The sequence below is a fragment of the Gopherus flavomarginatus genome, chromosome 11 (assembly GCF_025201925.1).
Source record: "Gopherus flavomarginatus isolate rGopFla2 chromosome 11, rGopFla2.mat.asm, whole genome shotgun sequence".
NCBI classification, from domain to species: domain Eukaryota; kingdom Metazoa; phylum Chordata; order Testudines; family Testudinidae; genus Gopherus; species Gopherus flavomarginatus.
The window spans coordinates 26487236-26559032 of record NC_066627.1 but is presented as its reverse complement, the minus strand read 5'-3'; the positions used below and the strand labels follow the sequence as shown (position 1 = coordinate 26559032).

The 71797-nt window shown below is 46.5% G+C and overlaps 1 protein-coding gene across 1 annotated transcript; it reads left to right on the top strand.

The window, feature by feature from the left end:
- Positions 1 to 17150: 17150 nt before the first annotated feature.
- PIGU (phosphatidylinositol glycan anchor biosynthesis class U) lies at positions 17151 to 65343 on the top strand. The gene is made up of 12 exons (XM_050917404.1): positions 17151 to 17325; positions 21979 to 22043; positions 23612 to 23671; positions 25056 to 25118; positions 27041 to 27150; positions 33977 to 34077; positions 37127 to 37224; positions 39512 to 39666; positions 40873 to 41016; positions 45167 to 45291; positions 48349 to 48491; positions 63209 to 65343. The coding sequence occupies exons 1-12, from the start codon at positions 17196 to 17198 to the stop codon at positions 63320 to 63322; spliced, it is 1308 nt and encodes a 435-aa protein (XP_050773361.1). The 5' UTR covers positions 17151 to 17195; the 3' UTR covers positions 63323 to 65343.
- The last annotated feature ends 6454 nt before the right edge of the window (positions 65344 to 71797 follow it).

The window sequence follows — 71797 nt, the reverse complement described above, 5'->3', positions numbered from 1 at the left end:
GTCTCCTCGCTATGGCTGTGGGGTGAGTACCATTGCTGCTGAAAGCTCATGGCAGCTAGGTTTGGAACCAGCTGAAGGAGCTTCGTGCTCCTTCTCTATTGATCACATTGATCAGCCTCACTCATGGATGGCTGCTACATTGACCATTCTACATCAGCCCTGGCTTGGACCAAGTGGCTGCTATCCCCAGTGACATTAGCTGGTGGTCTCCCGTATTGTCCGTCCTCCAGTTTTGTCAGGATTGGGTCTCTTGGCTTAAGCTTGGCTATGCTTTGGGCTGCATTCTGGTGGTTTTAAGATGAGACTAAGACCTGTAAGATTTGGCATCTCTCTGCATTGTATCCTTTGAGGCAGGACAATCAGAGGAAGATTTCTCTCTCAAGGTGGCACCGTGGTTCTGATAAGCAGAGGAGCTGTGCTTTCTCTGGTTGCTGAGGTGAGGTGCTGTGGGGGGCACACAGCTCAGCAGAGCTAGGACTGAGTCTTTTTGTTGTAGAAGTCTCTTCGTGTGCTCTCCGCAACAGCCCGTTCCCTTAGGGGGAGTGGAAGGAATTGCATTTCTGACAGAGTGTTTTTCACTGCCATGCATCTGTCCTTCAGCCAGGATGGCATGAAAGCTTGGAGACCACATCTGGCACCACTAAAAAGGGCCAATTACATTTTTTGCCTTTTCTCCTTGGCAGAAGACATGGCTCCATTCAAGATTTCCCTTGTTTTTGGACATCCTCCCCAAGCTCATAGCTCTGGTCTGTCACTCCGCTCCCCCTGCACCCCTTCAGTTTTGGGCTATAGTTTGTATGAAAGACACTATACAAAATAAGGGCCTGATCCTGTGAAGCAAGTGGTTAAAAGCAACACAGGTAAGGCTTGCAGGATCAGCCCTGAAGACCTATTGTACTGCATCATTTCAAAGAAAACCATTGGCTTCCGGAGTTTCTCTCTCTATTAATGTAATTGCCAATTGTGCATCTACCTGTGGTCCACCTGGCCTCCACAGCGCTCACAATGGCAATAATCTAGAGAGAGATTCGGGCAAGTCAATGGCCTTATTGATCAGGGACTTGATATGGCTCTACACAAAGAGATGATGTGCCAGTAGCTCTAACGTCTTTCCTGGGAGCTGTTTTGTCCACTCCGACCCAGAAGGGCTTGAAGCATTCATCAGTGCTGTGGTCCTGCCGACGTGGTGGGTCATCACTGAAAGGTCCAGTTCAGATAAAAGCCCCTTGTGATGGGAAGGCAGCACTCCAAAGCCATGACAAGGCATTCAAAGGGGCTGTCCTTGGCTATTACTGCTGCCAGGAAGCCACTTTTCAAAAATTTGATTCCCTTTCATAGCAGGTAACAGCTTCCTCCAGGCTAGATGAGGAGCAGCATGTACTGAGGCTGGATGGAGACCACAATAACGCCCAAGCATGCTGCATGTAGGATCGAGTTTCAGCTTTCAACAGGTGGACGCCTTGCCTATGCTAATGATCACTGGACCCAAAATTCAGCATTGCAGCCCACCTGTGGGAGCAGTAGGGGAAACTGTAGCCCAGGCAGGGCTCAGGCATGCTTACCACTAGGCTATGAATAAGAATTTACTGCCACCAAGGGTTCATTAAAGACTACAGTGCCCAGGGCCGGCTTTATTAACTGAGGGGCCCAATTCGAATACCTGGGGGCGGTCCAGGGCTTCGGTGGCACTTTATTGGCAGGGGGTCTGCTCCGGGTCTTCTGCAGCACCAAAGGACCCCCCACCGCTGAAATGCCACCGAAGACCATCGGAGCAGACCTCTCCTGCCACCAAAATGCCACCCAAGATCCCAGAGTGGACTGCTGCTGGGTGAGTTAAAAAAAAAAATTAAAAAGGTGCCTAAGGCGCGGGGCCCAATTCCAGGGAATCAGGCAAATCGGCTTAAAGCCAGCCCTGACAGTGCTATGGTGGGAGCACTGAGGATGCACTGCAGATGGAGGATTAGCAGGGTGCTAATTAAGTGACTAGGTGAGAATTTGAAAGAAACAGCAGCAGATGGCAGACAGGCTGGTATTGTGATGTGAGCGTTTGTCAGAGCAGAACACCGAGAACAGAGACAAGATGTGTGGGTGGTCTGAGGATGAGCCTGTGTTGCATTGAGGCAGCTTGAAGTTTTATTAGCCTCCAAACTGAGTCCATGGTTCCTGGGGCATTCTGATTTCCCTCCGCATTTCTTTTCCTTCCCATGGGAGATACAACTCTGTCTCAGGCATGTGTTCCCATCCTGGCTCGTGAACACTAAGGAAAAGGAACTTTTAGTTTTAACAGATGCAATGCCTGCTTCTCTTCCATCAATCATCTTCTCTTGGCATAAAATAAGAGCCCCAGTGTGGCCAGCGCTGAATTCCTTCTGTAGAAGAAAAAGATCCTATTTACCCTCTTCATTTATGGTGGAGTGGCACACACATCCCAGACATACGTCTTAACCATCCCTTCCGTTTCTGCTCTCTACATCCAGTGCCATTCAGTAGATGACCCTCCACCTGAATAAAGGTTTCTACAACCCGGAGGCTGTATATCAGCGGCGAGCATAGTAGTTACCATGCATGGTAATCTACACTCAGGTAACAAACAGTTCTGGGAATCTTCTGGATGAAATACTCTATGGGAAGATAAAATATTGTTACAACACTGGGATGACAGTCCTATAAATAATGAAAAGTCCTTGTGGCACCTTAGAAACTAACAAATTTATTTGGGCATAAGCTTTCATGGGCTAAAACTCACTTCATCAGATGCATCAAGTGAAAAATACAGTAAGCAGTATATATATACAGCACATGAAAAGACGGGAGTTGCCTTACCAAGTGTGGGGGGGTCAGTCCTAATGAGGCCAATTCAATTAAGGTGGAAGTGGCCTATTCTCAACAGTTGACAAGAAGGGGTGAATATCAAGAGAGGGGAAATTACTTTTGTAGTGCTAATGAGGCCAACGCAATCAAGGCGGACGTAGGCCATTTCCAACAGTTGACGAGAAGGTGTGAGCATCAGCAGAGGGAAAATTACTTTTTGTAGTGGCCCATCCACTCCCAGTCTTTATTCAGGCCTAATTCGATGGGTGTCCAGTTTGCAAATTAATTCCAGTTCTGCAGTTTCGCATTGAAGTCTGTTTTTGAAGTTTTTTTGTTGAAGAATTGCCACTTTTAAGTCTGTTATTGAGTGTCCAGGGAGACTGAAGTGCTCTCCTACTGGTTTTTGAATGTTACAATTCTTGATGTCTGACTTGTGTTCATTTGTTCTTTTGTATACAGACTGTCTGGTTTGGCCAATGTACATGGCAGAGGGGCATTGCTGGCACACGATGGCATATATCACATTGGTAGATGTGCAGGTGAACAAGCCCTTGATGGTGTGGCTGTTGTGGTTAGGTCCTATGATGGTGTCCCTTGAATAGATATGCGGACAGAGATGGCAACGGGGTTTGTTGCAGGGATTGGTTCCTGCATTAGTGTTTTTGTTGTGTGGTGTGTAGTTGCTGGTGAGGTGCCCCAGAAGTCACCTACTACAGAACAGGCCCAACAAAGAAAGTAACAGAACACCACTAGCTGTCACCAGGGCCAGCTCCAGGCACCAGCGGAGGAAGCCTGTGCCTGGGGCGGCACATGTTAAGGGGCGGCATTCCATCCCTTCTTGGAGTGGCACAGTCCGGGGGGCTTTTTTTTTTTTTTTTTTTTTTTTTTTTGCTTCGGCAGTTCGGGCGGCAGTCCAAGTGGCTTTTTTTGTTTGCTTGGGGTGGCAAAAATGGTAGAGTCGGCCCTGGCTGTCACCTACAGACCCCAAATAAAACCTCTCCAGTGCATCATCAAGGATCTACAACCTATGCTGAAGGACAATCCCTCACACTCACAGACCTTGGGAGACAGGCCAGTCCTCGCTTACAGACAGCCCCCCAACCTGAAGGAAATAATCACCAGCAACTACACAACGCACAACAAAAACACTAACCCAGTTTTTTTAATGCTGTTGTTAAAAAAAAAAAAAGTTACACTCTGAATAAACTGCCTATAATGTAAATGCATTTCACAATACTGACCTGAAAGAAAATTATTCATGCACTGGATGGTGTGGTTAAGAAGACAGAGAGAGATGAATAGCATCTTGAAAAGGTATATTTGTGTTTGCAGGCTATCTAGATTACTCATACTTCTGTACACAGCTCAATACCTTTCTTTTTCCATCTATCCCTCCCACTTAACGTAACACCTGAAAAACTAGCTACATTTTGCTAATAGTTGAAGAAGGCCTTGATGCTCTGCTCATTGATTTTAATGGTGTAAGATCAAGACCTAAATAATGGGCTGATTAATTTGTCCTTGACAGCAGAATAATATAACCGCTGCACACACGCACAATGAAGGGAATGCACTACTTCAGGAGTAGGCAACCTATGGCACGGGTGCAGAATGCGGCATGCAAGCTGATTTTCAGTGGCACTCACACTGTCTGGGTCCTGGCCACCTGTCCGGGGGGCTCTGCATTTTAATTTAATTTTAAATGAAGCTTCTTAAACATTTTAAAAACCTTATTTACTTTAAATAAAACAATAGTTTAGTTATATATTATAGATTTATTGAAAGAGACCTTTAAAAAATGTTAAAATGCATTACTGGCACATGAAACCTTAAATCAGAGTGAAAAAATGAAGACTTGGCACACCAGTTCTGAAAGGTGCTGACCCCTGCACTACTTTGATAGCAGAACACTATAACTGCCCATACTGCACACAAGGACTGCACAGTAACAATGTATTTTCACTTGGAACAGAAGAATAACGAAACTTAACCATGAACTTTTTGGGAAGATTCAGATCTGACGTTTCACACACTGAGTTGTGCCCTGGGATCACAACACCATGACCATCTTGCAAAATGTTTTTCAAAAACCTGGAGCAAGAATGCAATAGAAATGAAAAGTCATCCTGTTCCCGTCTGACTCCCAGTGGGATTTGGGAACATGAGTGTGCACTGTAACTTGCATACTTACCCTGAGCTGATTGCATCTACCTCGGACAAGTGCCTTACAGCTCTTGCTCTCATTTACCCTTTGCTTGTGGAACTGGGTCAGTGCAGTCAGTATTACTGCCTCAACTGGCACGTGTGTGTGTGTGACTGTGTTACGAGGAAAGGTGCCAGGGCTGTCCTCAGGTGAGTCTTTGATCCAGAGACAAAGACTGACAGACTTACTCAGTGAATGTGCTCCGGGCTCTGACAGACCCTAAGGGAACATCCACACTTTGAGATGTGGGGTGTAATTTCCAGCTCGAGGAGACAGGCCTGCGCTAGCTCTGGAGCTAGCATGCTGAAAACAGTGCATTGTAAGCGGCGAGAAGCACTGGCCTCCCAAACACTTACCTGGTGTCTCAGATGGGGATGTACTCCGGGCAGCTACCTCCTCCCACCATCCACGCTGCGCTCTATTTTTAGTGCATTGGCGCTAACCCTGGTGTGACATTTGAGATTCACCTGGGCTATTAAGGGGTTCAGTAAACAGTGGCCTTGCAACTCTGGGTGCCTAGAGTGCTACTCTGCTGTGGCTCACTGCCTTGACACCTACTTCTATCTGACACGCATGGAGGTCTCAGTGAGGTTTCCACTGCCCAGTTGCTCTTTGCGGGGGGACCTCAACAACCCTTCCACCCCTGAGTTGTTCCCGCAACATGTCCTCCTGCGGTGCACGGCCTCTCTCACTGCAGCACTCACAAAACCTGATCCAGTTCACGGCTCCTTTCAAGAGACAGTACACAGCAGCCTTTTGGCTTATCTGGAGGTTAATACACCCGCCCCTTCAATCAGAGCACTGTGTTGGCTTACAGGAAAAGTCAAAGACCTTTATTAACAAAAGGACATAGGTTTAACTGGTACCAAGTAGAAGGAATAAGGATAGAAATGGTTACAGACAAACAAAAGTGAAAATATGCTACTAAGGTTGAAACTCAACCTAACAAACTAGTGTCTTTTGTTCACAGATGTTTCCTCACCATAGTCAATCTTCCAGCATGGCTGACTAGTCCATAGCCAGGATCCAAAGACGGAGTTCACAGGTCTTGGTTTCTTTGTCTCCTCAGGCGATGGATAACTTAGGGGTTCTCTCACCCTCTCTATATAGTCCAGTAAACCTTAGACATGTGTCATTCGGGATACACTTCAGACAAAGGTTCCTTTTCCCTGCTGGGTGTAGATACCAGGCTGGCTTCTCCTCCACTAGTGATTGGGGAGATTGGTCATCAATGCAGATGACCTTCCTGCAATCTCCAATACAAATGAATAGCCCACTGTCCTTGGCCACATCTCACTTGGGGCATCGGCCCTTTTCCTTTGCCTAGTTTATACACATTTTAGTCACATATTTCCAGCACATCTGTATAATTCTTTGTAGGTTAACTGTACACACACCATGCAAGAATATGAATGATCAGTGAGTTATTGGTTTTCCAATGATATATTACACGCCACATTTTGGATAAATATCATGACCACAGTGTGTGAGGTGCACTGAGGTCAGGCCAGCTGAGACTCACTGCCACATACTAGGGAGCTCCTTGTCTTCTGGCATTGGGGTGCCCACAGCTGGTATGTCTCCTTGAGCTGGAAATCACCCTCCAGCCCAAAGCGTACACATACCACACAGAAGGAGCAATCAAGCCCCTTGTTGATGAGACAGCTACAAACAATGGAGGGACTGCCCAAGGCAGATGGCAGGTTACAGCTAAATAGCGTGGGCAGCTTGAAAACGCAGGGGCTGGGATATTGGTTTTGCAGCCTGTGTATGCTGGAGACAAGCCTGGAGAAGCAGTTCTGAGGGAGACCAACCAACCAGGAAAGTTGACAGCCATTTCAGATTTTGCTGCATTGTGGTTCTGCTTGTTTCTGACTTTCAGTCAATATATTCAAGCATCTGAGGACACTGAATTAGGAAAACCCTACTGGGAGCAACAGCCTCTTATATGTCATGATCAGCTGCATTTCTTAGCATATGAAATACCTAGGGATTTATTGCCTGTTGTCATGTGGTTGCCCAGGTTGATAAAGGCAGTTTGCTCTATGGAAGTAGAGAAGACAGTGAGAGGATGGATCAGTCGCTAACTGGGTCTTTTAATAAATAATATATTCAGGGTTTCTGGTTTTAGATTTTAACCTATGAACACTGATTAAAAAACCCACTTCTGATACAAAAGAAAAAGAAATGGTTGTATACCCAATAATCACTGGAAAAAACCCTGGAATTTTTTATTGGCTTCACCCCTTTCCCAATGCAGTTTGTACAGGCAATATCCCCGTTCCCTGGCTTGTACCTAAGGACTTGTCGACATGGAGCAATAATGCAGACTACAGAAGTGATTTCTGAAGCATATCGACCTGTTACACATTAATTGATCCAGTAGATTCTGCTGGTGGACACTAAAGGTGCTTTAGTGTACCTCAATTTAGTGCTGTTTGAAACAGTCTATGTGTATATACAAAGAGAGAGCCTTGTAAAATCCCAGGTTTTAGACACCTACAAAGAACTCAAAATTTGCTAAAAAATAACCCCCCCAAAATGAAGTTTATAATCCCTGAAAAACAGAAACCCTCTGCATATTTTTAAAACCTCACATTCATACAAAGTGATGTAACTTGTCTGTAAAAAAAAGTCTTGGAAAGAATTAAGGCTGAAATTTTCGAAGCTCCGTTTGGCAGCTTACAGCAACTTTTGTATTGTCCTTCCCCTAGCCCCATGTCCAGCATATAGCAAGGTATAGTGTGGATAAGGGGGGACACACTTATCTAAAGGTCTCCAGAAGAACAGCCGCAACGTTTTTATGTGAACCTGCTTTCACACGCAACGATCCATATTTGCACACACAAACCAGGTTCGTGCTTGTCAAACTACCCAGCATGTGTGTGGACAAGTGCCCACTTGTGCTTGCAAAAGTGCATATTGTTTGCACATATGGCTGTGCTCACACAACGTTTATATTCAAGTTTAAGAGCCAACCCATATTGGTCTTCAGGCACGTTGCTATAAAAAAAAGAATTGTGTAGTAAATTCTACTATAGTCTATATAAGTTCTTACTTACACCACACTCATCACTGTAGTATCTGAGCCCTGTCCTCACTAGTGCAAGAGTGACCTTTGGCAAGTCACTTAGCCTCTCCGTGCCTCAGTTTTCCCATCTGTAAAATGGGGATGATGATACCCCACCCTTTGTAAAACACTTTGAAATGTACTGATGCAATACATTAGATAATAGCTGAGTATTATATTATTATTATTAATTAAGCAATGTAAACACATTGGTCACGTTATTCATTTTATCATCCTCTCCCCAGCAGAGAAGCATGTGCAAGTGAGTGTCTTGTTTTGGTGTGGACTTTTGTATGTTTCTTTTTGTTTTTAAAATATACCTGTTGCTCTGTGTATATGTTAGAGAGGTCAAGGTCAAAGAGCAGAAGTGCGGGAGGTTGGTAACGGGCCATAGTTCCGGAAGGAATTCATTCACAATCTCGGCCCAGCCCACGGAGGACGTTCTGTCTCCCAAACAGACAAGCTTTACCATGATTGCTGAGTGTTCCATCATGCCAGAGGAGTGGAGTTGTCAACCACGGCCTCTATCTCGGAGCTTCAGATTCTTTTTTTGGTACCCTGGGCCCAAGCCATGACATGCTTTGAAAATAACGACCAAGACCTTGAACTTGTTTTGACATTCTGTGAGAAGCCAGCGTAGGCAGCGGAAGACAGGCATGATGTGCTCATGGTAACCCATGTTGCTGAGGAAATGTGCTGCCACGTTCTGTACTCGTTGGAGTTGCCTAAGCACTGAAGGCTTCGTGGTGAGGTACAGGACAGTGCAGAGGTGACCATGGTCTGAATTTTAAATGAGGCCAGATCTTGGTCCATCGGGATGGCATGGAGTCTTCTAAGCCAACTGAAGATGGTAGAAAGTGTTACTCGTGGACACTAAGTGACAGTTCAGCATCAGCAAGGAATCTAAGAGCATTCTTAAACTATGGATGGAATTGACCGATTGTGGGTGTGTCTCTTCAACCAAAGGAGGCTGCACCGTGGCTGCCAGCTCTTCAAAACACTTCCCGCTGCTCACCAGCATCACCACTGCCTTGCTTAAGTTCAGTATCAACTAGCTGTTCTTCATCCAGGAGCTGACTTCATTCGAGCACTGGGCCATCTTGATGGCTGTGGTATGCTCCTGCGTGGTGAAGGATAGGCAGAACTGTGTGTCATTTGCATATTGCTGGCAGCTTAGTCCATGCCACCTGGCCAATTCACTTGGCTGCATGTAGATGTCAAAAAAGGACTGGAAAGAGAATTGATCCTTGTGGGACACCATTAGGCAAGGGGTCTCGGGGGAGGGCAGGGGCGGTACAGTTTCCCATCACTACTCATTGCATGGGTTCCTCCAGCAGTGACTCAAACCATGTGATAGCCTTACCAGGGACCCCTGCCACCTCTCTCAGGAGAGACAGCCATATCTCATGGCCAACCATGTCAAATGCGGCAATGAGGCCCAGGAGGATGACAGGAGATCACCCATCCAAGTCACTAAAGCAGTTTCGGTTCCATGTCCTGATCAGAATCCAGATTGTGCCAGGTCTGGAATACAGTAACAATTTACATTAGAGGTAGTTAGGGAAGCATCAGAATCAGGAAAGCCATAACTGGCTCCATGAGGCCACACCCCCTCTGATCCTGCACTGAGCAGATCTTGGTTTATCTGAGCCAAAATATGTTAGTATAGCAAGGATGATGGAAGGCCAGCAAGAAAAGGATGGAAAGGTTAACAGGAGACCAAACTGGGCCATCCAGGAGTGGAAAACAATCCCATCTCAGTTAGCCTAGCACAGGGGTGGCGAAAGTGCAGCCAGTTAAGTTCTATCACGTGATCTGCATCCTTCCATCCTTCTGTATATGGAGATGTGGCCTGCCAGGATCAAGGCAAAGTATTCATTGCACAGCTGGGACCTGTAGTCTCCACCTTTGCATTACAAAGGAGGACAGCTGTGAAACCTGCCCCACTTTATGCGAAGTGCAGCCTTTGGTGTCTGGGCAATATCTCTAAATGTGTTCCTTGACTAATCCCACCAGTGCTTGAGATCTGCATGTTCTAATGCCTGATCCAAGGCCAATATCATAATGCCACTTAGCTTACAAATACCAGGGAGGCAGGGTCAACAGAATGTCCATAAGATGTCATATATATATTTTACCTGTTGTTTTGAGACAGATACACACGTGCTGTGACTAACATCTCATGCTACAAAGCATGTGGCTCTCTGAATAGCCCTGGACCGTCTCCCCCTGAAATTCAAACTTGAGCATTTTTATTTAATAGACACTTTTTCTTTCATGTGCAGCAGTAAGATAATTAAGCCTCATTGTAAGCAGCCATTCTACAGCAATTACCCAGTCCTCTATGTGGCTACATTAGTGCCTCTTTGTGGCCTGAAACCTTGTATCTGTGTTTGAAATGTGAGTCTAACACTCAAAATATCATTCAAGGGGCTGGAGCATGCATATGTCTGAGTGGTGGGGAGGGGAGATGATTTCCTGATAGGAAATTTGTCTCTTGGTAGGATTCTTCCACTATTATACTGGAGTGACAGCACTGCTATAATGACATGTTTCAGAGTAGCAGCTGTGTTAGTCTGTATCCGCAAAAAGAACAGGAGTACTTGTGGCACCTTAGAGACTAACACATTTATTTGAACATATATTATTTGCTCAAATAAATTTGTTAGTCTCTAAGGTGCCACAAGTACTCCTGTTCTTTTAGCACTGCTATAGTTCAAGTTGAGCATCATTTTCTGCTTAAAGTCGACTATTCCAGATGTTCTAAAATGTACATACCAACTTGGATTGTCTTGAAAGTTGCTGTGTCTCGTAAAGGTATGCGGTAGGGTTAGTTATCCAGATTTGGGGTAATTTTAGGAAGGGGTTCCTCACACAGAGCTCCCCACCCCCAAAAATCAGCTGTTTACAAAATCACCTCGTTCTTCTAACTTTTTTTTTGCACATATGTGGGAATCCAGCCATGGCCATATTCCATTCCCAATTCATTTCAGTTACTCAGGACTTATCTCGGCTAGTGCAGGGCACCCATTGCCCCTTTGAGGAAACAATATTGGAAAAGTTATTAAGGGTAAGCTTGTAAATGTTGTTGCCTCCCAGAAGCGGGAAATGTGCATGTGCAGCAAGACTAGGGCTCTTGTAAAGCTAGATTTGCAGGCAGTCCCTCAACAGAGAAACTGGCTGACTCATGATTACCTGCTATGGTTATTGAACCTGAATTGTACCCATGCAGTGAGAGATCAAGCCCCACCTTGGGCAGCTTTCAGAGAACGTGTGCTGTGCACATTCATCGCTTTCTGCCTGCATTCTGTAGGGGCTTCTTTTGGAAGTTTTCCTCTGAAACCAAAATTTCAGATTGAAGAGCACTGTGTTACAGTGCTCTGAGATCCACAGGTGGGCTCTGGTTTTACTGTAGTTAATTAAAAAGACAGAAGATGCTGACACACACACAAGTAAGTACTTTGCCCCTCACTGATGCTCCTGAACACTTTGGGAACAGAGCACATGAGCCGTGCAGGACAAAATCTAACTTCTCCTCTTTGCGATGGCTGAACTTGGGTTTAAATGAGCAGTAGCAAACAGGAGCAATTTGCACATGGCCCACACCCAAACACTGAGTTCACTTCGCACAAACTGTCCCAGGCTTGCAAAATGTTACTACCCCTTTGGCCTTGCCCTGAGGCTTCCTTGTGTGATACTGCTTTCACTTCCCCCTCACTGTCATGCCTGCCAGCAGAAAGCTGCCAAGCCCCATGGCAAGAAGATGTCCATATACATCTTCATTGACACAACCTACAGAACTCGGCCCTGAAATGAAGCACACTTGATCCCTGAATGTGAACATGCACCTCTCTTCGTATCACAATCACAGCCCTGCCAAGCTGCTCAACCATCTTCCATTGGTGGTAAACACAATTGTAGACCAGCCACTGGCATTTTGTCTGGGCCTGCAAGCACTTTCAGCATTCCAGCCACTGATGGTAGTGCAGTGATTTTAACAAAAAGCTCAGTGCGTAACTAGCCAGTTTGTAAAACTGCTCAAATGTTTTGGGATCTTGGGTTGAAAGGCACCCAATAAATGTCCATTTTTAATAATATTGTAACATTCGTAGGTAGCAAATATTCTGCATCAGCAAGCTACGCAACAGGTTCTTCAGGAGATGAAGCACAAAATAACTTCCCCAATTGAGGAAGTTTCAAGGAGGAAGAAGATGATCTTTCCTGTACAGCTGTGGCAGGAAACGGGCAATTCTCAAAGTCTTGCGAAAAGAACCATGGGTCTTTAATAACTGCAAGGGACCAAGGTGTTGGTTAGCCCTAGGATCTCCTACTGGAAGAGTATTTGAGCAAACCCATACTCCAGAAATAATGGCTGCATTTGTCATGAATTACTCTTTTTACCTTTATCTCTAGTTGGCTTTTGTGCTCCTATTAAGTAAAAACTGCTAGGGGCATGATTTTCCATCTGACTCATGGGCTCATCTCTGGGTTATTTCTAAGCCAGTCTGTGCTTCTGCTGCAGCGCACATGGTATCTCTGAGGCTGTCCAAATCAACATCAATGTGGTGGGTTTAATCACGACACTGTATTCTGGCTATTCAGCAAGGTAGGGTTCTTAGGCAATTGCTATCCATGAAGCTGGTTCAGAATGGTGTTATTCAGTTAGCAATCACTTCTAGAAAGGACATGTGAGTGTGATGAGAAATCTCAGGGAACATTGTTGACAAATGTGAGCAAGGTGCTGTGCTGCAAACAAAACAGTCAGCATTTTCTACTCGCTCTTTACAAATGCCTGCATGAGTAAATCAACTAGAATAAATCAAATCTGACTCAAAGAATATGTCAGTCCTGATAAATCCTTGAGGCCATCTAGTCCAGGATGCTGCTTCCAGCAGTGCCCATGCAATCCCCAGTGCTAATAGGAGGCAAACTCTACAAATTGCTTCCACTGCCATCATGATGCACCAAGCCATCTGGTCCTTGGGAGGAACGTTTCCTGCCTGCCTAAGTGAACTGTGTTCCCCCTGAAGCATGAGGATGATAATCCTTATTATTTTCTGGCCAGCTTGTATCTGCCATTGTACAGGCGCAAAAGGGGGGATGTAGCCAGGATGCAGGCAGTGATTTGTACACCCATGCGGGAAGCAGATGGACTATGGGGCAGATAGGCTAGCTTCCTTAGAAGTGCTCCAGGCCCCAAATGGGGAGTGGCTGGATGTTTGCAGGGCCCTGCCTACCATATTATTATTACTATTTGTATTGTAGTAGCACCTAGGGGCTCTGATCATGAATGAAGGCCCCTCTGTACTAGGCACTGAACAAACACAGAACAAAGAGATGGCCCCTGCCCCAAAAAGCTAACAATCTACTTTCTACATCCATTAGCCCTTGTAAGCTGGTGGTGGGGAGCACGCATGCAGCACCCTTTTAAAGGATCTTGCCTCTGCTGACTTTGTCCCAGAAGCATTCTGCCTTTCTTAGCAACTGCAGGGGTGCAGAAATGGTGCATTTCTCCCTCTCCATTCGCACAAGTGGCTGAAAATCTACAATCTAGATCTGAAATTGCATAGCTACAGTACAAATATTGTGGTCAGGAATAAATGTATAAATGCAGCTACATTATATGACCAAGAATGACACAAGCTGACTGGATACTATGAAAATAAGTATTTTCTTTGACTGATTCAGTATTTGCCACCATGTGAAGTATTTCTCTGTTTTCTAATATCTGAGTAAAATGGATGGGCTGAGGTTTTTACCCTGTCTGTCGTGTTTTTTAATAGATTACTTAAGTCCCTTCTTATTCTCATTTCCAGACTAAATGATTGATCTCATAGTTGCGGCGAAAGTACCAGAAAATTTAATCCAAAGAGCTTTCTTAACAAATATCCAGGAACATATAATATCAGAGTTTTCCATTTGCCAGTTATAAGCCTCTAAATTAAGAAAATATCTCTTACTTATTAATAAAGGGCAAACTGCCCGCCTTTACCTTCACTCTGTCTTTCATCACTTCTGGTTTCCAGGTTTCTATCATGTCCATTATTATGAAAATTAATCCTTGTGTGCTCCTCACCACGGTCCAGTACACTGCCTTCTGGAAAGAAAATAATTTTATGTGCTGCTTCACAAAACACTGAGATCCAATCCTCAATCACCAGTGGGCTGAGGAAGGATGTAACAGTACTTGGGTTTTGAGGAGATCTGAATAAAGATTGTGCTCTTTAGAATCATTTCCTTCAAACATGAAAAGGCTTGAGTACCTTGATTCAGCAAAGCTATATAGGACATATTTCCAAACCCTATACTGTCTCTGCAACATAGAGATGACAGGAATGAAATGGATTACAGTGGCTGTCTTAGAGATCTCATCTATGGAAGATCTGCCGAATAAGGACATGATGCCACCTGTCATCAAAGCAGCAGCAATACACAAAGCTCTTCCAGGCCGGGCCAGCTCCAGGCACCAGCCGACCAAGCACGTGCTTGGGGCGGCACCTTGGGGCAGGGCGGCGCTCAGGTTTTTTTGTTTTTGGTTTGGCGGGGCAGCACTGGAGAGTTTTTTGTTTTTGTTTTTGTTTCGGTGGCATGGCGCTGGGGGCAGGCAGGGGCCTGGGCAGCGCGGTGCTCAGGGGGGGAGGGCTTCAGGCAGCATGGCGCTTGAAGGGGCAGGGGCTTGCGCGGCGCTCGGGGGGCGGGGCATCAGGCGGCGCTCATGGGGGCAGGGGGCTGGGCGGCGTGGCATGAGGGGGTTCGGCAGCGCAGCGCTCGCAAGGTGGGGGAGTGTTACAGCAGGGTGGTGCTCTTTTTGTTTGCTTGGGCTAGTCAAAAAGATAGAGCCGGCCCTGCTTCCAGCCCAGGTTTATCCTACAGGCAGATTGTTTATCAACACCTGAAGGATAAACTAGAAACGGTGGATTTGGGATTTTACCTTGTAAATTCATTTTCTGCATGAACCTCACCCCACCCCCCACTACCACCAATTTTGGAATGAACTGGGTTTTTTCCCACTTCCTTGTTGAGATTGGCAAGAACTTGTACCACTTTTACCAATCTAACCCAACACTACCAGGACTGAGACTCAGGTGGGTTTACAGATTTGGGGGTATCCTACTCAGAAACTGGATTTACAAGTAAGACCAAAATACAGCTGTATGTGAGAGAGAAACACAATGGGCTATGCCTAGCAGTACCCACACCAGCACCAGGAGAGCAGACCATGGAACCTCTTGGACAATGGTTCCCAAGACTCTAAGCCCAAAGGACACAGTTCCAGATGCACACTCATGCTGGTGAATGAAGGGCTGGATGGAGATCCAGCTTGCTGCCTGGCAGAGCTCAACCACGAGATGGCCTTGTCCTGAGCTGAGGGAAGCTATGTTCTTACTGGAATGAGCTTTCATACCCAGGGCAGAAAGGGAAACTCAGCCAAACAGGTTTCGTTTGGCCGTGTGACCAGCAACTCATCTCTCGCTGACCTCAATACTTTTCCTCCTTTCTGGGACCTCTGAAGAGCACCTAGTCTGTGATGGTCTCTCAATCTATGCAGAGAGCACTTCAGTGCTCTCACCCCACCTGAGGTATATGCCCCAGAGTCTTGTTGGGTGCAGTGGGGCCAGGGGGCAGACAGATGGCAGATAGATGCTGATTGCTCTGAGAACCTTGTTGAACAATAAGAACAGGGCAAGGGCCATCCTAACTTAGGGTTGCTAAGTGTCCGGTTTTCAACTAGAACACCCGGTCAAAAAGAGAACCTGGTGGCCGCTGACCGGGACATTCAGAGTCTGGTCAGCAGCACAGTGGGGCTAAGGCAAGGTCCTGACTCTGTGCAGTACCCAGAAGCGGTGACATGTCCCTGTGGCCCTTAAGTGTAGAAGCCGCCAGGGGGTTCCAGGCGCTGCCCCCGCCCCGAGAGCCAGCTCCACAGCTTGCCAGCTCCCATTGATAAGGAACAGCCAGTGGGAGCTGCGGGGGTGGCACGTGTGGGTTAGGGCAGGGCGCAGAGCCTCCCTGACAACCTCTGCGCTTAGGAGCCAGAGGACATGGCGCAGCTTCTGGGAGCTTCCTCAGGTAAGTGCCACTTGGAGCCCGCCAAACACCCCAAACCCCTTCTCGCACTCCAACTCCCTCCTGGAGCGTGCACCCTGACCCCCTCCTACACTCCAACCACCTGCCCCAGCCCAGAACCCCCTCCTGCACTTTGAGCCCCTCATCTCTGGACCACACCAGAGCCCACACCCCTGCCCCAGCCCTGTGCCCCCTCCTGTACCCTAAATGCCTCATCCCCAGCCCCAGCACAGAGCCCACACCACCAGCCAGAGCCCTCACCCCCACCCACACATGCCAACCTCCTGCTCCGGCCCAGAGCCCCCTCCTACACCCTGAGCCTCTCATTTCTGACCATACCCCAGAGCCTGCACCCCCAGCCGGAGCCCTCACCTCCTCCCATTCCTCTGCCCCAGCCTGGTGAAAATGACCAAGTGAATGAGGGTGAGTGAGAGTGAGTGAGAGTGAGGGGACAAGCAGGTTGCAAGGCCTTGGAGAAGGGGCAGGGGCTCAGAGGAGGGGCAAGGGTGTTTGGTTTTCTGCAGTCAGAAGGCTGGCAACCCTATCCTGAGGGGGAATACATCCAGAGAGGGGGAGCAGTGGTTGTGGCCATGGCAGAAGGGAGAGCCACCCACCTGGCTGCTGCAGTGAGAAGCCAGGACGAGGGCTGGAAGAAAGCAGAACCATGGGTAGAGTCCTGCATGGATACAAAATGTGTATCTGCAGCCGATCCTCAGATAGGTTTGCAGGGCTCTAACCATGGGCGCTCTCCCTGGAAGCCCCTCGAGGCTGTGGGGCTCCTCTCCTGCCCTAGGTGTTGCAATCACACTCAGCAAAGATTGGGAACAGCTGGTCTGGGGACCACCCACTATTTCGCATCCCTCCTAGGCTTGTCCGAATACGCTGCCCGTAGCTTGCAGGAGGTCTCCGGAAGCTGAAGGCGCCTGAGTTGCAGAGGATCCTGGGAGTTGTAGTCTTTTTTGAGAGACTGACCCATAGGCGCCCCGCTCCTAAGCCCAAGCTGAGAACTACAACTCGCGCCGAGGTCGTTGTTCCCCCGCTAAAATGGCGGCTCCCTTAGTGCTGGGGATTCTGGTGGCCGTCACGGTCCGGGCCGTGCTGTACCGGTCCAGCCTGGCCGGGTTCATCTCCGAGCGGGTCGAGGTGACGTCCCCTTTAAACGCCTGGAAGCGAGGTGAGACCTGCGAGGTAGCAGCCCCCGCCCCCCGGCCCTGAGGGAGCACCGCCCCCCCCGGCACCCCTCCTCCTCCCCCCGGGCCTGGCTCTGAGGGAGCAGCCTCTTCCCCGTCCCCGCATCCTTTTTCCTCCTCCCGGGCCCAGCCCTGGCACTGGCCCCGGCCCTGGCCTAGCAGCCCCCTCCCGGCCCCGGCCCCGGCCCCGAGGAAGCAGCCTTCCCGCCCCCCCCCCCCCCCCCCCGGGCCCGGCACAGCCTTCCCGCCTGCCCCGGCCTCAATGAATGGGCTGCTGGACCCTGCCCCGGGCCGAGGCGAGCTCTGCAGGGCCCTGCGCCTCCCTGGCAGGACTGTAGGTCAACACGGGGTCCCAGACAAGCAGCGTGACAGGCAGGGCCGGCCCCAGGGGATTTGCTGCTCCAAGCAGCCAAAAAAAAAAAAAAAGCGGCGATCGCGATCTGCGGCAGTTCAGCGGGAGGTCCTTCGCTCCGAGCGGGAGTGAGGGGCCCTCCGCCCAATACCTTAAAGTGCCGCCCGGCTCCGGAGTTGCAGCCCCAAGCACCTGCTTGGTAAGCTGGTGCCTGGAGCTGGCCGTGGTGACAGGCCCCTGCCAGCAGGACTTCCTGGGCCAAGGGGTTTGGTGCTAAGTTGGAGGGCTAAGCAGGGGCCGGCAGCCTTTCCCAAGTGGTGTGCTGAGTCTTCATTTATTCACTCGGATTTAATACATTTTAACGCTTTCAGAAGGTCTCTTTCGATAGGTCTATAATATATAACTAAACTAGTGTTGTATGTAAAGTAAACATGATTTTAATTTTTTTTAAGAAGCTTCATTTAAAATTAAGTTAAAATGCAGAGCCCCCTGGACTGGTGGCCAGGACCCGGGCAGTGTGAGTGGTACTGAAAAGCAGCTCGCGTGCCATAGGTTGCCTACCCCTGGGCTAGAGGCTGCAAGATGTGGCTCTCCCGCGCGTTTGTAGCTTGGTGCGAATCCTTGACATGGGAGTAGAGATGGGATCAGAGTACCCCCTGTAGGCAGGAGGCTGAGGCTCTTCCCAGAAGCAGAAGCCCTTGGACTGGAGCTGGCAGTTTGGGGGGAGGGGGAAAGAGACAGAAAATCTCAGAGTATTTTCCTTGTTTCTGGTGGTTCTTATAAAACACAATTCAGTGGCCAAAAGAGGCTTGATGCAATCTCTTCCTTCCTTCTCTGGAACAGCTTGTGAGCCCCACCTCAGAATAGGCCAGTGTTTAGAGAGCTCTCCTGGAGGTGGGAAACCCTGTTCAAGTCTTTTCTCCTTCTCTGGCCGCCAGAAGGGGAGGCAAATTGAACCTGGGTCTCCCACATCCCAAAGGAGTGCACTAACCACTAGGGTTAAAGTGTTAAGGTGGGCAGCGCCACCTCCTCCTTGCTATTTTATGTGGCGCATGATAGGTGCCTAACTCAAGGAAAGCCTACATTACAAGATTAAGTTGACTTAAGTTACGTTGGCATATGATCGCCCTGGGCGGAAAGCTGGAGCCGTGGACATGCAATGCAGTGTCTGCACTGACACTGCATCAATCTCACTACATCGACCTAAGCACTATGCCTCTCAAGGAGGTGAAGTTATTAGGTTGGTGACTTACATCAGTGGGAGGAACATTGTAGTGTAGACACTTATGGAATTGTTGACCTAACTGCAGTGTAGACCAGGGCTTGTTCTCGGAAGAAACGGCTTGGACACCTAAGCTGCCTGACTCCAGAAGAGGGGTTTCTAGATGTGGATCCGTAGCAGAAAGAGGTGGCTAACTCTGACGCAGAGAAGGGAGTTTTAGGATACACTCCTCTTATTGACATCTTCCATTGGCTGGCCAAGGTGGGACGCCACAAAGCTTGCTGGCTTTTATGGATTGCATTCTATAGGTGCTTGTCTATTCCCATTCGGAGCTTAGGTGCTTAACTCAGGCTTTGTGGATCCCACTGTTGTTCCAGTGATTTTCTAGGTGCCTAAAAGTTAAGTACCACAACTCTCACCATTGCAACACTTAAGTCTCTTTGCGGATCTGAGCCCATATTCTTCAAGATTTTACAATTAGTAGATTTCATCCTCTCACACCTATTTTTTATTCATATATTGGAAGAGTAAAACAAGCTTTCCTGCTTTTTCAGCTCCTGGTTGGCTTCTTAACATTGAATGAAATAACCTTTTAACTAAACTAGTTGAATAAACAGAAATGAAGAAAATATTCTCTGTACCAGTGAAAAAGGATAATACTGTCCAAACCTGGTTTAGCATTTCGCCAGATTGGTTCCAGGTGCTTAGCCAGTGACTTCCACCAGTTCAGTGGTTTGACTTTCTTTAAAACCTCAGTAGCAATCACGTACAGCTTAATATTATTTTTCTTTAATTTTAATGATTTTAAGAGTACAGTTAGTTTAGGCCTTAACAAGTTTTCTTAACTTCATATTTAATTTTAAATTGCTTTGTTTTTAAAAGCAATAATATATTTACTTTTAAATAAAAAATCAGATTTATTTTTAATTACTAATTATTTTTTTTATCCACCCTGTCCTGGGCCCAGCATGAAGGTCATTGAGCGCACAGGACAGTCTCAATTCCAGTGCCCACGCTGCAGCATCTCTGAGCTGCAATTACAAGGAAGATTATGCTCAGCTCCAGGCTGGAGCTTGCTCAGTACAGCTGGAATCTTTTGGAAATTTAGCTGTGAAGCTCTAGCAAGTCCTTACTGGATATGTGTGATGATTTTTCAAAGGCTTATAACTTGGCCAACTGGTTCAACAAAAGACACATCCCTGACGCTAAGGCTCTGCTGCCAAATTTCAAGACCATGCGCTAAAGCAGTGGTTCTCAAAGCCAGTCCGCCGCTTGTTCAGGGAAAGCCTCTGACAGGCCAAGCCAGTTTGTTTACCTGCTGTGTCTGCAGGTTCGGCCAACTGCCGCTCTCACTGCCCACGGTTCACTGCTCCAGGCCAATGGGGGCTGCAGGAAGGGCGGCGAGCAGATCCCTCAGCCTGCGCCACTTCCTGCAGACCCCATTGGCCTGGAGTGGTGAACTGCGGCCCATGGGAGCTGCGGTCGGCCGAACCTGTGGACATGGCAGGTAAACATACTGGCCTGGCCTGCCAGGGGCTTTCCCTGAACAAGCGGCGGACCAGCTTTGAGAACCACTGCACTAAAGCATGGGGATAAGAACAGCCATACTGAGTCAGACCAGTGATCCATCTAGCCCAGTACCCTGTCTTCTGACAGTGGCCAGTGCCAGACGCTTTAGAGGGAATGAACAGAATAGGGCCATTTTGAGTGATTCCATCCCCAGTCATCCAGTCTGCAAGTTGGAGGTTTAGGGACACCCAGAAAATGGGATTGCATCCTTGATTATCTTTGCTAATAGCCATTGATAAGAATACAGGTGAGTCTCATCTTACGCGCATTTAACATGTGCAAATTCAGCTTTGCACGGTTGGCAAAAACAAAAACAAAAAAAAGATGAGAAAAATAACAATTTTAATACTGTATCCGTAGTGTGCCATTACACTCAATGTAATTTTGACTATACGCAATTTTCACTTTATGCGCTGACAGTGGAACGTAACCCCAGCGTAAGATGAAACTCACCTGTACAGAGTTTCTCAAAGAAAAGGTCACAGGAATTTTTTAATGTGGAAAAAACTACATATTTTTTCAGAAGCCCCACTCTTGGAAACAGCTGAACCATTTTAGCTGAAATTTCCTCAAAACATTCAACGTGAGGTATGCACCCATCAAAGAAAATTTCAGCCCAAATGCTTGAAGTTTGGCTGAGTTGTAAGCAACTGGAAACAGGGTCTTATAATGGGAAGTGATGGGCAGCCTTAAAAATACAGAGTGCTACCAGCCCCGCCTATAATAATTATTAATATCATGTTTTTGTATTGTGTACATCTGACTTAGGACTGTGAAAGTGACATTCAGGTCTGTCCCATGTCTCTCTTCAAAATGTAGTTTCCCTTCAAGATGTGCACCTTACTAATGGCTTGATGCCTGCTTAGGGAGTTGAAAATGTTATCAGCATGGACTAGGTATTAGTTTTGTGGATGTGGCTGTTATTTCAGAAGAAATGTAGCGTGAGAGAATCGGAGACAGTAGCGTGCCTTATCAATCAGACACATGGCGCATTCTGTGTACAGTTAATTGAAAAACATCCCAACTGTAATATTTTTAATTGCCTTAAACAAATAGTTAAATCATACCATGTGGTGTCAATTTTGACATATTTGATGCAAATATGTCAGGAGGGATAGCTTAGTGGTTTGAATATTGGGCTGCTAAACCCAGGGTTGTGAGTTCAGTCCTTGAGGAGGTCACTTAGGGATCTGGGGCAAAAATCAGTACTTGGTCCCGCTAGTGAAGGCAGGGGGCTGGATTCAGTGACCTTTCAGAGTCCCTTCCAGTTCTATAAAATAGGTATATTTCCGTATAACAAGACTGTGCAGTAGAAATAAACTAGAAAACACCTAATTCTAGTTGCTCTGTCAGTTTTGTGTGATCTGTTCAGACAGAGAGGCATTTTGAAATTCTTATGATCACAGATGTTTTAAAAGCTATAATTCTACCGTTGTGAGGTTTGCTATGTCTCCAGTCCACAGAATCCTAATGTGGATATCTTGTGTGTTTCAGTTGTTGAAGGGCTAGCTTTGCTGGATTTGGGTGTCTCGCCCTATTCTGGAGATGTCTTCCATGAAGTAAGTGAATGTGTTTCATTTTTCTAGGGTAATAGTTCATATTATCTTATATACTTACACAGTGCCTTTAAATGTCCAGCTATAAGTGTGTGCGCTACTGTGTGAATTGAAAAAAAAAATGACTTGATTTATAAACTTCAGAATCATGTAGTTGTCTGTGTAACAAATATACAGACGAGTCTCATCTTACACACATTTAACATGCACGAATTCAGCTTTGCGCGATCAGCAAAAACAAAACAAAAAAAGGGAAAAATAACAATTTTAATACTGTACCTGTAATGTGGGTGATTCCACCCGCCATTACGCTCAATGTAATTTTGACTATACACGATTTTCGCTTTATACGCTGACAGTGGAATGTAACCCCCGTGTAAGATGAGACTCGCCTGTATGCAGTTAGTAGCCCTGCTACAAAGTAGTGTTCATGACAGCACAGCTGGCTGCTGCAAAATTAATTGACATTGTAACTGGTGATTATTATTGCATATGCAAAATTAAAACCAGGGGAATTCATTAGCTACAAATATTCTGTTCACATGCAAATTTTCGTAGCAGAAAAGAGATAATAGAAATGCAGATGTTGGTGTTACTAGTGGTCTGAACAGAATTGTTCCGGACAGAAATGTTTTCATTTTCTAAACATAATACACTAGTGTATCAAGACAAGAAACAAACATCAGGTTATGACACTCTTCACAGGAGCCATCAACATATCGGTGTTGGCTTATCCATGATCATGCCTGTGCTGTGTGTCATCCAGGCTAGCACTAGTAACACTGGTATGGTTAATGGGTGGTGTGCTCCTGCATGTCCCTACATTTTGCAGTAATATCAATGCTAGCTTTGATACCATGGTGCTCTTCCTGCTCCTCCACGTGAGGACCTTCATCCTCCAAGCACTTATGCATCTGAGAAAATTCATGCACATGAGTAGTTGCATGTGGACACTGCAGCTAGGAGGTGTGATTCCTAGCATGGACAGACAGACCCACGCTACCGCAGCTTGAGCTAACATGCTAACAATAGCATTGTGGATTTTGCGGCACTAGTAGCAACTTGGGCTGGCAGCCTGAACTTGGACCAGTGGATTGGGTGGGCTTGGATGCGGGCAGCTAGTCTGAGCTGCCATCCATGCAACAACATCCATGCTACAATTTTTAGCATGGTAGCTCAAGGTGAGCTAGCGCAAGTCTGTCTACCCATGTTGGGAATCACACATCTCAGCTGCAGTGTAGATGCACCAGCAAAGCTTATGTGTGTAAATGCTTGCAAGATCAAGGCTATGGTCAGCCGGAGGAGAAGGATTCAGAAATAAACCTGTGGTGCCAGTGTCAATGTAGTGACACTCTATAAACTGATTAATTCATTGCCTTATTGGGGCAAACATTTCTTTCCTTTTTAATGGCCTGATTTTGTGAATGCTACTGAGTATAGCTCTTAATGTTGTGAGTCTTCTCAATGAAATAATTACTACCTCTCATGGTACTAAGAGTTTGCAGGATTGGGGCCTGAGTTTGTAGCGGATTGACAAGATTTGACTGTCTTTCTTTTTCACTCTCTCTTAGACCCCGTTAATAATATACTTGTTTCATTTCCTGATTGAATATTCTGAGTTGGTGTTCATGGTAAGTTTTTCTTCAATCTTTTAAAAAAACAAAACAACCCATTCCAGGAATGCCTTTCTTTTTAAAAGCAAAAATATATTTATTTTTTTTAATTATTGATTTTTATCCACCAAATCCTTAGCCCAGCTGAAGGATCATTGAGATCAGTGAGGTGTTGAGTGTGCTCAGTTCCCACAGCTTCCATTCACGTCAGTGAGAATTAAGGGCAATCAGCAGTTTTGTAGATTAGGCCCCTAATGAGCCCAAGAGATATTTAGAAAGGAAGACCTGTCTATAAATATGCATGCTCAGTTTGTACCTCCTTCTCCCTCCAAAAACTAATCTTCATTAGAACTTCCTGCCTGGCTAAATGTCATCAAGGGGAAAAACGGGGACTTGACACAAACCCTTAACACTGACCTGAAAAGGTAGGGGCAGGGGAGTTTTGTGCCCTATAGCAGTGATTTGCAACCTTTTTTTCATTTGCAGATACCTAAAAAATTTCAGATGGAGGTTTGGACCCCTTTGGAAATTTTAGATATAGTCTGCAGACTCCCAGGTTGAAAACCACGGCCCTGAATAAACAGGGTACAAACTCTGGTTTTCCATTGCAAGTGACCTTTAGTAAGAATGTGGAGATTATACTTTCAAATTGCCATTGACTTCAAAGAGAAGCCCACAATGTTCTGAGGAGTTCAGTGGGAGCAGAAGCAAGTTCTGTCTGAGCACGTTAGGGTTAAAAACACTTTTGTGTGACAGTAAATTATTTTGTCTATTGCATAATACAAATAAACAAAAATCATCCAGCTAATTGCATCTATTCTTTGTAGCTCTGATGACAAAGGCAATCTAGCACCACTCACAAGGGCTAAAAATTGATTACAACACATATATGGCAACCATTTCAAATTATTTGCTATAAGCCCTAGACATTTGGTACTGTTATCTGGTTAGCAGTGGGTCAGTTCAGAAGGCTGCTCTTCTGGTTCATTGGTGAGCATGTTCTTAGCCACATGTGCAGCGTCTAACATGCTGTCTCTGCTGTGGCTAGATCAGTGGTTCTGTAATTCTTCTATCTTGTCGGCCACTTGATGAGAGACCTCCTATTTTGTGAACAATTTCTCCTCTTCCAGTTCCCCACTTCTTGCTTCTCAAAATATTCACTTCTCTGTGCCCACCAGGAAGGGCTTAAAGAAACACTGCTACTCCATGGGCCATAGCTTAAAAGCAGGTCTAGAATCTGTAAAGATGTTTCCACCTCACACCCTGAACTATTACCAATAGTTGCTATGGTGAATATTCAATTCAGAGTATTGACACAATATGGCAGCTTTCTATGGTGGTTGCATTTGCTACTGTTTTCCTTGTTTGAGTGACCAGTCAGTCTTTGTCTGCCTTTCTTTAGATAACTGATGTGCTAACTGCTGTTGCCCTCTACTTGGCCGTCCAGGACTTCAACAAAGTTGTGGTAAGTAGACTTGCAGAATCTTCCGGTCTTTGTTTTCTCAACAAGTGCAAGTGTATTTCATTAAATGAAAATGTGAAGCAAGTCCAGGTCTACTCAGACAATGCGCTTATCGATATCTACTGATTAGCAGTAGCTAAGAAATCAGCAAAAAGGTCAGCAAACATGGATGCAGAATGTGGGTGAGCCAACATGGACCCTGTTAACTTCTGCTGTTATGTGTGTTTCACAGGGGGTGGCTTCTCAGCATCATGTAGGTATTGTGATGTTAAATTAACGTAATGGCTGTGCACATCATAGTTTTAGTGATGATCTCACATGCATACTTCCTTTCGTCTGAAAGGATCTTCAAGCATTTGAGAAACTGATACTGAAGTATACCTTGGGATCAGGTCAACCACCAGGGAAATGCAGCCACTTCTGGGGTGAAACATGGCAGCTGGTTCACAATGCACAGTAATGGGATGCAACAGTTTAAGACAGAAATTGAGGACTCCTTTTTAGTTGTAGTGGGAATTTGAAGTGTGCAAAACTAATTACTATTGTAGGAATTTGGCACAACAGTGGGGCTCTCATTCTTAGGCTTGTTTGCACTACAGCTTTTAACCAGTCACTCACATGGTTGGCTTTGTGTCTACATGCAGCGTGGTTAATTTACAGACCAAAAAGTACCTAACAGTAACTATAAGGTATATTAGCCTTAAAGAAAGTTGTAGTTTGAGTTCACAAAGTCCAGAGTGGTGGAGGATCAATAATTCTGCTGCACTGGGCAAGAGTGATCACCGGAGTGATTTAATCTCTACCATTCCCTTCAAAATGGAATTTGAAGCTAGTGACTCTCCCTGAGGAGGGTGTGCTTTCTTTCATAAATAACTTAATTGAGACAATCTTTGCAAATAGAAGACTCTGTGTCTGTAATGGCAGCACAGTGCTCCCTAGTATCATGCTGGGACATGGATTCATTACTGATTTAAAAGGAAGGGTACTACCATTTTCTGCAGCACCTATGTGTTCAATGGAGGTCTCCCACCTAAGCAGGGACCTGGCCTAACCTTGCTCAGCTTGGGAGAACTGAAGGAATAATAGCAAAAGATGATGTGGCTCCTGGCGTCTAAAACTCCTCACCAGTACATTAGTTCTTCAGACTCTCTGTGGGACACTTCAGTAGTTTACAGATCACCTTTTTCATTGCTCTAGAGAAATATATTTTTAGTTGGGGATATATGAAACATATTTTGGGTGCCCAGAGGAGATCTCTGATAGATGCTCTGAAGCAACGGGCATGCAGAGAGGTGCACAATCCTGAGTATAGCTTAGTGAATGACTTTGTGTAGAACTTAGATGTTGCACTGGGGGGTTTGTAAAGTTCACCATTCTTTGGTGACAATGCAGGATTTAGAGAGTGCACAAAAGCTGCCATGTTGCATTTGAAAACACACTGGGCATTCAAAATGTACATAGAAATTACCTTTAATTATTCAATAACTGCCTCATTTCACACACAAATTGAGCAAACGTCACTATTGCTGTTACTTGGGGCAACAAAATAAACTAAACTGGAAGCTATTTTGGAACTATGAACTGGAAAAGCCTTAGGAAATTGTCCAGGAAGTGCGAACACGTTATTTTTATTTGAGCTCTTATATCTCCTCAGTGCCTCTTCTGACTTCCCTGACTTGACAGAAAAATCCAAGTCTGGCATTCAGTCATGTCTCTGCAACTTCAAGCAAAATGGTTTGGGTCAGGCAAAGTCAGTAGGGAGGGGAGTCAAAATTGGGCTTGTTAAGGAAACATTTGTTCTTCCTTAAGTGTAAGGTGACTAGCATCTCTACATAGACATCATGGTGATGGATATGGTTACAGACCCTAGACAGATGCAATGTATTTCCATGTCTGATAGCTTTCGATCATTCTCTCTTGTTCAGTTTAAAAAGCAAAAACTCCTAATGGAACTGGATCGGTATGCATCAGATGTGGCTGAACTCATCCGGACCCCGATGGAAATGCACTACATCCCCCTCAAGGTAGCACTGTTGTAAGTATAGCTTCTTGCAAGCATATGCAAGAAACTTAGATTCCAAATCCTCCCATGTTTTAATTTTTCTATTTAGGGATTTCAGCATCTTAGTTAAATATTCTCTTTGCTTGCTTTCTCTTTCCTGGTACACAGAAAAAATGTGCCAAGCACTATGTCTCTATAGTCAAGTAACAGAAAGCTAATGCTTCTCCAAATTCATGTTTCACATAGTAAAATAAATTTTTCAACTCCCTTCTATTGGGGTTGACAATGTACAGTCTCTAATATGGAGAGACTGTAGTCTCTCTGTTGTTTAGGTTTCTGTTAAAAGCCCAATTTTGTCCATCTTCTAACTTTTCAAAACTAAACCAGTGCATCCAAAATGTCTGTCGTGTTTCCCTTCTAGAAGAGAACCTTTTTTTTTGAAAGTTTGGGGGTAATTGGGCAAGGTGTTCCCAGGGCATAATTGTTTGAAAACCCAGAAATTATTTTTAAGGGTCTGAGGTACTCAGTTTCCATCTAGTTAACTTTAATAACATCCCTCTGAGTCATTATAAGAAACCCCATTGTTCAGACCACATGTTCTTAAGTTTTTGAAGTAAGTAAAGCTCTAATTAAAACAAACAGTATAGGAGGTAGGTACTTAAAATCAAAAGAAACAAATCTATCTTTCCTGATCTGAATAAATCGGATAAACCTAGAGTCTGAAATTAATCAAAAGGGATCTTCCTCTTGGCCCTCCTTTACCATTGATGTCCTTTGATCAGAAGAAGGTTTTTCATAAAAGAAACATTAATGATTCTTTCCTGTCCCCATATGAATTGTATTGGTCAGTAAGCCATCACCCTGCACTACCACCCCAGGTTGAGAAAGCTGAAAAAAAAAAAAGTTAGACTATTTCTCATTTTTATTACACTTGGTTCACAATATCACAAAGGAATACTGGAATTATATCTTAGCATAGCCTGCTACGTGTAATATCTCTCTGGTATTTGAAGTAGCCATTAACTTCAGGCGTATGAAAAGGCAAGCCTCAGACTGTGAGAACCCACTAGTATGAAAAATATTCATAAGAGAACAGCTGGCAAATCATAATCCCCTCTCCTGTCTCCAAGGACTGACTTGTTACAATGGAGGTTGGTTGATCTGCTGTCTTGCTTATTGAATCAATAGTGTATCAGAGCATTTCTTTGCTTCTTGGAGCCCAGTTAAATTAGACTGCTCATAGACTTTAGGGTCCAAAGGGACCAATATGATCATCTAGTCGGACCTCCTGCACAAAGCAGGCCACAAAATCCTACCCGTCCACTTCTATAACAAACCCCTAACCTATGTCTGAGTTATTGAAGTCTTCAAATTGTGGTTTGAAGACCTCAAGCTGCAGAGAATCCACCAGCAAGTGACCCATGCCCCACGCTGCAGAGGCAGGCGAAAAACCTCCAGGGCCTCTGCCAATCTGCCCCAGAGGAAAATTCCTTCCCGACTCCAAATACGGCGATCAGCTAAACCCTGAGCATGTGGGCAAGACTCACCAGCCAGCACTCAGGCAAGAATTCTCTGCAGTAACTCAGATCCCATCCCATCTAACATCCCATCACAGACCACTGGGCATACTTACCTGCTGATAATCAAAGATCAGTTGCCAAAATTAAGCTATCCCATCATACCATCCCTTCCGTAAACTTATCAAGCTTAGTCTTAAAGCCAGATATGTCTTTTGCCCCCACTACTCCCCTTGGAAGGCTGTTCCAGAACTTCACTCCTCTAATGGTTAGAAACCTTCGTCTAATTTCAAGTCTGGATTTCCTAGTGTCCAGTTTATACCCATTTGTTCTTGGGTCTACATTGGTACAAAGCTTAAATAATTCCTCTCCCTCCCTAATATTAATCTCTCTGATATATTTATAAAGAGCAAGCATATCCCCCCTCAACCTTCTTTTGGTTAGGCTAAACAAGCCAAGCTCTTTGAGTCTCCTTTCATAAGACAGGTTTTCCATTCCTCGGATCATCCTAGTAGCCTGTCTCTGAACCTGTTCCAGTTTGAATTCATCCTTCTTAAACATGGGAGACCAGAACTGCACACAGTATTCCAGATGAGGTCTCACCAGTGCCTTATATAACGGTACTAACACCTCCTTATCTTTGCTGGATACCTCGCCTGATGCATCCTAAAACTGCATTAGCTTTTTTAACGGCCATATCACATTGGCGGCTCATAGTCATCCTGTGATCAACCAATACTCCAAAGTCCTCCTTCTCCTCTGTTGCTTCCAACTGATGTGTCCCCAATTTATAACTAAAATTCTTATTATTAATCCCTAAATGCATGACCTTGCACTTTTCACTATTAAATTTCATCCTATTACTATTAGTCCAGTTTACAAGGTCATCCACATCTTCCTGTATGATATCCCGGTCCTTCTCTGTGTTAGCAATACCCCCCAGCTTTGTGTCATCCGCAAACTTTATTAGCACATTCCCGCTTTTTGTGCCAAGGTCAGTAATAAAAAGGTTAAATAAGATTGGTCCCAAAACTGATTGTTAAGGAACTCCACTAGTAATCTCCTTCCAGCCTGACAGTTTACCCTTCAGTACGACCTGTTGTAGTCTCATCTTTAATCGGTTCCTTATCCACCTTTCAATTTTCATATTGATCCCCATCTTTTCCAATTTAACTAATAATTCCCCATGTGGAACTGTGTCAAATGCCTTATTGAAATGGAGGTAAATTAGATCTACTGCATTTCCTTTGTCTAAATAATCTGTCACCTTCTCAAAGAAGGAGATCAGGTTGCTTTGGCACGATCTACCTTTTGTAAAACTATGTTGTAATTTGTCCAGTTACCATTGACCTCAATGTCCTTAACTACTTTCTCCTTCAAAATTTTTTCCAAGACCTTACATACTACAGATGTCAAACTAACAGGCCAATAGTTACTCGGATCACTTTTTTTCCCTTTCTTCAAGATAGGAACTATGTTAGCAATTCTCCAGTCGTATGGTACAACCCCTGAGTTTACCGATTCATTAAAAATACTTGCTAATGGGCTTGCAATTTCATGTGCCAGTTCCTTTAATATTCTTGGATGAAGATTGTCTGGGCCCTCCGATTTTGTGCCATTAAGCTGTTCAAGTTTGGCTTCTATCTCAGATGTGGTAATATCTACCTCCATATCCTCATTCCCATTTGTCATCCTTTCATTATCCCTAAGCTCCTCATTAGCCTTATTAAAGATTGAGGCAAAGTATTTATTTAGATATTGGGCCATGCCTAGGTTATCCTTAACTTCCATTCCATCCTCAGTGTTTATTGGTCCCACTTCTTTGTTTGTTTTCTTCTTATTTATATGGCTATAGAACCTTTTACTATTGGTTTTAATTCCCTTTGCAAGGTCCAACTCTACATGGCTTTTAGCCTTTCTCACCTTATCCCTACATGTTCTGACCTCACTAAGGTAGCTTTCCTTGCTAATCCCACCCATCTTCCACTCCTTGTAGGCGTTCTCCTTTTTCTTAATCACCTCTCTGAGATGCTTGCTCATCCAGCTTGGTCTACAACTCCTACCTATGGTTTTTTCCCCCTTTCTTGGGATGCAGGCTTCTGATAGTTTCTGCAGCTTCGACTTAAAGTAATTCCAGGCCTCCTCCGCATTTAGATCCACAAGTTCTTCAGTCCAATCCACTTCCCTAACTAATTTCCTTAATTCTTTAAAGTTAGCCCTTTTGAAGTCAAAAACCCTATTCCCAGATCTATTTTTGTTTATCCTTCCATCTAGTTTGAACTGAATTAGCTCATGATCACTCGAACCAAGGTTGTCCCTTACAACCATTTCTTCTATGAGGTCCTCACTACTCACCAAAACCAAATCTAAAATGGCATCCCCCCTTGTTGGTTTTTCAACTAATTGGTGAAGAAATCCATCAGCTATCACATACAGAAAAATCTGAGCCCTATTATTATTACAAGCACTTGTCTTCCAGTCTATATCTGGGAAGTTAAAGTCTCCCATGATCACGCAATTCCCATTAATGTTTACTTCATTAAAAACATTAAAGAGGTCTCTATCCATATCCAAATCAGATCTCAGCGGTCTGTAGCACACCCCAAGCACTATCTCAGGGGAGGCTCTAGTAGCTTTCTTTCCCAGTGTGATTTTTGCCCAGACAGACTCTGTCTTATCCATTCCATCACTTCTTATTTCTTTACAGTTAACCTCATCATTGATATACAATGCTACTCCACCACCTTTGCCTTTATTTCTGTCTTTCCTAAACAGCACATAGCCTTCAATACCTGTACTCCAGTCATGACTACTATTCCACCATGTTTCTGTTATCCCTGTAATATCCGGTTTCACTTCCTGCACCAGTAGCTCTAGTTCCTCCATTTTGTTACCTAGGCTCCTTGCATTAGTGTACAGACATCTTAATTTTTGCCATTAGGCTTCATGGGCATTCTTTACCCCGTTAGGCACAGACATTCTACCACCAGCATCACCTGTTAGACTGGTATCTACACTACCCTTCCTCTTTATGTCAATTCTTCTGTCCACGGCTGTATCCCCTCTTACTTTGTTTTCTTCCCTCTCAAGTTTAAATTCCGGTGTGGAGATCACGTGGACATCTCCCCCAAATTCCTAGTTTAAAGCTCTCTTAATCAGTTGGGTGAGCCTCCATCCTAGAAGTCTATTTCCTTCCTTACTTAGGTGAAGTCCATCCCGAGAGAACAGTCTTCTGTCCATAAATGCTTCCCAGTGGCCGTACATCCCAAAGCCCTCCTTATAGCACCACTGCCTGAGCCATCTGTTGATCGCCATAATCTTGTCACTCCTTCGTCGCCCTGCTCTAGGAACCAGCAGAATCCCACTGAAGATCACCTGAGCCTCGATTTCCTTAAGCGATTGACTCCTCCCTTCTTCCTGTAGGACTAGCAGCTCTTCTCTTTTTCCTTGCCCTCTCTCCTTTGGCGACCACCTGCTGTGTCCCTTCTTCATTTTCCAACTCTGCAAACTTGTTCCTGAGTTCTATTTCTCCTTCACTGGCCCGTCTTTTCCTCTGCCTGGTTCTCTTAGTCACATGCGTCCACTTTCCTCACCCAGCAGTCTCCCCTCAGAATTCTTTGGTCTTGCTTCCATCTGCAAGTCTGAGCTTATCCCTTCAGCCTCCTCATGACTTTGCTCCATCATCTGCTCGAACCCCCTTCTAAACTCGACCAGAGTTTCCACCTGCATCTCCAGTCCTCGGATCTTTTCTTCCATCAGCTCTATCAGGCGGCACTTCATGCAGACAAAACTCTTTTCAGGTACCCCCTCCAGGATCATGTACATGCCGCAGCTTCCACATCCAGTCATCCGCATTATGTCTTTCACTGCTACCTCTGTATCGGTCATAGCCTTCCCACCTAAAACCTGGTAGTCCAGGAAACACAAAACAAAACAAACCCCCAACAGGCACCAGAACACTGGCAGACCACCACCCACTCCCTTAACTAGCCTGTCAGTTCCTCTGCCTAGGTCTCTTAGTCTCCCCCACAACCTCCCCCTGTAAACTCTCTCTGAAACTCCCCTGTTTACAGCTCTGTTTGCTGGCTGCTGTGCCGCTGCAGCTGTCTATGCTGCTGCTTGACTGGCTGGCTACTTTTATAGGACCTCTAAGCAGGTAAGCCCCGCCCCCTAAACAGGACTCAGCTTCTCTCCCAGCACACTGCCCCTAGCAGCCTCCACACATACAAACTACACAATACAATACACAAAATACAAAAACCTGCTCCTCCAAGAGAACTCCCTCTGAAACTCCCCTGTTTACAGCTCTGTTTCCGGCTGCTGTACCGTTGCAGCTGTCTATGCCGTTGCCTGACTGGCTGGCTACTTTTATAGGACCCCTAAGCAGGTAAGCCCCGCCCCCTAAACAGGGCTCAGCTTCTCTCCCAGCACACTGCCCCTAGCAGCCTCCACACATACAAACTGCTCCTCCAAGAGAACTTCCTCTGAAACTCCCCTGTTTACAGCTCTGTTTGCATCATTCATTTCAAATTTTCAGAGAGGAGCTGGTATCTGAAGAGTGATATTCAAAGAGTATTGTGGGGTTCTGTGTTTGCTGTCTCTTGGTGATTACAGCTCAGATGTGCTCAGTTTACAAGTAAAAAGATAGTTTATATTTTAAACCGCAAGCCTTGCAGTTACTGTGGGATCTGAGCATCAGCCTGGGTTCTCTGCTTCTCGCACATCCCACCTGCAATAAAGGTTTGTCAGATCAAATTAGGCCCTGCTGGCACCTATGCAGTCACGTTGCCTTCAGTGGAGTTGCACAGGTGTAACTGACTGAGACATAGGAAACAGTTCTGTTAATGCACAAGAAGAAATAGAATCCATCTTGCTGTCTGTTTAGCCATGTTGGCCCCTCAGGACTAACAGGAATAAAAAATGCTGCAGGAACTTATTTTAGTCTCTAAAGTCAGCATATGTGACTTTGAATACAAAACGGGAGCAGACCGGCTGAGTAACATGGGCCATTTTTATTGGATCACTTTTCAGAACAGAATTACATTTTAAATGGGCTCCTTTCCCTCTGCCATCTCCTGCTTCCCACTTGGCTCTCCCGCAATCACCCAATCCTTTGCCATGACATGAAGTCCTGTTTATACACAAGGGCAGCATCTGATTTTGCACCATTTGAAAGGCATCAATTCAACTGGATCCCTTTGAGGTTGAGAGGAAACCGTACAATGTAAACATTTAAACAATCAAAAAGAAACAGCAAATAATTTCCATTTTCCTTTGATATTTCTCCCTTTGATATTTTTTTTTAATGGCATGAGTGTAATTGAGTTTTTGTTCTTTTTCAGTTATCTCCTAAATCCGTACACAGTGATGTCTTGTGTTGCAAAGTCCACCTGTGCCATCAACAATACTGTCATTGCATTCTTCATTTTGGCTACAATAAAAGGTAATGCACTGGGAAAATCTTGCCCCGGCTCATATCTTTCTGTAAATATTTGAACCGTAAGCTATTGGAAATGCAGTTAATAGTAGACACATCACAGTCTGGGTTAAGGCAGTGTCAAAGGTCTGCTTTGAAGCCCTGAAGCAAAAGGCAAATGCACAGTTAAGTACAAGGTCTGTCATCCCAATATGTATAAAAGTCTGCACTACACACTAAGCCCAGGCTCGGACTCAGATTTGAGCCGAAACCATCCTTCCATCCACACAGAGACACACAGCCTGCCTTGGGTCAGCAAGGACTTGGGACCCTGGGTCCTAGCACCCTGGTAGATGTGGGAGGGTCAGAGCCCAATTCCTGCTGTGACTCGAGTCCAACCCCTGTCATTTTGCAGTGTGGACACAGCTCGAGCCATAGACCCAGGTCAAAAGGTTTGCATGGTACAGTGTGGACACATTGGCACAGCTGTGAGATTCAAGTCCAGCAATTGCAGTTATTTACAGCGCAGTGTGGACACTCAAGCACAGCCTGGGAAATGAGTCCACAAACCTGCATGTGAGTGACACGAGTTTACAATGCAATGAAAACATTCCCTAAATATTGATTGATTCTTATGGCTGGTGCTCTTATGGACAACTTCGATTATTTTTCTATTTAGAAACCAATCTGCCTCTGTATCTTTTATTTCTGAGGGGGAGGTGGGGCACTGTTGCTTCCTCTTTTTTTTTTTTTTTTTCTTATTAAGGATATTTGCATGAGAGTTCACCTGCTTCTATTGTCTAACTCTCACCTGCAATCATAACCTTGTTTGAGATCAGCAAATTGTGGTGTTACAAACATTTATAGCTTCAGAAGAGGGATAAGCAGCAGGAGCAGATGAAAGCTAAAGGAACATTATGCCAGTGTCCCTAATTTTTTTAATAGTAGAAGATATAGAATAGATTACACTAGACTGGCAGCTATCTTAATCTCATAATTAAAGCTAAATTTCTCTTCAGTCTAAGCTCCCATCATAGAGTCATAGAATATCAGGGCTGGAAGGGACCTCAGGAGGTCATCTAGTCCAACCCCCTGCTCAAAGCAGGACCAATCCCAGACAGATTTTTTGCCCCTGATCCCTAAATGGCCTCCTCAAGGATTGAACTCACAATCCTGGGTTTAGCAGGCCAATACTTATCCCTCCCCCAGCAGAGCATCTGGGCGGCTCTGTAATATTCACATAAGAACATAGGGATTTCTCTAGTTGCCCAAATCAGTGGTCAGTCTAATCTGTTATCTTGTCTCCAATAGTGGCCAGTACCAGATGACTCAGAGAAAGAAGGGACACACTTCAGAATAAACAATTACAAGCTAATATACCTGTAAGGGAAGGTTCTTCCTAACCTTTATTTGGTTAGTGGTTGGATTATGCCAATGAAGCAGGAGGGTTTATATTTGAAACTATATTTGCAAAAATAAGTGAACAAGATCCACTTTGGTGTAGTATAATTGTTCACCTACTTAGATTGCTGTTGAAAGTTGAATAATTCCCAGTGAACTGCTCTGTAGCAGTGTTTCCCAATGACAGGTCCATGGACTGACGCCGGTCCCTCAGATTTCCGTGACCATTTAGAAAGATGACAAGCTAGTCCCCAGTATCAAAAAGGTTAAGAAAAACTGCTCTGTAGTAATCGTCCCGTGTGCTGCTTTTCTGACTAGGTGTGTGGCAACCGCTAGTGCTGAAAGTGTGTTTAGGGGGAGAATCAGATTATGGATAAAAGATTTTCTTTGGAGTTTTTGATTTAACGATAGATTTCTGCATAGCAAACCTTTGTACATAGATACTTCTAATCTAGCACTCACTGAAACAGGACAGATAGGTTTCTGTCTAGGAGAATGTAATTGTGAAAGGGAGAGGATTCTTCATTTTAGAGATCCCAGTGAAAGGTCTGTGCTGCTCATTCTCTTAAAGAGGATGGAAGCAAAGGAGAGAAGCTTATTTGTGTTAATGATGCAGAGTAAACTAGTATGATCTACTGGTTAGCCCCTTTGGACTGAGCCATGACTCCTGCTTTCCAATCCTTTCTTTGTCACTAACTTTGAGCAAATTAATTAGGCCAAAATGTTCAGAAATAGCTCCTGGTCAGGGGTGCTTCCTTTTATTGGTGTCCAACTGGAGTTCCCTTGGGCCAGATCTGAGCACCCGCAATTTCAGTTGAAGTTGATGAGCAGTGTGGGTGCTCAGCAGTTAGCTCAGCCCAGGATGTCTCAAATTGGACAACTAAAAATGTAGGCATTCACAATTAGAAGTCACTTCTAAAATTTTTAATTAAGCTCTGTGCCTAAATTACCACATCTGTGAAATAGGGCTAGTGCTACTTCCCTGCTCTTACTTGTGAAGCTCAAGTAATGTTTGCAGAGCTGATATTGTGAGAGGTGACTGGAACAAGAGCCTAAATCATTAAAGGGCCTTATGGAAACTGCTCAGTTTCTCATTTCATCTAGTTGGGAAAGCAAGGGGATGCTCCAGGGAAAGGCTATGGACTCTAGTGAAAGGACTCTTACCCAGCATCTGTACAGAGATTAATAAGTAGTGTCTGAAAAAATCTTAGCAGGTCCCTTTGTCTGAGACAGTCCAGTGAAAACGGGCTCTCAGGTGCATAGTATTAATAGACAGCTGCTTAATGCAGAAATGACTCCAGACTACACATTCTCCCACATAAATAGTAACTGGTATCTATGTATGAGACGTGGGTTATATAAATCTTTCTAGGTAGATTATAGGGATATAAACCAGTTGTATCAATTGCTATTTCATGCTATTGACTGTTTGTCAGAGCCCTTCTTCTTGTCTCAATGTCTCTGTAATACAGAGAGAGGGACAAGCTCCAGAACACGCTGAAATAGTTATTTTTAATCCCTTCTAATCACTTGTGGAGTTCTGATGATCACAGCAGGTACTGTGCAGTACTTCCCCCTATTTGAGCAGTGACTCAATATTTAAAGGACTGTTTATTTAAATATGACCCTCTTTATGATCACGGTTTGTTAACTGAGGTTTGTTTCCTCCCTGCAGGTAGTACCCTCCTCAGTGCTATATTCCTGGCCTTAGCGACATACCAGTCACTGTATCCTCTCACCTTGTTTGCACCAGCATTGCTGTATCTTCTGCAGGTAAATATTCTCTTAAGAGTAATTGTATTGGCTGTAACCTCTGATATCCTATGCATGTCCAATTCCTATCAGCCAGCATTGATTGCCCTGTGTCTAGGTGGAGGCAGGAGATTCACTGTGAGATTCAGTGGCCAATTTTCAAGATTTGGAAAAAATAAACTTATCCTTCCCCAGACCAGTGCAGGTTTAATATCTTGCAGCAGTCATGTGGCTAGGAGGAAAGCAGAAACTCATTTACTCCCTGTCTGCAAATTTGCAGGCAGTTCTCCTTACTGAAACACAAAGCTGCGTTTGGTGTCACATGACCACCAAAGAGAATTTTGGAGCAGCAGAGTTTCTTCTATAGTGACTCCGCATCAGTGCCATGAGGTATAGTGACAATCGTTTTGCTTGAATCATCCGGGCCCAACAATGGACTGCAAAAGACAGTGATCATGTCTAACTTGCTCCACAGCGCCAGGCATGCACTGGTGGTACTTGGAAACATCTGATCTCCCCAGCCTCACTCCTCCTCCATTAACAGAATATTGATCAGATTGTACCAGGGATTCTAAGAAAATGGTATCCTTATTTATTAATGGATGCCCAAAGCCCTGCAAGACGAACACTGAACCGCAAAGCAGTTTAATTTATCAGTAGGCCAAGAGCTACCGTCTCAAAACTGGAAAGGGGTATTAAAGCAGAGGCAACTCTTTGCTAGTGCTGTAAAAAACAAATGCATGCTGATAGCTACTGCTGAGAGCACAGTGCTGTGGAATAGAGAGGATGATGTAAAGAGACTATTCGTGTTCACTAGAAGAAGAGATAATTAACTGGAAATGGGTGTCTCCCTACTAATCTAATCTTGTTTCTCTAGGTGCTTCTACTGTACCCATCACCACGGTATTCAGTATTTCCCTTCCCTTTGTCTGAGGTTTCAGGTGGCTTGATACCTGTCTTAAGTCTTCTGCTGATATTGTGAGAGGTGACTGGAACAAGAGCCTAAATCATTAAAGGGCCTTATGGAAACTGCTCAGTTTCTCATTTCATCTAGTTGGGAAAGCAAGAGGATGCTCCAGGGAAAGGCTATGGACTCTAGTGAAAGGACTCTTACCCAGCATCTGTACAGAGATTTATAAGTAGTGTCTGAAAAAATCTTACCAGATCCCAGATGACTGTCAGTCATATATTTCCACTGACATGCCTCCCTCTGTGATTTTACAGTGGATGTTCATTACAGATTTCCCTCTCTCTCTCTTCCCTGAAGCTCATTCTCAATTTCTTTAACTCTGAAAGAAAATGGAGAAGAATCATTTACAGACTCTTCCTCCTTCCCCCTGTGTACATATCTTTAATTTTTCTCCAAAACGTCCAGGAAATTTCCTTATTGTTTTAAATCTTTGCCATAATGGAGCATCTACAAAGTCAAAACTATTTGTTAAATCTGAGAAGAGACCATGCTGTTATTTGGGGAGCAGTGAGTTCCCTGCATATGGTCCCAATTGTGCACTTCTCTGTATTTTAAGCAAAACATCTGCATGGCAGTGGCAGAGCATAAGTGTAGTGTTTCCAGAGTTGGTGACCTGTGGTGATACGTGAACACCTAATGCCTTTGGATTTATAAGGGGACTTTCAAAAGCATTCAGAGCTGCCAAAAGATGTCTGTTATCAGGATTTGTTGTTGAACTTCACTGACTACCTTGTAAGGTTTGTGTGGAATTAAATGGCTGCTCTCCTGCACTTTCTGTCTATCCTGCCAAAAAGTCTCTAAATTGGCTTGAGATGTTCCAGAAAGTTTTCTGATGTTAAATCTGCCATGGTTCAGAGGGACAGAGCCCTTTACAACCATGAGTCCGTATTGCCTCTCGGGACCTGGCAAGGCATGTACAGTACAAATGTGGATGCTAAATGGCAAAGCAGCTTCACTGATTTGTAGCTGCTGAATTCTGGTGGAGCTTCTGTTGGAGGTGGCCCAGATTTCCAAACCTGGAGTGCCTGCTTGGCTGCACAATTACCAACATTCTGCACGTACATCAGGGAATCACTCACTCACCCACACACCTCGTTATGGTTACTTGAATGTGAAATTATGTGACTTTTCAGGCACAGTTCTGAAAGTATTGGGCAGAGTGTGTGATTTGATTGGCCAAGGCAGAGCACACTGGAGCAGAGTGTGCTGAATGCTGCTACTCCCATTGTAGCTGGGCCACTGTTTGCTGCTTTCTGTCAGCAGTGCAGCAAGGCAGGTCTTGTTAATAGAAAGCCACAGGATGTCCTCTTATTTTCCTTCTGTGTGTTTTATTTCCAGCTTCAGTTCATACCAGTGAAACTGAAAAGCAAAGGCTTCTGGTTGTACACCACGCAATATGCAGCGCTGTATCTCTGTAGCTTGGTGGTAATTGTCTGCCTCTCATTCTTCCTCCTCAACTCCTGGGACTTTATCCTATCTGTGTATGGTTTCATGTAAGTAGTTGTAATTTGTTTTCTGGGAATGTCCATACTGTGATAGGCATTATCCACGCATACCGGAGACCCATTCCCTGTCCCAAAGAGCTTTCAGTCTCAGGAAAAATTTACCAGCAATGCAGTGGAAACAAACACACACACTGATAAAAATATATAACCCAAGTTCCTTTAAACCATCACTGCAAGAACTAGAGCAGTGGTACTCAACCAGGGGTACCCATATCCCTGCATGTACGGAGGTCTTCCGGGGGGGGACATCAACTCATCTAGCTATTTGCTTAGTTTTACAACAGGCTACATAAAAAGCACTAGTGAAGTCAGTACAAACTAAGATTTCATACAGACAATGACTTGTTTATACTGCTGTATGTACTGTACACTGAAATATAAGTGCAATATTTATATTCCAGTTGATTTATTTTATAATTATATGGTAAAAATGAGAATGTGAGCAATTGTTCAGTAACAGTGTGCTGTGATACTTTTGTATTTTGATGTCTGATTTTGTAAGCAAGTAGTTTTTAAGTGAGGTAAAACTTGGGGTATGCAAGACAAATCAGACTCCTGCAAGGGGTACAGTTGTCTGGAAAGGCTGAGAGCCACTGAACTAGAGAAGACGAACTAGGTGGGGAGAAGATACTGGAGTTTCTTCAGTCTCCTTATAATTAACCAGAAGTGGATCTGTTTCTTGGCATGTGCTTTCTATTAGCCAAACTGACCAGTGGGTGTCACTGATGATGGACTCCACAGGAGTAAAGCTGCATGTGTGTTTAGCTGTATAAAATGGCCTTAAAGTGACATTAAGGAAAAAGTTAGATGCTGCTTGAGAAAATAGGGATTAGGATGTTTAAATATCTTGGGGATCTTAGGTGTTCAGTAAGTGGATGCAGCCTTTTTTTGTCCACTCCGCCCCAATTTCATGTGTCACCTTCAGTTTTGTACTGCTGCGATGAACTCTCTGACTAGTTAAAGATGTAAGTAGTGCTGACAGCTAGAAGCACTGACACCAACTATGGAGGGTGATTTCCCTCCCTGAGTTTTCTCCCCTTTGGTTTCCTCGCAATGCATTCTAAGGCATAGCCTCCCCACCACCCACACCTCTCCTTCCAGTAGCACACAATGATTCAATAATTTCATAGAAGCAAGTAAGTCAAATACCAACTGCTTTAAAATGTTACCTTGATGTTTCTCTTCAAATTTCAGCCTTTGCGTTCCAGATCTGACTCCCAACATTGGCCTCTTCTGGTACTTCTTTGCTGAGATGTTTGAACACTTCAATCTGTTCTTCGTATGTGTATTTCAGATCAATGTCTTCTTCTACACCATTCCCTTAGCAGTAAAGCTAAAGTAAGTGGGTCTATTTGCTATCCCTTTTGTCTCTGTGATCTGCCAGCCTGAGGAGTTGCTACTATTCTGTCTCTGTTGGCAGAAGTGGGAACGAGAGAGACTTTCTCTTCTTGGTATACTTCCTACACCAAAAACGGTTTCAGCCCACAAAGCCCACTGTCATGTCTACTGTCCAGTAGAAACCCATGTAGGTCAGTGTCAGACATCTGGAGCTGTGAAATGAAAAAAGAGCAGAATTAGGTTTTTATCAGCTCTTTCCTTCTCACTTCCTAAAGTGACAGTGTCCTTCTCTTAAGGAGTTAAGCCTTTGGTGCACTGAAAATGTACCTCATATCCTTTAAGAACCCTGCATGTTAGTGCATTTTTTACTTGTTCCCTAGAATGGTGGGATGCAGCTTTTTCTATAGAGAAGCCTGTTGCTTCATGTAACACTGGGATGTACAAGATACCAGGATATCGCAAATATTCTGGGCAGCTAATACTGCAGAATGGTTAGAGCAAGGGACTGGTTGCCAGGACTTCATGGGTTCTGTTCCTGGCTCTGAATCAGCTCTGTGGCCTGGAACAATTTTGCTATCTCATCCCATGCCTCAGTTTCACTGTCGATAAAATGAGGATAAAAATATACCACCTTCAAGGCAGAAGTTGTGTGAGGCTCAGTCCATTAATGTGGGTAAAGTGCTTTCATGAAATGCTCTATGCAAGGACAAGATCATCTTAATATCTGGTTTTCCAAGGAAGGAGCTGCCCTCATTGCCTGCGTCAAGGCTTGGGGCTCTTGCTGCTCCTATATGAGGAATCGTGGGAGCTCCCACACTTCTCCCCTCCTAGCATGCATTATCCTCTTCTGCTATGGAGCTGTGAAGATTGTTTCATTGCAGATTGCCTTAGAAGTGCGGGCAGTTTTCTGAGATAATAGCTGATACGTGTTTCCTGCTCTGTTGGAGCCAGGCCATTCTCTCCCTGTCTGTCAGTCTGGAAGGCTAAGAATAGTGTGTGGTCATGGGTGGTGACAGGCAAACACAACTGTAAGGAAACATCTTCATATCTCTTGGCTGTAAGGCATTAGCATCACTATGGGGCGACAGGTGCTGAAGCCAGGGGGTGGGAGAGAGTGCCAATACTCCTTCACTTTTGAGAACTTAAGCTTGGCAGGGGTACAACAAGGGGGGACCCTGGGGGCCCAGGCCCCCCATTTGACCCAGGTTCAGAGCTGGGTGGCATAATGGCAAAGTCCCTTCCCTGCTGGCATGACAGAGGGGCAGCTGGGCCAAATTAGAGTGAGTGACGTTGTGACCTGGCGCATAGGGTCACAGCTCCAGTTGTTCCCCTCATTTTTGCAGTCCTTCCAGCACTCTCTGCGGGGCTTCCCAGGACCAACGTTTCCTAAGAGGCTACTGCAGTGAACCAAACTTCTCCAGGATATTTCACAGCATCCTCTCCCCTTCTTCACCAGTACCCAGAATAGCTGTGGTGGGCCCGTTCTTACTCACAGTTGTCTGGGAATGAACTGGCTGCTGTCAGTGCTTCAGGAGTCCTCTCTCCTTAAGAACATGTCAGTCCAGTTTCAGCCTCGCTTTTAAATGTAGTATAAACAGCTCTAAAGACCAAAAAAAAAAAAGAGAGCTCTCCTGCCTGAAGCGTGCAAGGTTGCAGAGTGCCATAGTCTGAAAGTCAAATATGAAGGTCATTTTGGTACATTCAGTGTCTCTCTTCTTTATTTTCATTTTTCTTCAGTACTGCAAAGTCAGTTCATTTGTATTAAAAATAGGGCTGTCAAGCGATTAAAAAAATAATTGTGATGAATCACACGATTAAAAATTTCTTGTTTACAATGTCCCCTGAAAGTGAGAACAGGCGTTCTCATGGCACTGTTGTAGCCAGCATTGTACGATATTTATGTGCCAGATGGACTAAAGATTCATATATCCCTTCCTGCTTCAACCACCATTCCAGGGGGCATGCATCCATGCTGATGATGGGTTCTGCTGGATAACAATCCAAAGCAGTGCGGACTGATGCATGTTCATTTTCTTTATCTGAGTCAGATGCCACCAGCAGAAGGTTGATTTTCTTTTTTGGTGGTTCGGGTTCTGTACTTTCCGCTCTTTTGAGACTTCTGAAAGCAAGCTCCCCACCTCGTCCCTCTCAGATTTTGGAAGACATTTCAGATTCTTAAACCTTGAGTCAAGTGCTATAGCTATCTTTAGAAATCTCACATTGGTACCTTCTTTGCGTTTTGTCAGATCTGCAGTGAAAGTGTTCTTAAAATGAACAAAGTGCTTGGTCATCATCTGAGACTGCTATAACATGAACTATATGGCAGAATGCCAGTAAAACAGAACAAGAGACATACAATTCTCCCCCAAGAAGTTCAGTCACAAATTTAATTAACACATTTTTTAACAAGCATCATCAGCATGGAAGCATGTCCTATGGAATGGTGGCCGAAGCATGAAGGGGCATATGAATGTTTAGCATATCTGGCATGTAAATACCTTGAGATGCCAGCTACAAAAGTGCTATGCAAATGTCTGTTCTCACTTTGTGGTGACGTAAATAAGACGAGGGCAGCATTATCTCCTTTAAATGTAAACAAACTTTTGTCTGAGCAATTGGCTGAACAAGAAGTAGGACTGAGTAGAGTTGTAGGCTCTGAAGTTTTACATTGTTTTGTTTTTGAGTGCAGTTACTTAACAAAAAAAACTGCATTTTTAAGTTGCACTTTCACGACAAAGAGATTGATAAACACTGTTTCATTTGTTTATCATTTTACAGTGCAAATATTTGTATTAAAAATAATATATGCTGATTTCAATTACAACACAATACAATATATATGAAAATGTAGAAAAACATGCAAAATATTTAATAAATTTCAATTGATATACTGTTTAATAGTGCGATTAAAACTGCGATTAATCTCGATTAATTATTTTGAGTTACTCGTGTGAGTTAACGGCGGTTAATTGACAGCTCTAATTAAAAATAAACTGTGCTCCAGAGCCTGATGCTTTCTACACACTCTGTAGCCCTCTGTCTCGTGCTTGTAAGGCAGACAAGGTGAGTGAGGTAATATCTTTTATTGGAACAACTTCTGTTAGTGAGAGAGACAAGCTTTTGAACCACGCAGTGCTCTTCTTCAGGTTCGACACAGCTACAACTACTCATGCTTGTAAAACAGGCAGAAAGCTGCACTGTGGAGATTCTTGTAAATATGTCTCTCACATATGTACCAAATGCTTGCACTGTCATAAGTTCAATATATATATAGGTCATTATTTTGGCCTACAGGCCTTTGACTGTGACACATACATTCATTCATGATTTGTAAAATACCCGTATGTGTTAAGCTGGTTTTGGAGTAGTTATGCAGGAAGCTGGCTGAATATTTCTGATTGAGGAGCTCCTGCTTTCTTACCCTAATATTGACCCATAAGTAGGGCTATGTGTCATACAATAGTCAAAAACATGGACTTGGGAGTGGAGGGGCAGCTGGAGCGGATACTTGATCACAGCTGGCTGTTGAGATGGATTCTGCTGTGGGTTGGACAGCAGGACACTTAAAGCCAGTTCTATAAAGTCCTTCATTGCAAAAGTAAAATAAAAGGTTCAGGAAAGTTACTAAAGGGTTAGGATAAGAACTGTGCCATTCTGTTTGAGCCCATTAACTGTCTTGATTTCAGATGGGACTGTTATGATGACTTGGAATGTATACAGCTGCTGCGCTGATATGCCATAGGGTGAATCTGCCAGGCAGTGAGCTTCTCAAAACAATCCTCATGGGGCAAAAGCATCTCAGAGTGAAGTAGCCTTGGTTACTGTTCCTACCACAACAACAGAAGGCAGCACTGGAAATGCCTGGACACAACAGGATGATCATGTAAATGTGTGCAATGTGTATGTGCCCAAAGTTTCCATGTGTAGGTACACAAATGCCCTGGGAATACTCCTCTCAAATTGGCTCAGTGCTTGCAGTCCAGCACACTGGAAGACTTGCTGGGCAAACAGAGCAAGAGCATGAAAGCTTGTAGGAGTCTGGCCGCAGTATGTTCGTGTGTCCCTGCTGATCCTTGGCACCAGTTCCAGAGAGAAATGCTGCTTCTCCAGTACCTGTTATGTCCAGTCACTGCCTTTTTCCTTTCTCTAGGGAGCACCCCATCTTCTTCTTGTTCGTTCAGCTTGCCATCATTTCTATCTTCAAGTCCTACCCAACCGTGGGAGATGTAGCGCTGTATATGGCCTTCCTTCCACTCTGGAGCCACCTTTATAGATGTAAGTTCTTTGTGTTTGATTCTTCCCTCCCCCAACCCCCACAGTCCCGGTGGCACACTCAATCCAAACTTTGGTTTGTTGACATGGCTGAGGTGAGAGGCTTAACTAAGGTCAGCTGTACACTACAGACTTATATCGGTAAACTGTGTCGCTTGAGAGTATGCAAAATCCACACTCCTGGGCAATGTAGTTATACTGACCTAACCCCCAGGGTCGACAGTGCTATGTCGGCGGGAGAGCTTCTCCCATTGACATAGCTACTGCCTTTCTCGGAGGTGAATTAACTATGCTGATGGGAGAAGCTCTCCAGTCAGAGTAGGAGCATCTTCACTTAAGCACTGTAGCGGTGCAACTGCACCAATGCAGTGTTTTAAGAGTAGACCTTCCCCCAAACTCTTCACTGCAGGTTGAAGGTAGGAAAACCAGATGTGGCCTGGTGCTGTGCAATACAACTGCATGCCACAGGGGGCACTTCCCCTCTTGGACTGTCCACTGTCTGGAAGGAAACAAGTCTGATAAGTACAAACCATGAAGTGTGTGGGGAGATTTTATGACTTTCGTGAACAACTTTCCCTCCCTTCTTGCCCAGGTTGTTCTGAGGATTAATTGCTTGTGTGTAAAGCTCTTTGAGATCCTTGCATGAAGGATACTTCATGAGTGCAAAGTATTTATTATCATATCATTGATATAAAGTACAGGCACCCTTTGAATTGGGTTGGGAGTGTTTCTAATCTCAGTTTATGGCTCTGGTAATCTGAGCACCAGCCCTACAGTTAATCCAGTCACTAGAACCCTCTCTTCTAACACTGTTAGTTCTGTGTTTTGTGCCGTGCCTGGAACATTGGTGTCCTGGTCCAGGATGAGGGCTCCTAGGTGCTACAATAATATAAATTATAATTCACAGTTGTCAGTTTGTTGTGTGTGAGATCACACACTCAGCATGTGTGCTGACTAGATCACCCCATTTAGCCAAGACATTGCTTAGCCTCTCTTAGACCACAAAGACCCTTTCCAGCCCCTGAGCATTGGACTTGGTGTAATTGTCAGGTAGCTTGCAGCTCATTTTCACAGACTCAGATTCCATGACGTACCACCTCGGGGTGACTTTAAATGTCTGCTGAGATAATGTTGCAGCAGCTAATGAGCTTGGCAGTGTAACGTTCCAGGAAGATTTGTGTTGCTTCCTGGAGTGACTGGTTTGGGGTGGGTACAGCAGTCAGTACCAGCCAACCCTGCTTGGCTGTTTTTTGGATTGTGTCAATCCATTGCTAACCCAAATATGACCTCAATTTCCTTAATAAGCAATTTCAGCCTTAAGACAAAGGAGCCTAGTTAGGCCTGGAAATGTGAAACCTGCCATCTTTGTTTCCCTTTGGCTTTTGTAATCCAAAACTAAGGGGTTTGGTTCAGAAGACTCACACCCTGGCCTCTCTGCTCCAGTTATTTCTATGAAGTTTTTGAAATCATTACAAGTTATATGTTTCTTGAAAATCCGAGCTAATCCTGAGCCCTCAAAAGGGAACAAGAGGAAGAACGAAGGGGATTGAATGGTTGTCACGTAGTCAGGGCTTCATTGAAGTGACCCATGGCTGGTTCTCTGTGGCAGCACTAGCTACTAGTAGGTGGGGCTTTTTACCTCCTTTGAGGACAGCTGCTCCTCCAGTCTTGGAATTAATATAGCAGAGGATAAAACAGCCTTGATAATACAGCCCAGCAACTCCATCAGTTAGACTTGATCCCTTAGGCAGCCAGGCCTGACAGACCAAGGCAGCATGTTTCCAAAACACCTTGGTTTAGCATGGGTGAGCTGGGCGCTCCAGGCACACACTGCCAAGGGACCATGGCTACCCGAGAAGGACAATACTCTTTCAGTACCTCATTGGAGGCTTTTTAAGAACAGGTTAGGCAAACACCAGTCAGGAATGGTCCAGTTCAGGGGTTGGCAACCTTTCAGAAGTGGTGTGCCAAGTCTTCATTTATTCGCTGTTATTTAAGGTTTCGTGTGACAGTAATAAATTTTACATTTGCAGGGGCCAGCGGATGGAACCCCAGACTGGCAGCGGGCTGAGTGGGGCCAGCAGCTGGGACCCCAGGCCTGCAGTGGGCTGAGTGGCTCAGCCTGCTGGCGGTCTTGGGTTCCGGCCCCTGCCAGCCGGGGTCCAGGCTGCTGGTCCGGGGTTCCATCCATCCAGGCTAGTAGCAGGCTGAATGGGGCCATCGCCCGGGACCCAGGCCAGCGGCACCGTGCCACAGTAAATCAGCTCGCGTGCCATCTTTACCACATGTGCCATAGGTGGCTGACCCCTGGTCTAGTTATTATGTAGCCCTGCCTGAAGTGCAGGGGTATGGATTATATGGCCTGTTGAGGTCTTTTCCAGTCTTACACTTCTATGATTCTATTATCCTGCAATGTCCTATTATAGTTATGAAAGGGAGAATGGTCTGCATCCTTTACGACAACATTGACAGCCAATTGGAAAGCTCCCCTGGGTTCCAGGCTAATCCAAAGTGATTTGGGTACCTTCAGTAATTGATCACTCCAGCTCTCCTGTAGGCAAGCACAGCAACCTGATTTGATGCTGAGGTGAGGTGCAATATCCCTCTCAGAGAATGAGCTTTAATGGCTCTTGAATAACCCAGAGACACTGCCCCCTGCTGCTGTTGTGAGGTCTCCTGCTTTTGCTGTCATCAGAGCTGCACTTGCTGGAAACCAGGAGCCACAAAATAAGGGATCCAATCTAAAAATTAAACAGGCAAAATTCTTTTCTTTTAAAGAAAAATCCCAGTTGTTTTATTATAGAATGCAATAGCGGGATTATTATAGCAAATATTTATCATTATGAAAGGTTGTGCTGGTGGAGAGAACCACCCTTTAATTAGTGCCTCCAAACTGCTGGGTGGCGCTATAGACATGCTAAGTACCATCCACTAGATGATCTCCTGAGGTCCCTTCCAACCCTAATAATCTAATAATCTATGATTCACTCATTGACATGAGGTCAGCTGCTTGTTAGTATCTCAGCTACACTGTTATAATATCTTTGTTTTTTCTTACAGTCCTTCGGAACATCTTTATCCTCTCCTGTGTGCTCATTGTCTGCTCCCTACTGTTCCCAGTGCTCTGGCATCTCTGGATTTACGCAGGAAGTGCCAATTCCAATTTTTATTATGCCATCACTTTGACGTTCAATGTAGGGCAGGTTAGTAAAATGAGGCAACTGGCAAAACTTATGCAGAACAGCTGGGTGCCTGGTAACATGACTGTCAAATAATATCTGGGTCTGTTACAGCAGCAGTTCTCAGGGTCCGGGGCTCCCTGGAGGGGCCATGAGCAAGTTTCAGAGGATCCTCCACAATCAGCCGGAAAGCCAGGGCAGAATGAGACTCACTGGGGCTCGGGGCAGAAAGTCGAAGCCCAAGCTGAAGGCAGGGGGGGTGAAGCCAAAGCCCAAGCAAGTCCACTCTGCAGGGTGTCCTGTGGTGTGGGGCCCCAGAGGAAGTTGCTCTGCTTGCTACCCCTTAATGCCAGCCCTGGCTTTTAGTCTACTGGATGTGTGTAAAAACAGTTGTTGTGGCACAGGTGGGCTGTGGAGGCTTTTATAGCGTGTTCAGGGGGCAAGGGGGCTCAGAAAGAAAAAGATTGAGAACTCCTGTGTTACAGAATATGGTCCATGTTGTGCATCCTGCACTGATTGTAGCAAGCGTCCTGGCTGTCTTGTCAAGCTGAGATCTGCACTGCCAAGAGCTTAGTCACGAGGTTCTAACACATTAATAAGAAGCAGAACTATTCTGTCTGATTACTTGAACCATATCTTAATGTTCTATCCAGTTTATGCTGCAAAAAATACAGCCTGTAGCTTGGAAACAAAGGAAGGATCCCAGGCATCTGGTTTGGAAGCTGGCAGATTTGTAAAACAGCAATAAAAGCTTGTATTTAAGTTAACGTCCTACAAAGGAAAGTTAATACCCAAAAGCACCCAGATAATCTTCTTTCCTCCTCTTGAGCTCAAGTCCTGCAAGGTGCTGGTCATCTCCCGCTCCCATTGACTTCACTGAGACTGAACATGCTCAGCACCTTGTGGGATTGAGACGCTTGTCCACAATTTCTGCAACCTGCTAATTTCTTTTTCCTCCTTGTATTAGTAGTATTTACTGGCAATAGACAGATCCCCAAACTCCATCCACACTTCTCCCATTTACAGTTTGTATGCAGAAAACTTAAAGGAGTAAGTAAGCCACTCCATATTGCTGACTTTCACTGAGTCTTGCGTCAGTTTCGCATGCAGAACAATTAGACTTTGTTTGCCCTTTGAAGAAACTGAATGTTCTTTTCATGTTAAAAATTAGACCATCTCTAACCCTTTGGCACTCTGGGGGTGTGTGCTTCACCTTGTACTAGACAGGCAAGCTTACTGAGAGGCCAGAAATGAGCCATTTGTGCAGTTAAAACACAGTAGATTTATAAAGGGCGAAAGTTCTGAAATGTGAAAGCAAACGGTAAGAGTGGGGGAGATAGGCTATAAAGATACTGATCAAAATAATCAGTGGCCCCCATTGACTAATTTATTTTTCTTTCTGGTGATCTGAGGAGACATAACAGAAGGGTTGGCAGGCCTCCTTCTTATGCTGCCACTAGTGCTTCTGTCCAAAAACAAGCCCAAACACAGGAGTGTGGCCTGAGTCAGCACCAGTGTCCGCCTGCTGCTGCTACTAGACTTGTGTAGCACTTAGTGATGCTAAGGATGGTGATTTAATCATGCTGATGTTATAATGGTACCAACTGGGACTGAAAATTAACAGTTGACTGATGATCACTGGAGGAAGTGCATTTGTCTGCTGAATGCCAGACTCCAGCTGCACACGTTAACTTGCCCACCATCCCTACTGCTGAAGTGTAGCCTACAGGTCCAGTGGGACCTCCAATGAAGCAATAATAGGCAGCGATCTTCTCACATTCTATGAGATTCTGCTTGTCTGTAACACAGCACCGTGAAGGAAATTGTCCCTGTCGCTGGAAGGGACAGGTTTAGTTTGTGAAAAGACCCATATATCTGCTGGAGTCAGGGAGTTGGATTGCCTCAACAATGTTCACAATATGTGACATAGCAAGTTAGAGCATTAGCGAGACATCACTTTTAATAAAAGCAAGATGTTCCCTTTGCCCTTTAGTTCGCAAACAGATGATAGAGTGGTTCTGTAGCTGTCACTAAGCTCTCAGAGCTGCCATAGGAGTGCTGTAGGCATTCCTACTGGGTGCCTCCCTTCCGCCCCCACCCCCCAGACTTGGGGGGAGGGATAGCTCAGTGGTTTGAGCATTGGTCTGCTAAACCCTGGGTTGTGAGTTCAATCCTTGAGGAGGCCGTTTAGAGAACTGGGGTAAAAATCTGTCTGGGGATTGGTCCTGCTTTGAGTAAGGGGTTGGACTAGATGACCTCCAGAGGTCCCTTCCAACCCTGATATTCTGTGTCCAGTGAATCCCTGTAGTCTCCCTATTTTTGTTTTGGCCTACCTTATCCCCCAATCTCCCATGTGCTAGGATGCAGGGACCCTCTGTGGTGCTGTGTTTAGTGGAAGGTAGAATGTGTGGAACCCTGTATGTGAACTCCCAGAACCCTGAACCTCCATGCAGATAGCACCACATCCATTCCATTGCACCTTGCCCCTAAGCCAGAGGTGGGCAAACTACAGCCCACGGACCACATCTGGCCCTCAGGACCCTCCTTCCTAGCCCCATAGCTCCCAGCCAGGGAGGCTAGCCCCTGGCCCCTCCCCTGCAGTTCCCCCTCCCCCACAGACTCAGCTCGCTCCGCTGCCAGCGCAGTGCTCTGGATGGCAGGGCTGCAAGCTTCTGGGGCAGCGCAGCTGCAGAGCCCAGCCTGACCCAGTGCTCTGTGCCGCACAGTGGCGATGGCATGCCTGGCTCCAGCTGAGCAGCATGGCTGTACTGCCACCAGTGCTCCAGGCAGTTCAGTAAGGGGGCAGGAAGTGGTGGGGGGGGTTGGATAGAGGAAACGGGAGTTTGGAGGGGTGGATAGGAGTCGGGGCAGTCAGAGGGTAGGGAGCAGGGGGGTTGAATGGGGCAGAGGTCCCAGGGAGGCAGTTGGGAATGAGGGAGGGGTTGGATGGGGCGGCAGGGGGCAGCCAGGGAACAGGGGAGGGTTTGGATGGTGCAGGAGTCCTGGGGGTGGGGGCTGGGCCACAACCCTTTCCCCTAATCAGCCCTCCATACAATTTCTGAAACCTGATTCAGCCCTCAGGCCGAAAAGTTTGCCTGCCCTTGCCCTAAGCACTCATGATAGGGTAGGAGTTGCCCCAGTGGGAGGTTGTACTTTCCTGGCTCTGTTGTCTTATTTATAATGACAAAGGCACGCTTGCTTCCTTTTTCAATTCAGTCTCATTCAGTGACGTTTCCGTTTTTATTTTTGGTTCCAAACATTTGGTTCTTTACACTGCATTACTCATGCAGCTGGAAGGTACACACAGTCAGGCTTCCTGAGCTTTCTGCCAGTGTGAACCGTTCATCCTAGAAATGCCGCAATGTCTCCCTTTTTGGGAAAGGAATATGCTGGCTTGTCAGTAAGTGCAGGGTTTTTCTGGGGTTAATAGTCACATGGACTGCTCCCCTCAGGTCATTAATCTCCAGGAAGTGCCGTGCAATTGCATGAGTATTGCTATTGCAAGCTGAAAGCAGGGATCTCTTTACTGATGATGTTGGTTCAGCTGGAATGTATAGAGTATTACTAGGTAATAAATGCCTTATACATTGTTAATCAATGTAATCAAGTATTACAGGTTCAAATGTAATTAAGTAAGGGGACCTTAAGTAACTTAGCTTGATTTGATTTATTAAGCAATGGTTAGTGCAAAAGAGAAGTATACATATTACCAGGTTGTAGAACCATGCCTTGCAACCTGATGACAGCGACAAAGAGTCTTGTGGCACCTTATAGACTAACAGGCGTATTGGAGCATGAGCTTTCGTGGGTGAATACCTACTTCGTCAGACGCACTGTCTTGTTTTTGTCTATTATACCCAACTTGTTCAAATTTCATTACTGTCATTTTTCCCCAGTCTGCAGACATTTTATTTTAGTATATTTCCTAACTTGTTACATTTTATAAATGTCCAGCTGCATGACTGAGCACCTGGGGTTTGTCCTTCACATTAGGCTAACTCATAACTCTGTTATTGTGACTAGTATGTTTAAAATACTGATTAGCTCTTAGGAAATATGACACAGGTTGTCATAAGCCAGTACTTTTCCACTCTTAACATTATAGGACTCAAAGCATCATAGGACTCTTGCTTACAAACGTACCATAAAGCCTCTGGGAGAGCCTTGCCTACAAGTCAACAACATTCACCAGTTGGGTACCTTGAAACTTCACTTGGCATTCTGTTCAGCAGAATGTGATGTGATGTGATGTGTAGCATCCCTAACCTGTTGTTAGAGAGGTGTCCACAGTCTTGGCTGCTTTTATGACTTGACATCATGAGCTGGGATTTTTTGTTGCAGATAGCATGAGAGCTACAGAGACCAGCTTCCCTGCTGTTAGTGAGCACTGCCCAATGTCACATGCTGCATATTGGCACATGGTCCCTCTCCCACACAGATCCCTGAATGTTGCATCCCTTCCCACAAGCATCACCCCTTTCTGTGACTCTTTCCCTGTAGGCAGAGTCTGGTGGGAGACTCAGCAGAAGACCCTCTGCAGTGCTCACCCTCAGTCTTGTCACTTTTCAGTAGGGCTGGGTGAAACACTTCAGACAAAACTTGTTTTTCCCCAAAGAATGTGGGTTCAGGTCAGCTTTGGCAGCTTATTTCAGCTGAAATGAAAAAAGGAAAAATTCCAGAAATGTCAGAATAAATTGTATCAGAACAAAACATTTCATTTTGGGGGGCTAGATCCACAAGAGGAATAAGGTGCCATTCACAAAATGGAGGGGGTCAGGGGCTGCCACCACTTCTCCCCTACTTACAACCACTAGCCCCGTAGTTAGGGCTCTAACTGGGGATGTGGGAGACCCACATTTGAAACCTGCTCTGGAGTTGTAGGGACTTGAACCTAGGCTTCCCCCTTCCCAGGTCAGTGTCCTAACCTCTAGGCTATAGGGTATCCTGGGGTGGAGTTCTCTCCGGCTGTCCTGTTGAAGCTGTTCCACTTTGTATAAAATTCTTGAATGGCTTATATGCCAGACAGGGGAGAGAGAATGACCTCGTATGCTGATAGTTAAGGTACTTACCTAGAGGGAGACCCTCTCCCATCCCAGGTGAGTGCCAATCCTACTAGGCTATTGGGCATGACATCACCATCAAGCCCAAAGTGCTCCTCCAATGTCATCCCGCTCCGCAGCATCGGAATACAGGGTGCCGGATGCAATGGTCAGCCACCCCACTCCCGCCAGTACAGAGGAGGCTCTCATTCAGCCAGCAGTGTCTCAAGTTCCACCTGAGACAGACGTTACTCAAGAACAGGAGCCCACACAGGACCCTCTTGTCCCTGGCCTTTCCTCTTCCTCCTCTCCAGATGAAGCGGTGGCAGGGATATCCTCCTCAGACCCTCCTCCAATTGACTTGTGGGCACATCAGGACCTCCTGAGGCGGGTGGCCCTGAATATGAATCTTCAGATGAAGGAGGTCCCAGAGATAGAGGACCCGGTGGTGGATATCCTGTCAGTTGACACCCCCACAAGAGTGGTCTTGCCGTTTATCAGTACGATACAAGCAAACGCTGATACCATCTGGCAATCTCCAGCATCTATTATGCCCACGGCCAGGGGAGTTGAGCGGAAGTACATGGTACCGTCTAAGGGATATGAGTACCTGTATGTGCACCCTGCTTTCTGCTCCCTTGTTGTGCAATCAGTCAATGAAAGGGAACACAATGGCCAGCAAGCTCCTGCTCCAAAATCAAAGGAGGCTAGGCGCATGGACTTATTGGGCCGCAAGGTATACTCTACTGGGAGCCTCCAACTCAGGGTGGCAAACCAGCAAGTCCTGCTCAGCCGGTTCAATTATAACACCTGGACGGCGGTTGAGAAATTCAAGGAGTTCATTCCCCAAGACTCCCGTCCAGAGTTTGCTGCCCTTTTGGAGGAAGGGAAGAAGGTGGCGAGAACTTCTCTCCAGGCCTCCCTGGACGCAGCTGACTCCGCAGCCAGGATCCTGGCTTCAGGTGTTGCCATGATGCAGATATCATGGCTTCAGGTCTCAGGCCTTCCACCTGAGTTACAAACCACCATACAGGACCTGCCCTTTGATGGTCAAGGCCAATTCTCCGAAAAGACTGACCCCAAGCTGCAGAGCCTTAAGGACAACAGGGTCATCATGCGCTCCCTCGGGATGCACACTCTGGTGATTCAGCGCAGATCCTTCCATCCCCAGCCTCACCGCCCTTATTCCCCGCCTAGACCAAGACAGGACTTCAGCAGAGGGCACGGCCAAGGCAATCGTAGACGGCGGTCTGGACCCCAAGGAGGCCAGAATCAGGGTCCCTCCAAACCGCCTACGGGGCCAAAGCCAAACTTTTGAAGGTGCCCCCGAGGACGGCGTACCAGTTCCTTTCCAGGATCCTTTCCCTCCTTTTTCCAACCACCTCTCCTTTTTCCTCCCTGCATGGTCCCAGCTAACTTTAGATCGTTGGGTCCTACGCACTGTGGAACTTGGGTACCACCTCCAATTTATTCCCCCCCCCCTCCACCCTCGTCCCTCTTCAGGGACCCCTCTCACGAGCAATTCCTCTTACAAGAGGTGTGCACACTCCTTGCCATGGGAGCCATAGAGGAAGTACCAGAAGACGAAAGGGGGAAGGGGTTCTACTCCCGCTATTTACTAATCTCCAAGGCGAAAGGAGGCCTCAGACCTATCCTAGACCTGCGAGAACTCAGCAAATTCATGGTAAAGTTGAAGTTCCACATGGTATCCCTGGGGACCATCATCCCATCCTTGGATCCCGGAGACTGGTATGCCACCCTCGACATGAAGGATGCATGTTTCACATAGCCATTTATCCTCCACACAGGCAGTACCACCGGTTTGTAGCCAACTGTCAGCATTTCCAGTTTACGGTCCTACCGTTTGGCCTCTCTACAGCACCGAGAGTATTCACAAAGTGCATGGCTGTAGTCGCTGCCTCCCTCCACCACTGCCGGATAAACGTCTTTCCGTATCTGGACAATTGGCTCATCTGAGGGACCTCCGAGACACAAGTCACCCATCATGTAGGCATCGTCAAGGACCTATTCACACGTCTAGGCCTGATGATCAATACAGAGAAATCCACTCTGGTTCCCACACAGAGGATAGACTTCGTTGGGGCCATCCTGGACTCCAGTCTCGCCAGAGCCTGCTTACCACCGACTTGGTTTCAGGCGATGGTAACAATTATCCAAAGCCTACAGAACTTCCCGACGACTTCAGCTCGCACTTGTCTCGGTCTCTTGGGTCACATGGCTGCCTGCACGTTCGTGACCAAACACGCCAGGCTACGCCTCCGTCCCCTCCAATCTTGGCTCAACTCGGTATACCACCCGGCAAGAGACGCCATAGACATGATAGTCACCATTCCCCCGAGCATCCCAGGCTCCCTCGACTGGTGGCTGACGCCTTCCCTGGTGTGTGCAAGGATGCCGTTCCATCCACCCCAGCCTTCTATGTCCCTGACGACGGACGCGTCCTCTCTCAGCTGGGGTGTTCACCTCGGACATCTTCGCAGTCAAGGCCTTTGGTCATCTCAGGAGCTGGCCTTGCACATCAGTGTCCGAGAGCTGAGAGCAGCCCGCCTTGCATGCCAGGCGTTTCAACAGCACTTACAAGGCCGTTGTGTCTCAGTGTTCACAGACAACACAACGGCCATGTATTACATAAACAAGCAGGGAGGGACACGGTCCTTCCCCCTTTGTTAGGAGGCCATCCAACTCTGGGTCTTTAGTATAGCCCACTCGATAGACCTGGTAGTGTCCTTTTTCCCACGGGTTCGGAACACTCTGGCGGATCGACTCAGCAGATCCTTCCTGTCTCATGAGTGGTTGATTCGTCCGGACGTTATTTATCCTGTTTTCCGGAAGTGGGGATTTCCCCAAGTAGATCTCTTCGCTCCCCGCGAGAACAGGAAATGCCAGATGTTCTGCTCCTCCCAGGGCTCGATCTTGGACGCTTTCCTGATGCCGTGGACGAGCCAACTACTTTACACCTTCCCACCTTTCCCGCTGGTTCACAGGGTCCTGCTAAAGCTCCGTAGGGACGGAGCTCGCTTTATCATGATCGCTCCAGCATGGCCCACGCAGCACTGGTACACCATGTTGCTCTACCTCTTGATAGACAACCCAATTACCCTGCCTCTTCACCCAGACCTCATAACTCAGGACCACGGCAGACTTCACCACCCAGATCTGCAGTCCCTTCACCTCACGGGATGGCTGCTGTGTGGTTAAGCCAGTCAGAGTTACATTGCTCTGCCTCAGTACAACAAGTACTCCTGGGTAGCAGGAAACCTTCCACTCGGTCAACGTATCTGGCCGAGTGGAAGTGTTTCTCCTGCTGGTGCGAAACGCAGATTGTCACTCCCATCGAGGTCTCGATCACCACCATCTTGGACTATCTCTGGTACCTCAAACAGCAAGGCCTAGCAGTATCATTATTGAGGGTGCACTTGGCGGCCACCTCTACCTTCCACCAAGGGGAGAGTGGCCGCTCCGTGTTCCCGCACCCTATGGTTTCTAGGTTCCTCAAGGGCTTGGAGCGCCTATACTCCCAAGTACGACACCCCGCCCCAACCTGGGACCTCAACCTGGTTCTAACCAGACTCATGTCTGCCACATTCGAGCCATTAGCAACCTGCTCGCTACTATACCTGTCCTGGAAGACGGCTTTCCTTGTAGCCATTACATCGGCCAGACGAGTCTCCGAGCTTCGGGCTCTCACGGTGGACCCACCGTATATTGTGTTTCACAAGGACAAGGTGCAGTTGCGACCACACCCGGCATTCCTTCCTAAAGTGGTTTCGGCCTTTCATGTCAACCAGGATATCTTCCTTCCAGTCTTCTTCCCAAAGCCACACTCATCATGACGGGAGCAACAATTGCACTCCCTAGACATCCGTAGAGCGCTTGCATTTTATATCCAGCTGACAAAACCCTTTTGTAAAACGCCCCAATTCTTCGTCGTGGTGGCAGACCGAATGAAGGGCTACCTGTCTCCTCCCAGAGGATCTCATCTTGGGTGACGGCGTGCCTCTGTACTTGTTATGACTTGGCTCATGTTCCCTCGAGCCACCTCACCGCTCATTCTGCCAGAGCTCAGGCTTCATCTGCCGCCTTCCTGGCTCAGCAGTACCCATCCAGGAGATATGTCGCACAGCTACCTGGTCCTCGGTCCACACCTTTGCCTCTCATTACGCTCTAGTTCAACAGTCCAGAGACAATGCAGCCTTTGGCTCAGCAATTTTGCATTCTGCAACATCTCACTCCGATGCCACCGCCTAGGTAAGGCTTGGGAATCACCTAATTGGAATCAATATGAGCAAACACTCGAAGAAGATAAGACGGTTACTCACCTTTCTAACTGTTGTTCTTCGTGATGTGTTGCTCATATCCATTCCAAACCCACCCCCCTTCCCCTCTGTCGGAGTAGCCGGCAAGAAGGAACTGAAGGGCCGTTGGACTGGCAGGGGTTTATATCCAGCTCCTGTCCCTGTAATGTCACAGGCTGACTTCTTTGGGAGCCTTCGCCAAAAGGAGCTGCTGCTAGCGCTTTGGTTACTGTCCATGAGAGCAACATGTCACCGAGGGCCATAAAGGAAAGGAATGAAAATAGGGATTCGCGAAGGGTTGTTTCTTGTGCCCTTGTTTTTTGGCATGTGTGATGTCGTCATTCACGGTGGCAGGGAAGCCAGGGCATCAGCAGCTTGACTTGGCCAGAGCTGGTTATGTGAAGTGACTGGCCTCGCTTCTCAGAAAGGTGAAGGGCTGCGAGGAATGGCAAAGGAGCACAAGGTTGGGATTCAGGAAGCCCTAAGATCTAGCCTTGGCTCTGTCATGGGCGGTTTTAAGAATTTATGTGAGATCAGCACATAACAGCCCCAGTCAGGGCACTGTACAGTCACAGTGTACTGAGGAGTTATTGTAGCTAAATCGTTTCATCTCTTTGTGCCTTAGAGTCTTCATCTGTATACTGTGGATAACAGCACTCACCCACCTCCCTTGAGAATGGTGAGGGCTGATATTCCGACAGTGCCTTGCCCATGGATAGGGCCATGGGTCTATTACTGAGCGGCTGGTCTTGGATTACTTTTACTATTATTTTGTGAACTTCAGTCTCCTCTTGGCCTGCCTTTTCCAGGGAGACTCCCTCACCACTACTTGGGGTTGAGGGCTGCAGGGAGCTGGCCCGCCCTGGGACTCTACCTGTCCTTCTGTCAAGGTAGCAATGTTGTTGTTTTAACCATTACTCACATGCCAGTCAATACCAGATTGGAGCTATTGTTGCATGCAAAAAACTGTATTAATGCAACACTGTGACTTAACTTTGATTTCTGTGCCTTTATAATCTGTTCCCTGCAGCAGTCGTAACTCAGATCCCTTCTGTGCATTAAAAAGTTTCCATTAAAATCAGCACTTCCCAAGAGATACCATACCATGCTGTCTAAGGTACCATGCTTACCTCCTGTTCTAAGTATACTGCTGTGTGGTAACTGATTATTGACTTTCTAATGATGGTCACTGTATAAAATTTGTATTCTACATAGTGGTGACTCCAGGGATTTTAATATAATTGTGCTATGTTCCTGTGGGAAGCATCACTGCATGTTCCATGAGGGGATGAAATCTGAAAGGAGGCAGATGAGAAGTGCCTCTGAGAAAGGGGACTGTGCAATTAGAGTAAAAGATTACCCACCCTGTGGCCACGTGTTCCCCCCCTACACATCTGAGCTTTGCAGTGCCAGTCCCTCCTTGGCTCTGGCAGCCTTTTTGCTGTGCTGTCACACATGGGAGACTCAGCCCCAGAACAATCTGACCTTGAAATTAATGTGTGATCATCAGAGCACCCACTCATTTGTGTATTTATTTCAGAAGACAGCCTGGTTGGTGCACATTAAGATGCACTATCACTAATAATAGTACCTAGCTCTGATATAGCACTTTTCATCAGTTGGCTGCAGCAGAGCTGTGTGTTCACAGGAGTACGCATGCTTTTAACCGTTGGAAGATGTGAAGATTTCAGTCACGGGCCAAAACAAGTCTTGCAGCAAATGGGTGCAGTTGTGAGTGATTTATGGACTAACCTGGTTGTTCAGGTCAAGGCAGATTTATAGACAATATTTTACATTTCTGTGGGGCCTCTATATGAGGCTGTTGAAGTGTTTTCCAGATGTTAATGAGATGAGCCTCACAATCTCATGGCTGAGGTAATTAACCTCATGTGGAGAATCTGGGGAACCCAGGGGCTGTGACTGGCCTAGGTTCTGAGTTCTAGTCCTGGCACTGCCACTGGTTTGATGTGGGGTCTGGAGAAAGTCACTTAACTTCCCAGGTTCCCCAGCTGTGAAATGGGACTGTTCTGAGGCTTCATTAATGTCTGCACAGCACCCTGCAAAAGAACAGTATCATGTAAGTGGTAGGCATTCCTGTCGTCACTAAAATTACCCTGTGGGGAAAACCTGAGGTGACTTACTGGCAGCTCTGGAGAGAGTGGGACCAGTTGTCATGTGCATCTCTAGTATATTGCAGTGTCTGACAGGTCACCCTTGTGGCCAGTACGACTGCAAACCCTTCCTGAGTCACTTTTCTTCCTTCTGCTGCTGAGGTATTTCTTAGCGAGATGCTAGGAGAGGGAAATGGCGTTAATAGAAACTCATGGCTTCCCTGCTCAGGACTTTAACCAATTGAAAATCGTCCGCTCTCAAGGCTTAAACAAGTGGAGTTTGACAGAAACTCCACCCCCCCACCCCAGCAGATGTTGCAGAGCGAAGGGTATTATTTTGGATTTTACACTTTTTCTTCTGAAGTATCTAGCTTTGGCTATTATTAGAGGTGGGATATCACGTCAGACCGAGCATTAGCTTCTTCCAATGCAGCAAGTCTGGGCTGTTGTGATTCCCTCCAAGACCTTTTTTAGCTTATTCAGACACTTTGTACAGTTCTGGGAGAAAACTTCATCCAGTTCTCTGGGGTCCAAAAAACTCAGTTTGATTCCAGATTTCATCACTCAGGTGTCTTTATTTGGCGTACAGCAAAGCTATTCTGAGTTGATCAAACTCAAGTGTAGTGAGTACATAAGAACGGCCATACTGCATCAGACCAATTGTCCATCTAGCCCAGATTCCTGTCTTCTGACAGTGGCCAATGCCAGGTGCCCCAGAGAGCACGAACAAAAGAGGTAATCATCAAGCAATCCATCCCCTGTCCCATTCCCAGCTTCTGGCAACAGGGGCTAGGGACACCATCCCTGCCCATCCCGGCTAATAGCCATTGATGAACGTATCCATCAATGGGTATAGGGTGTACCCCACATCCAAAGTTACACAGAAATCCTGTCCCTTCATATACATTTACACATCTCATTGCATTTACAATATATTACATCACACAGTTTTGGACTGGTGTGGTTACTTTGCAGGAACCAGTCCCTGTGCAGCATGCTCTGTCTATGCATGTCCACATTCAACCTATTCCTTACCTCATCTTTACATTCCTAACTGATCTTGTCCATTGTTGATAAATGGTTCCCTGGGTGGTGTTCTTATCTGAGCTGGCTCAGACATAGTGTGTGTTTCAACTTAATGATCTGTTTACCTCCCTAATTGTGTGCTCCGAGAAATGAGGCCTCCTTCCAGGAGTTAATTACTCATGTCAGGCCAGGCTTCAGCTACATGGGGCTCCTAAAAGTTCCATATAGCTGGAGATGTTTGCAGTGACAATGGGTGGGAATTATTTCCCCATCTGTTCTAGAGAAAATAAATATTCCAGAAAGAAACCCCCTGGAAGGAGTGTGTGTATTTACTACACAGAAGGTCCAGGCTTGCATATTGGCATGTCCACACATAAGCAAGGCTGCCAGTCTAAAGGGAAGATAAGTGGACGCTTTGTGCTGGTGCAGCTAATGAGTAGATTGCCTTCCTGGACTGGGTTGCAGCTATGGGGGATCACCTGTTGTCAGCATCCTTCATGCAAGGTAACACTGATTTCCCCTGGAACCAGAGAACACTAACTACAGGTGTCTTTGCCGCTGCCTTGCATGGGACTTAGAGCCTCTTCCGCTTGAGGCTATTGATACCTCCTGTGTTGCTGTGCCACTCGTGAGAGCAGCATGTCCAAACAAGACGTGCCATAGCCTCTGCTTGAAGGAATCAGCCTTGACTGGGAACAGCATCATCCTTTTCACAGCAAGCAGTTGTGTTGTCGCAGGGTTTTAGAGATGAGCTCCGTAAGCTGCAGATTTCTTCAGTAATAGAGAGTCAGGGTGGGGAAGGGGATGCAGAAAATGTAGGATCTGGAAGCAGAATTGTTTTCCAGATCAAAAGTTTTTACCAGCCTTCCATGGAAGTGCTGACTCATCTTTGTGAAGTGACACTGTGGGAGAGAGCGAGAGATCTGAGCCTTCTTTCACACCCCACTTCAGGCACTGCCTCCCAGCTCCTTCTCTCCCAGCCTTGCCTCAGCTCTCTGCTGCCTTGTGCTTTCTCCTTCTGTCTCTGCCAGCCCCACTGACCACCCAAACTTCCACAATCCCCTGCCCTTCCCACTCCATCAGACCTGCCCCGCCCTCCCATCTGCAGCCACATTACCTGCTCCACACCAAGCTGCCTCCTGCTGACAGTGCAGCTCCCTTCCTGCTTCTCCCACCCGGCCCATCACCCCATTCCCTTGGTCCAGTCAGCACCCAGGAGGGCTGTCAGGTAAGATTCCGTCTTGAATGAATTCACTGAGTAACATCATGAATGCTCAGGAAGTGCTTTGCAGCTATGTCTCGCTGTTATTTGGTTGTTATAGTGATTGTATAAAGGCCTCCGGCTCCAGAATGGGTCAGGGTCACTGGTGAACGTGACTGCTTTGTTCCCAGGCGGATGGGATCCAAGTGCTGATGGGCAGATATGGGGACAATGGTATCAGTGGATGAATGGCAAGTAGGTAAATAACAAATAGTGTTTTAAGAATGATCAAACTTTGGCACTCACTGAAAGCCAGTCCCTGTTGTGGGAGCTGCCCGGATTGGCAGTTACAGAAAACAAATGTTGGCGTTTAGGCCTTCCTAAATGTTGGCGTTTAGGCCTTCCTTCCAGAACTGTTCATTGAGTTAGCTCTTGAGTTTTCACAAACACTTGTACAGGACCCAGCACAATGGAATCTCACTGCAAAATAGAGATTCATTTGGGAGGAAGGGTCGCCTAGTGGTTAGTGCCCAGGACTCCTGTGGTCTCTTTCCCACTCTGCCACTGACTTGCTGTAATAACCTGGGCAAGTCACTTAGGCCCAGATTTTGAAAGGTGTATGGGCATTGCTCCGCTCAGCATGCAACACCTAAATACCTTTCAAAAGCTGGGCCTTAGTCTTCCTGCAATTTACCCATCAGTACAATGTGTATTGGTAGCACTGAAGTCCCAAAAGCCTCTATCTCGTTTCCTTGTGTGTTAGACCCTGAGTGTTTGTGGCTTTTCTTCTAGTCCTTCCTAGGCTCTTGTCCTTTCTGAATAAAATGGTCACTCAGAAGTGATCAGACTTTAAAGTAAAGACCCTTAGAAGTGATCAGCATGGGGTTCTGAGATGGGAGAGGTTGGATTGGGTTGTGTTACTGCTCTCCTGAATGAGAGACGAGGCTGGGAGTGATATGGGAAAAAGAGCTTTGCAGCAGTGGTCTGTACAGCTAGCTAGTCTTTGGTCTGAAGTGTTACTTACACCCTGTACGTTTCACTTCTGCAGATCCTGCTCATCTCTGATTATTTCTACGCCTTCCTCCGGCGAGAGTACTACCTCACTCACGGACTCTACTTGAGAAGGAAAGACGGAACGGAGGCCATGCTGGTTCTGAAATAATCACCCTGCCCTGCATGACTTGGGGAATGGACTTCTATCTGAAACACGCAAAGCTTGGGGTGGGTGGGGAGGGTTCCCTGAGAATGGTCTGACTCGTGGGATGTTACCTACTGTGGAGGAAGAAAGGGCTGAGGTTTGGATAGGAGTACCCTCATTGGCAGTGGCGTTGAAGTCAAAGCCAAGATCATAAAAACTGGCCAAAAACTGCTGCTGCTAGGGCCACGTGGCCTCTGTCGAAGCACCTCCCTTCTTCCTTCAGCTGTGCTTTCTGCTATGACACCAACCATCAGTTCCGGCTAGTCCAGCAGGGATCAGAGCAGGTAGCTGGGCTGACGTTGGGACTGCATCTCAGGCCCAGAGAGTTAAGGCCATAAACCCTTTAATTTATTATCATCACTTGTGGGGAAAACCACTGGAGATGTGTTTCTCTCTTTCTGGAACTGACTGGAAATCTCTTCATAGTCTGCTTTGGTTCCTCCTCCTCCATTGCTTTCCTCAGTGATGCTCCTGCTTGGCATGCAGCAAGCTCTGGGGACTTAGCTGTGACTGACTCAGACACTTGTTTCTTCATTCTGTTGTTGCATCTGGAAATCAGAGAGTTTCTTGCACAGTGGACAGCTCCTGCAATGAATAGATGATCCAGGGGACAACCCATTGGCTTTCCATAGCAGAGGGAAAGCGATAGCATGAATGGTCTGGGAGGGATGTACAGGAAAATCACCAAACTGAAATACAAACCACCAGGAAGAGTGGGAGGGGAAAGGAGTGCAGGGACAGGGAGGGTTGGGGATAGTCTGGGGGTTTCCTTTTAAGGGAGAAGAGTGACTATCCCTTTGGAAGCTAGACAGCAGCATTGTGAGGTTTATGGGAAAGGGACAAAATAATAGAAATAACATAGCATCACTTATTGAATCCATGCGGCGCATGGCTGCCTGTGGAATACAGAGTGTCAGCCCAGTGCTTCAGTTTCCTAGGAAGGTCCCTCCCATTCAGCCCACCCCCTCTTTTATTATTTGGGGCTTGTGTTTAGATCCTGGAGCTGCCCCACTCTGGGATTTTGGGAGACAGGCCAGGAGGGAGAATTCTTCTCTAGAAATACAAATCCAAACTGGAAGGAGCCTCTTAGTACTTTGGGCTGCAGCCACTTAGCAAGGAGAGACATTTACCCAAAGTGTTATTCCCTCGCACCTAGAACAGCATTAAAATGGGGCTACGCTCAGAAAAGTGACTATGCAAAAATGGCATCTTACTCCCCAGTTCTGGTCCCTGTGTGCCAGAGCCACACACTTTAGGGACCAAGATAAGTGTTGCTGCTGCTGTTAACTCTTCAGACCTGACACAGCTCCGAGAAACCAAGCAGGATCCTAGCCAGTGTCCTTGGCACTGATGCCGGCAACACAAACCAGAGAGAACCCAGCTCAACTCTCAGATCCCAAGGGTGGTGAAGGGCTGCTAATTCAAAACCCCCTTTCGTCATTTTACTTTTAAACCAAGCACGTTCAGCAGAGAATGATTGAGACACGGTCATGCCCACCCCTGCCCAGGCCACTTTTACAGAGTCACTCCGCTGGATATGGTGCCCTTTCTCCTACATTTTCTGTCTGGTTGAGCAGTTGTTCAAATGGCTTTTTGTAAGAAAATGATAAACTTTTGCCTTATTGCACTACTGTTGGCGCTTGGGAGGATGGGTTTGGGCTGAGTCCAGCCTGCTGTACGCAACACCCAGCTGCTCCCGTGTGGGAATTCCCTGGAAGAGAGATGCTCCTGGTCCTGGCTGCAGCAGGGCACTCGGGACCAGCTCTCTTCTCGATGGTCAGGTGTTTGGGGCACATCACAAAGTGAATAACAATCATGCAAGTTTTAAATGCTTCCCAAGTGTTCTGTGCAGCAGTGATACTGGGGGGCCGAGGGGCTCCTTACCCTCTGCCCCAGCCCATTGTTTTGGGCTTGTGCTTGGAGGAAAACTCCAGGGTCCGGGGTCATTTCCTGTTTAAATAAATCCAGGATTCTTTTTGTTCCAAGGCCTGAACTGCCTTAAATTGTGGTTAATGTAAATCTGGGTAAGGAGCCCAGAGGCTGCTCTATCTGTCAGGAAGGGAGCAGGACCAACGGTTTGGTACTGTGCGTTTACAAGGAGTAGGGCAAGCGGGTGGCTTTGGGCTAGATTCTCAGCCTGTATAGCCATGTGCAAGCCAATGGTGCCAGCACAGCTGCTTAGGCCAACAGAATTTGCACCCGTGAAAGTTGTCTGAAACTTGGCCTTCAAAGTCATCAGCTTTTCCTGATCTCCGGGGGTGAACTAGTTAGTCCTGCCCAAATGGCCGCCTCCAAAGGCCAAGTCAGAGCAATTGATGGCTGGTGATACTGCCGTGGTAACGGGGTGCCCAAGAGTGCTCTTTGGGGATGACACTTGGGCACTTTTAGAATGACATGGTGAGGGGATAGTGTTTGTTGGAGCAACTTCTGCTGGGGGGAGAGAGAAGCTTTCAAGCTACACAGAGCTCTGCTAAAGCCATTAGTTAATGTAACTGACAGTCTGGCTTCCCTGCCTAGTTGAAATGTGTCCCAGTTTTACCATGAGTCTCCCGCTCCCCCCCTTTTCATCCTCTTAATCCTAATCTCGGCTGGCACGCGGGAGCCCTGGAGCTGCAGTGTCCTGCCATGGGCAGTTGTCATGGCAGCAGCCACTTTCTCTCCCATGTGTTGCAGGGTCTTGGTGTGGGATAAATGAGGTTTGTTTTGTTCCAAAGCAGATTGCCTGGCACAGGGGCTTCTCCTCATGAGGCACCTCCCCCTGACTTGTGGAAGGCAGGATCCTGAGTTCAGACCCAGCTGCTCTCGCAGATTATATAAACCCTAGGGCCATTGGCTGACCCTTTGCTGATGCTATTTTAGAAAACATTTCTGCCCGTCTTGGACATCCTTGAGGTTTTCAGAATTAGACACACATGGAAGCCCAGCACCCTCGATCTCTTTCTGTCGGATTACCCAGAATGGGCATGTTTCCCCCAAGACCTGTGGCCCATCTGGGCTGAATGAGTGGCAGCTGCCAATCTGTGGGGTGCGAGCTGCCGTCTGGCTGGGACTCCCCCGTCATGGAACCTGTAATGAATTTTCTCTTGTAATGACATTTTTGCTGCTTTCAGCTCCAAGGCCTTATACTGGCAGGTCTTGTTCTGGGCAGCTACATTAGTTCCAGCACTGGAGGGTGGATTTTGAATCTCACTTGCAATGTGGTCCTCACATCTACATCTTGTGTAATTTCACAAAGTGAGTGATTTAACATTGGTGCCTGAAGGTCCCAAACTGTTGTAGGGATCACCGGTGGCTCCAGAGAGCTGGCTGGGACCATGGCACTAGTTGCATTCTAGCTTGGAGCTTTATACTGATGCCCATCACCATAGTCTCTGGGCATCTTCCATGTTAAACCAATCCCTAATGGACTTCAAGGAGTCTCTGGCCCATCTCCCTTTATGGGGTCAGAACTCACCTTAGAGTCATACGTGCTGACTCTGTGGGTGCTCCAGGGCTGGAGCACCCACAGAAAAATAATAGTGGGTGCTCAGCACCCACCAGCCACAGCTGTTCAGCAGCAGCCAACCAGATGTTTGGTGGCTGGGAGAGATACTGGGGGGAGGGCAGAGAGCAGCAAACGGTGGGTGGGCAGGGCCTCAGGGGAGGGGGCGGAGAGAGAGTGGAGTGAGGACACGGCCTCAGGGCGGAGCGGGGGTGGAGCTAGGGTGACCAGATAGCGAATGTGAAAAATCGGGAGGGGGTGGGGGGTAATAGGAACCTGTATAAGAAAAAGACCTGAATATCAGGGCTGTCCCTATAAATCGGGACATCTGGTCACCCTAGGTGAAGCACCTGGGGAAAAATACAACTCAGCGTTATTTTTAGGAGGCCGGCGGTTTGGGAATGAAAGGGGCGCTTGCGTTGTGAATGTCACTTAGGCGGAAAGACTTTCTCAAAGAGGAAGGCTTTGCAACAGCGTTTCCTGAAGATGGTCAAACTCAGGTTCACCTGAGCTCTTCTGGCATGTCATTCCACCGCTGGATCCCCGCAACAAAGCACCCTCTGTCCCTAGCTCTCCATGCTTCATCTTGGCCTTTGTGATCTGCACGGTCTCAGAGAGCCACTCGCCCAGTGGCTGATTGATCAAAATTTGCTCTTTGATATAGCTGGGGCTTGCTCCATGAATTGCTCTGAAAAATTATTCAAAGTAACGTTAGGAAAGTTAGTTGCTGTGGTTGCACCCTGGATGCAATGTGTTTGTCTGGTGCCCATAGCCCCTCCCCACTCACAATCTATTAAAAAGGCTCTGCGGGGGGGAAGAGAGCTTGTTCTGTGCAGAGCGTGCTGCTAGCTCCATGGGTTGGCTGCCTTTGGAATGTGATGTAAGATTTCCCCCAGTAGTTTGGCTTCACTCCAGAGCAGATTGTGAGTTGTACTGAACAAAGGAGCTAAGGGAGCTTAGGGGCTACAGAGGACAAAATGCTGGAATGACCCTTCTGTGGCTGAAATGAACCTTTCCTAGAAAAAGCCCAGGCTCAGCAGCATTAGGAACCAAAGGGCAGCTCCAGCTCGCCTCCCCGGACGGTAGGTAAAGCAGGAGGTAGAAGGACCACGTAAGGGCCGTATACCGGGAGTGGCCTGAGCGTCAGAAGCACGAAGCTGAGCTGCTGTGCTGATGAGCTTACAGCCTGATTCCGCTAGGGGAGGAAGGGCCAGCTAATGCGTGTGTTCATTCAGCAGGCAGTGTGGCTAAAGGGACACCGCCAACGTGAAAATGAAATCCCTGCGCTGCATTAACAATACCCCCGCATGTTTGAAGAGCACATCCCATTTGTATTTCACCATTTCTCTCCATTTGGTACAATGGGCCTGCTTCTCCTCTTGCCTCACATCTTGGATTATCCTTCACGCCAGTGCAAAGAGATTCGCTCTCCAGTCAGAATCTTCCAGTCCAACGGTTGCCAATTTTAATTTGGACGTATTCCTGGAGGTTTCATCACATGACATAATCTTTAATTCCTGGTGACTCCAGGACGAACCTGGAGGGTTGGCAACCCTATTCACACCTTCCCACCACTGATGGCTTCTTGTAGCCACTTGGCCCAGGTGTGGATTACAGCACAAGGTACCAAATGGTGCTAGGCTGCTTGGTTTTGTTTTGGTTCTGAGCAGTTTCACTTCCTAGGCTTGCTGCGCTGCCTCCCTGTAGGGAGGGGTAAAGAACAGTTATTCAACTTCTCATAAATGTTGTTCTTCGAGATGTGTTGTTCATGTCCATTCCAATTAGGTGTGTGCACGTCACGTGCACAGTCAGAAAGTTTTTCCCCTAGCAGCGCCCGTCGGGTTGGTTGTGGAGCCCCCTGGAGTGGCACCTCCATAACGCTCTATATACGACCTGGCGCCTCCTCAGTTCCTTCTTGCCCGCTACGCCGACAGAGGGGAAGGTGGGTGGGTTTGGAATGGCCATGAGAAACACATCTCGAAGAACAACAGTCATGAGAAAGGTGAGTAGCCGTTCTTTCTTCTTCGAGTGATTGCTCGTACCGATTCCAAGTAGCTGACTTCCAAGCCTTACCTAGGCAATGGGATCGGAGTTATGGAATCGCTGATTGGAGCACTGCTCTGCTGAAAGCTGCATCATCTCTGGCGTGCTGGACAATGGCATAATGAGAGGTGACTGTATGTTCTGAGGACCAAGTCGCTGCCCTGCAGATTTCTTGGATCGGGACTTGGACCAGGAATGCTGCTGCTGAGGCCTGTGCCCGTGTGGAGTGTGCTGTAAGTGTCAGGACTGGGATTTTGGCCAGCTTGTAGCATGTGTGGATGCAGGACGTGATCCAGGAAGATATTCTTTGAGATGATACCGGAAATCATTTCATCCAGTCAACCACCACTACGAATAGCTGGTTCGACTTTATGAACGGCTACGTGTGTTGGAAGTAGAAGGCTAGCACCTGCTGAACATCCAGACAGTGCAGCCTCTGCTCACAGTTACTGGCATGAGGCTTAGGATAAGAAACGGGCAGGAATATGTCTTGATTTGTATGAAAATGTGACACGACCTTAGGAAGAAAAGCCGAGTGAGACCTAAGTTGCACCTTATCCTCATGGAAGACCGTGTAAGGTGGGTCAGAAGTGCAGGCCTTTAACTCAGACACCCTGCGTGTTGAGGTAATGGTGACCAGAAAAGCTACTTTGCACAACAGATAGAAGAGGGAGCAAGTCGCTAGTGGTTCAAACGGGGGCCCCATTAGTTTGGAGAGGACCAAGTTAAGATCCCACACAGGGACTGGCAGTCTAATCTGGGGATAGAGGAATGCCAGGCCCTTGAAAAAACATCCCACCATGGAGTTGGCAAATATGGAGCATCCAGACACTCCTGGGTGGAAGGCCGAGATAGCAGCAAGGTGTACTTTGATAGATGACGCTGCCAGGCCTTGTTGTTTTAGGTGTAGGAGGGACTCTAGGATGAATGGGATAGGCACCTGGATTCGAGGGGTGTGATGCTGGGCACACGTAGCTAGATGAGTGGCCCTGGTGGATGGTTTCCTGCTGCCAAGTAGGACCTCCTGTACAGGTTACGAGCACAGAAGTTCCATGGGGACTTGAAGTCTGGGTGGAGCAGGTGACCGTGGTCCTGAGTGATCAGGTCAGGCTGGAGTGGCAATGCAATCAGGGCTTCCACTGACAGCTCCAGGAATATGGTGCATCAGTGTTGTCGAGGCCACACTGGGGCCACCGGAATTACCTCCACTCTGTCCCTGCAGGCCTTGAGAAAAACTCGTGCACCAGAGGGAAGGGGGGAAAGGCCTACAATAGGCAGCCTCCCCAGGGCAGCAGAAAAGCATCCATAATTGAGCCTGGGCTGTGATTCTGGAAGGAACCAAACATCAGGCACTCCCTGTTGCTGTGGGTGGCAAACAGGTTGACCTGGGGAAACCCCGACCTTTGGAAGATGGAGTGTATGACGTCCAGACAGACGGATCACTCATGATTGTGGAATGATCTGCTGAGGTGGTCTGCCAAGTCGTTCTGAGCCCCTGGGAGATAGAACACTTCCAGGTGAATGGAGTGGGCTATGCAGCACTCCCAGAGCCTGAGGGCTTCTCAACACATTGGGGAGGAATGGGCTCCACCCTGCTCGTTGATGTAAAACATGACAGTGGTGTTGTCCATCCTCACTGCCATGCACTGGCCTTGCATCTGGGCCCAAAAAGTTTGGCATGCGTGGCATACCGCCCTGAGCCCCTTGATGTTGATATGAAGGGAGAGCTAGTCCTGAGACCATAGGCCTTGCGTTTGTAGATCTCCCAAATGCACACTCCAGCCCAGAGCTGACATCCGTTGCCAGGGATAAGGAGGGCTGGGGGCTGTGGACAGGGACTCCTTCGCACACCATCCGAAGTTCAAGTTATCATTGGAGGAATTCGAGTATGTGCTTTGGTACTGTCAGTATTAAGTCCAGGTTGTTGCATCCCAGGCAATAGGCCAATGCAAGCCACACTTGCAGGGGTCTGAGACTCAGCCTGGCACGCCAGACCACCAGTGCAGGCTGCCATGTGGCTGAGGAGACGCAGGCAACTCCTTGCAGTAATGGTCAGGAATCACCTGAGGCCTTGAATGATGTTTGACGTGGCTTGGCATCGAGGCTCTGGCAGAAATGCTCATGCCTGCACAGAGTCCAGCACTGCTCCGATGAACTCTGTTCTCTGGGTCGGAGACAAGGTTGACTTGTTCACGTTGAAGAGGAGGCCCAGTTTCTTGAAAATGGATCTGACAAACCGGACCTGAGATTTCACATGCTCCCTTGGTGTACCCCTGAGCAGCCAGTCGTCCAGGTAGGGTATACCTGCACCTGCCCCCTCTGGAGGAAGGCTGCTACGACCGCCATGCACTTGGTGAACACTCAGGGGGCTGTTGATAGACTGAATGGGAGGCCCGTGAACTGATAATATTTGTGGTCGCCCACAAACCTTAGAAATCTCCTGTGCATGGAGCAAATGGCTATGTGAAAGCATGCGTCTTTCATGTCAAGGGTGGCGTACCAGTCTCCCGGATCCAGGGAAGGGATAATCATGCTCAGGGAGACCATACAGAACTTCAACTTCATCATTAATTTGTTGCGTCCTCGCAGGTCTAGAATGGCTCTGAGACCCCACCCCCTTTGCCTTGAGGATTAGGAAATAGCGGGAGTAGAATCCCTTTCCCCTTAGCTCCTGAGGAACCTCCTCCACCGCTCCTACGGCAAGAAGCGACTGCACCTCCTGGATGAAGAGTTACTTGTGAAAAGGATCCCTGAAGAGGGATGGCGCGGGGCGGGGGGGGAGGGGAGGAGGAGAATTGAAGGGAATATCCTACTTCTACTGTGCTAAGAATCCAGCAGTTTGATGCTATTTGGGACCAAATGTGGTAGAAGTGAGATAGACGATTCAGAAAACAGGGAAGGATCTGGTGCTGAGA

What these genes read in the sequence shown, in the direction of transcription:
- PIGU (XM_050917404.1), top strand. Translation starts at nt 17,196, where the DNA reads ATGGCGGCTCCCTTAGTGCTGGGGATTCTGGTGGCCGTCACGGTCCGG. An exon ending in CTGGAGATGTCTTCCATGAA is followed by an intron (nt 22,044 to 23,611) that starts GTAAGTGAATGT and finishes ACTCTCTCTTAG; the next exon opens with ACCCCGTTAATAATATACTT. An exon ending in CATTTTGGCTACAATAAAAG is followed by an intron (nt 34,078 to 37,126) that starts GTAATGCACTGG and finishes TCCTCCCTGCAG; the next exon opens with GTAGTACCCTCCTCAGTGCT.